Genomic DNA, 50,549 nt, shown 5'->3' with positions numbered 1-50,549 from the left:
AAAATAAGTTTTTATGCATTAAAAAGATGCAAAAATTATAAAACAGAATAAATATAGAAGTTATAAAGAAAGGTATTTATCACATAAAATTGTATGAAAAAGTTGACTCGTTTTTCTCGATACATTTGTATGGAGATGCTCAATCTATATAATCTAAGACTTAAGTATAAGAAAAATATTTTTTAAAATTCTTGTAAAAAAATATGAATACTGAATGTAAAAATTGAAGAGCGAAACATTTAAAATTCGAAACTCGTTTATTCGATTATACCAAAAAAAAAAAAAGAAATCTCTAATCCATTTTTGTCGCATGAATTTTTTAATTATATTTATTTTATCCAATATTACCGCATGAATAATTTATGTTAATAAAATCTTATTAAGCAGCATCAGGGTGGGGCATTGAAACGAGCGCGTTTGCGTTCGAGTTTAATCCTGAATAACATCGTAAATCACAAACAACGCAATAACGTCACCTTCCGACGCAGCGATTCGTATTGGAATCTAAAGAGGCTGTGTCTAATTCTGTGTGGTGACGCAGTAAAAATACGAAGTACTCTTTTTAATTCTCAAATTGTAAGAAGCTACTAGGGGATTAGAATGATATAGTAGTGTACGAGTCGAAAAAGTCGAAGTAAGACACTGTTAAGTCACTAGTGTGTTTAATATTACAAATAATTGATGAAACCTTATGGTCACCTTGTAACGCAGCTATTCGTACTGGAATCTAAAGTAGTCTAATTTTATATATGGTGACGCAGTAGGAATAACTCTTTTTAATTCTCAAATTGTAAGAAGCTACCAGGGGATCAGAATGCTATTGTAGTGCACTAGTCGAAAAAGTCGAAGTAAGAGACTATTAAGTCACTAGTGTGTTTAATATAGCAAAAAAAATTATGTAATCTTATGGTCACCTTCTAACGCAGTTATTTGTATTGGAATCTAAAGAGGCTGTACAGCAGTTTAATTCTGTATGGTGACGCAGTAGAAATACAATATAATAACTCTTTTTAATTTTCAAATTGTAAGAAGCTACCAGGAGATCAGAATGCTATTGTAGTGCACTAGTCGAAATAAGACACTATTAAGTCACTAGTGTCTTCAATATTACAAATAATTGATCCAAGACAGTTTACTGTTATTCAATAATAGTACAAATAAAAGGTAAATTAATTTATTATTATTAACGTTTAGATTTGTTACTATTTTCATTTAGAAAGTGATAATTTCAAGAAAAATCGGTTCGCCTTCTTACGTTATTCCGTTTCATTGAAATATAATTCATATGCGTGTATTTTGTAAATAGAATCTGGATGGCGTATCAAGAAAGAAAAAGCACCAGATTTAAAATTGAATCTTCTGGAACATAACCGCAAATAATTTCGAGTAGTTTTTGCGCGATATCGAAACAAATAGACACACAAAAATTCTAAATATATTATTTTCGATCCTATTGTTTTTGGTATAAGGCCTCTTTTACATTTATATTTTTTTTTTCTTAAATATCTCATATATACAAATATCGTCTAGTTACAATTTTGTTTATGTACACATTCTGTGTAATATTCCAGTGATGTTTATTTATTGATTCTAAATACGCGTTGAATTTATAAAATAACAAAATTCAACTCTCCGTCGCCAGACCAAGGATTCAATTTTAAACAACAATGAAATTTTATTAACTCGTTGACTCATGGAATAGATTGATTTGAGTAAATTGAATGAGTGGGTGTGCCTCTGTTCTGTATATTTCTCATTTATTTGAGAAATTAGCATTTTGATACCTACATACAGTCACGATCGCTTCTCGCCATTTTGGTTAAGATCAAAGTGTAGTATTAGGAGTGAGGCGTGTTTATCATAACAGATATAAATCACATGTATTCGAAGATAACAGAGGGCCTACCATGAAGTGTTTTCCGAAATTTCGGAGCCAAACGAAACACAAATTTGATGTTAAAATTACATAATACATACCGTTTGGAAATATTAAAAATGTTAAAATATTGTTTCTTTGGACTTTTATGATAGGATGTATGATAAACGAAATGTTAAATTCCATTTATTGATCCGATTTTGATATAAACAAAAACACGAAATTGAGTCCGAAATTTCGGAATTTCATTTCATGGTAGACCCGCAGATTACAGTTGTTCTTGCGATGTCATTGTATCTGTTAAAAATATCATTTATAATTCTCTATACTCAAGTTATTCAACCACTATCAACAATCAACATTTTCAGTATTCGATAACAGCGAGCTAACATACGAGCTCTTACTCGTAGCTTGAAATAACAGAATACTAGAGGACCATTCTTTTTTTATACAACTTAGAATGGCGAACAAGCTGACGGCCCACCTGATGGAAAGTGGTAACCGTCGCCTATAGACATGGACATAACAGAGTATACTGTTACGCCCATGATACCCCCCATGCGATTCCATTTCTGAAGACTCAGATATTATTCCTCTGTACTTTGTAAATTCACGCTATATCGCACCCTTCAAACTGAAACACAGCCATGCAAACACAACTGCTTCACGGTAGAAACACGAATGGGACAGAGGTACCGACTTTTGTGCAAAGTTTTCCTCTGGTGATAATGATGATGATGATGATGATACGACTTCAAGCAATACTGTGACTGATACTGTGATAAAATGAGCTATAACAGTATGAAACAATATTTCTTACATAATAATTTTCACTTACAAACTTGCAAAGTAGATTTATTATGAAATATTGCAAAAACTTTCACATTGAGTGAGACGTTTGTATCCGGCGTAACACACTTAGTTCTTTATGTGTTGAAGTCGTGGTGTTCATAACATATTTTCTTAAATATAAAGCCGACCATAAACCGTCACACACGTCGACCTGCGACCGCACTATTCCATTTAGTGGCAAATTGCAATATTACGTGACCTACGACAAACTAAATTGAACGTGTGTGTGATGTGCTTGAATGCTAGGTTTTATTTAGGTGTATGAAAAGTTTTTTTGTTCGCAGTACATTTTTTTCTTTGTTTTTATTGTTATAAATGAATAAATGAACGAATGAATTTATTTAATAAATATTGGAGATTACTAGTAGCAGATTTTCAAATTAATTACAATTATTCAACAATATTTACCATTACATAGGTTTTTTTTATACAATTTAGAATGGCAAACAAGCTGACAGCCCACCTGATGGAAATAACCGTCGCCTATAGACATGAGCAATACCATGGACATGGCGAAGTTCGATACAATAAAAACAAGTAATCCTTACTAATATAATAAAGTCCATGTTCACCTCACGAACTTATTACTGTAAAAGTAGCTGGTTATCATTTTATATATTTAATTAAATAATGTTATATATATATAAATATTATATTTATATAAAAAATTCGTTATATTTTTGTATGTATATTACAATCCTTATTTTATGTTATTATTTATTGTGTATAGGTTAAATTAATAACTGGTACTTTTTTTACCTATCCCAGTAATGGAGTACTGCCTTCGTGATTCACTGTTCATCTCAAAGGTTGACCTTTTGTACTATATTTTCTTTTGGTCGATAAAGTTATTTAAATAAAAATTATAATTAAGTAATAAAAATTTAAATAAATAATATTATAAATGTAAAAATGAGTTTGTTTGTTATTTCTTAGCGTCTTAAATTTGGTATATACATGTTATACGGGGCTGGGAAGGGTAAAAGCTAATTTTTATCCCGGTCAGTGATCATTTCCTGGTCACGCAGACGAAGTCGTGTGTTAATGCTAGTTAATGTATACATGATGAATAAATAAGGTGATAATATAAAGTTTTTTTTTAGAACAATATAGTAATATAATAATATAGAAGGGGCCACCTCTTTCTTAAAACATCATGAAAAGCCTAACTGCGATTGCTAATTCGTCTGCCAAGCGTGGCATCTACTGGCGAAATCTCCCTTACGGGGAAGGCCTATGTTTAGCAGTGGACAGTTAAGGGCCAATATGAAGATGATATGGCCTCCATGATACAAAGACTTACGTGGATGTCGGATTGTTTTATATTTTCTCAGCGATAGTACAAAATGTGATATTGCAAAAGTATACGTAAGTAAATTCAGTTAAGTTTAACCACATAGATATATTCTGTTTACTCTTCATAATAGAAGTAATAGAGGGGGAGAAGGGATTGTTAGTAATGGGGATTAGTAGCCCCATTGCTGGCAATAACCTCTGTCAGGTCGAATCCTCGCAGTTCTCCTTGGAAACCATCGTGCTCAGTTCCAAGTGAGTTCATCACGATGGACTAACTGATCTGCCTTTTCATCCTCACTTATCATCCCTCACTGGTGCCTCGCCAGCGTATTTTCTTAGAGCAGGCGGGGTTACCATTAAAAAAGAAATAGAAAATGATAAACTTATCAACTCTTCACCTTGTATGAACGTACGTACAATGTTGCTCGGTATAAAGTTAGATATACTATTTCATTGATCCGCATCAGATCCCCAGGGAACCTGTTGACTGTTTCAACTTCGTTGTTGGACAGTACAGTTCGATAGGTTTCCTGCTACTATGTAGTCTCTTAGGATCCTTTTAAATGTTCTTATTATTTTATCTATATTGTACTTAAATGTCACAGTTGTTTAGTAGAGTAGTTGAAACGTTTAGTGTATAAATAAAATCGGTCAAGTGTGAGTTGAACCTTTTCGTTGAAGATTTAAATAAAATAAATTAAAAAAATATAAACGTAAAATGTTTCTAAAAAGGTTTTTGTTTTCTTTACATAAAGAAAATATTTGAATATGATATATATTTGTTGTTACTTCACAAATAAACCTGAAACACTAACAGAAATAAAACCACTACAAGTTGAATGATCAAATTTTTCTTATGTAAAGAATGGAGGGACCAGAGGGAGACTTTGTATAAAAGTCGATTGCTTGGGTACCTCTGTCCTATTCGTGTTTCAACCGTGAAGCAGTTGGGTTTGTAAGGCTGTGTTTCGGTTTGAAGGGTGAGATATGGTTTGAATTTACTGGGTACAGAGGAATAACACCTGAGTCCTCAGGAATGGCAACGCATGGGGGTATCATGGGCGAAACAGTATACTCTGTTATGTCCATGGTACTGCTCATGTCTATAGGCGACGGTTACCACTTTCCATCAGGTGGACTGTCAGCTAGTTTGCCATTCTAAGTTGTATAAAAAAAATTGGATGTCATGGATGGATGTCATGGATGGATGTCATGGATATCCCCACGACACCACGATGTCCTCCATGCAGCGCCGGGGATATCATATGGTTCCGTTTGTAGTTAATCGTAGTTCCTGGTAGCGGAGATTGTTGAACCACCTACTTTCAAAAAGCACGCGAGGACAACAATCTATCAATCAGACCTATGGACGTTGCTTATTTTGCTTCCTCAACTCTAACCACATGATGGCATAGTTACTAGTTGATAGATTAAGATATGAAGATATTTTTTTTTGCAAAGCCTCTTTTAAAAATATTCATCAATCATCAATTTGGATATTATGTAATCAATAGTATGTGATTAATAGTTAAAAGTTTCCGAAATATAATAGTAGTACCATATAATAGTTAAAAGTTCCAAAAGATTTCAAAACTAGCCGAGCATTCTCGACTAAAATATACGTAAGTAAATCAGATTAATTTTACAATTAAAATATTATACATATGATCGACATATGAGTAAACCATATTGATTGTAAAATGGACTGTCAAAATCGGCTCAGAATGGGGAGAATATGGGGGGGAAGGAATAGTTAGTGATGGAGACTAAGAATCCTATTGCTAGCAATATACCCGACCAGGTCGACCCTACTTGCGGTTCTCCTTGGAAACTATCATCGTTAATTCCTGATGAATTCATCATGATGGGCTAACTGGCCTGTTTTCATTCTCATCTATCACCCTTCACTGGTGCTCCGCCAGCGTATTTTGTTAGAGCAGGCGGGGTTACCATTCCATTTTCACTTATAAAAAAAATGGGGAGAATATCGTATAACACCCACAAAAGAACAGGCAAATTTTAATACCTTTTTCTACAAAAAACTTTCTGAAATCATCAAAAATAATATTTATTAATCATGAAATATTTATAACACCTTCGTGAATTAATATAACTTATATACGATTTCATTAAATTTAATCTGTATAAATCTTTAGACGTGACAACGGTGTGACAAGGCCCTGTATTCAGGCGTAGATAGTAGGTCGTGACTTCGCATATATTATGCCACTCGGCGGTAGTTGCGCGCAACTAGGATAAAATATTAACAGTCGTTTAACTTTAATAAGCTAATAGCGCTAATACTCGTACATAACGGACTGAACGCCCGTCGATATGTATATTATGGGAATTTAGTTTTTTATACTTATGTTAGAGGGATGGGCAGCAGCTTCCTTCTTAAAACATCGCCAGAAGTCAAACTGTGTTTGCCAATCTGCCTACCAAGTGTGGCTTCTACTAGCAAAATCCCTTTTATGAGGGAGGCTATGTTCACCGGGAGAAGGGGAAGGGGTTGTTAGTAATGGAAACTAAGGGCCCCATTGCTAGCAATTTACCTAACCATGTCGATTTGCATGTAGTCTATATATTATAACAGGTTATGGGTCATTAGGAGAACCTAAAAACTAAGAACCAAGTTTAGTTTTCCTAATGGTTACTGCGCGTTTTATTTATCTCATACATTTTTGCTTGTATTTTTTTTTATTTAAAAGAGTATATACTTAAATTATAATGGTTTTTTTTACAACTCTATGTAAGAAATTCGATTAGAATCTTCATCGATAGATACTAATATATAATTTTTTTTTATCTTAACTGACTACTAAAATAAAAAAAAAAAATTACTAAGTCTCGAAAGTTGAAATTTGAAACATAGGTTCTAGTTGTAACGTAAGGTTATAATAATAACGGTGTATTGTAATGTACGTTAACAACCGTCAAAAAAGATTTTTTGTGAATTTAAACTTATAAAGGAAACGCCACGTTAGCTTGCAAAGCCGCGGGAAGTAGCTAGTTTATAAATGAAGGTCATCGTTCCTGCAGTCAAATACTATCTTAATAATTAATAGAAGCTTTAGTACTGATTACCTTAACTGTGCTATAACTAATTAATGTTTAAGCTAATATCAAGCGGAACAGATCCTGTCATCTTTGTGCGTTTCTTTTTGTGGCAAAATTTTGAGAATTTGGAATCGAATTTGATAATTCCTTTCAACCAATTTCAAAAAGGTTGTTACCTTATAAATTCTTCAGTTTTTTTTATGTAATTTAGAATGGCAAACAATCTGACGGCCCACCTGATGGAAAGTGGTAACCGTAGCCTGTACACATGAGCAGTACCATGGACATAACAGAGAATACTGCTTCGCCTATGATACTCTCCATACGTTGCTTTTCTTGAAAACTCAGGTGTTATTTCTCTGTACCCTGTAAATTCACTGCCACATCCTTTCAAACCGAAACACAGCCATACAAACACAACTGCTTCACGGTTGAAACACGAATGAGACAGCGGTACTGAAGCAATCGACTTTTGTGCAAAGTCTCCCTCTGGTAATCCATAATCTGGTAATTCCATAGTAATTTTTTCAAAATAAGTTTCGTAGTTTAGTTTTTTAATCAAAATAATTGGTTTTATATTGTTTCATCATGGCTTTACTTGTTTCAATGTGGTTTATTATTGTCGAATTCGTCATGATGAGTCGACTGACCTGCTTCGTCCCTATCATCCCTCACTAGTGTTCCGCCAGTGTATACCGATAGCGTAGCTCAATATTTCATTGTCACTCATTAAACAAAAATAGGTTCGATCTTCTTATCAACTTACTAGTTGACACTTAAACTTAACACTTACTTATCACATAAGCAGGCCTTTTTATACGAAACTTAACATTCATGAGGTCGATCACTTAACTTAATTACTTGCGACTATGTGACGTTAGCTTACATGATGTATGTCTTGCAGAACATAAATAAACAAATAAATGACATTTAAATAAAGTAAATAAATGATATGTTGCTGAAAATTAAAATATCTATCATATTTTAATTTACACCAACGTATCATTTAATTTTAGTTTTCATCATCATCATCGTTATATCAGTCTTTAACTGTTCACTGTTGAACATAAGCCTCCCCATGGGGAAGCAAGTAGTTACCAAGCTTGGCAGGCGGTTTGGTTACCACAGTTAGGCGTAAGAGAGGTTTTAAGAAGGACACTGCTGCCCATCCCTCGCTCTCTCTTAGTCGCTTCTTACGTCACCCACGGGAAAGGAAGGGGTGGCTTATTCTATGCCGGGATTGCATGGCAAATTCTTTAATTTCACTAACAATAATATAAATATAAAAGTTTTTACAAAAGTTGATTAGTTGGGTACCTCTGTCTCATTCGTGTTTCTACCATGAAGCAGTTGTGTTTGCATGGTTGTGTTTCGGTTTGAAGGGTGGGGTTTAGCGTGAATTTACTGGGTACAGAGGAATAACACCTGAGTCCTCAGGAATGGCAACGCATGGGGGGTATCATAGGCGAAACAGTATACTCTGTTATGTCCATGGTACTGCTCATGTCCATAGGCGACGGTTACCACTTTCCATCAGGTGGACCGTCAGCTGGTTTGCCATTCTAAGTTGTATAAAAAAAAGTTTGTAAAAAGAAAGATCTGAAAATCATTTAAAATTTGTATAAAAATTTAAAATAATAAAATACATAATTAATTTAAGAAGACGGTTATCTGATACGATACCATTTTTTTTTCAATAACGTACAATATAGACGTTTTCACAAATACGAACAGAAATACGAGATGATAAACATCTTTTTGCTATAAAACTTTTCACCGACTTCAATTTGTCAAATAAAAAAAAATATTGTGAAGATTGAAACTTTTCTGTGTGGTGGCAAAATAAAATCTGTTGCTAAAATAAATCTACATAAACATAAGATTCTGCGTTCTAAATTTAAATCGTGCATATTTGAACATTGCCAATTTTAAAATACGAATAGTAAGATTAGAAATATCAATAAAATTAATTATTTGTTAGTTTTAAGTACTCACATTTTAAATTCGGGGATGTTCGATTAGTTTTGAACTAAATAAGAGACCCTGGTCATGAGCGTGAATCTTCGTAGTTTCGCGAGCAGCAACTATCAGCGCGCTGGTCGCGTTGTGCTGCTCGCGATGCAGACGCGATTCTCGCTGTCATAAATAATTATAACACAGTATGACTGGTGGGAAAGGGATTGTTAGTAATGAGTTTTAACAGCTCAATTGCTAGCAATATACCCTATTAAGTCGACTTTCACGCGGTTCCCCCTAGAAAACATCGTGGTTAATTCATGTCGAATTCTTTACAGTGGGCCGACTGATATGCCTCTATCCTCGCCTATCATCTATCACTGGTACCCCGCAAGTATACTAAAAGCGCAGGCAGGTTTACCAATCCATTTTCACTCATTAAAAAAAAAAAAAACATACACTATACGATAGTATTATTCAACAATTATAACATATTTTATTGTTTTCACGAATTTATTTAGACATAATTTTTTTATGTATTATTTACAAGATAACCATTTATTTTAGAAGGTTCTGTATGAAATTAATCAAAATTCGTATCCTATTGAGAAAGTTTGTTTAGAAATTTGTTTAGTTAGGTTAGTTACGCATCTAGCATTAATAATTAATTCGGAATAAAATGTAACTTCAAATAAAAGTAGTTATTTAACTCATAGTTAGTTTATAAATTATAGTTATATTAGTTTTTACCAGCGATTTCGTCCGCGTCACTGGTATATAAAAAAAACATAAAATTTTTTTAAGCTGTTAAGGCACTATGAGGTACAAAATAGACTCACTTTCATATTTATAATATTAATAAGGTTTTTACTATTTTAGCTTTTGACAAATTAGTAAGTTACAAATTGGGTCAACTACCCAGTATTTAAGTAGTTCAAATTGTTATTTCATGGCAGTCAGAATATAAAATAAACTGCCAACAAATCTTTAAAATTTAAACTACAATAAATAATAAAAAGAACTGCATAAATGGCTAGCAAATAAGTATTACTATAGTGTCCAGGAATATATACAAAATATAAAAATAGTGACACATTATAAAAGACTAACATTTCTGTACTATAATTGAATTGACGTTTAAAAATTATATGAGCTTTTACATTATTACACATTAAAAAAATTACTTTGTCATAACTTTTGTAATGTCCATTGCACGTCGATAATGACAAAATATATCAAACCATTGTAATATTATACCATATTTTTAGTAATAAATTCATTCAACAAATTCATTCATTCATTCATAATTTATCAAAATTATAAAAAAAAAGGTTTTTGTTTTTGCTAAAGCAGTATCTAAATGATAATATTTTTTCATAGAAACTGACGGTCTACGGAGGTCATTTATTACTTATACTAAATTCAAATGAATCGTTTACTAAGCTCATTACACACTTTATTGCTGCATGTGCTATAAGAAAATACTAGCGCGGTAAGGCAATAATAAACCTAACAGTCTCATGTATTAAGTTCAAAATGACTACGTCAAATTTTATAGGTGAGAGTGTGAATTTATATTAATCCCATTTTACGATTTAATCAAATTGTCTTTGAATTAGACGGTTAATACGCAGTGTATTGAATTGGTTAGTAAAATAACAATTTGTTAACAAGTTAAGGTGTTACTAAGAGAAATAAACGTTAATATAACTGGAGGTACGAGATTTAGATATAATAGGAACTTGGTACAAAATCGTCCGTTTGGGTACTTCTGTCTCACTCATGTTTCTACTGCCAAGTAGTTGATCTTGCTTGGTTATATTTCGGTTTGAAGAGTGAGTAAAATACGATTTTTTTAATGGACGTAAATGGAATGATAATTCCACCTGCACTATCGGTATACATTGGTAAGACAATAGTGAGAGATGATAGATGCGGGTAAAGTCAGGTCAGATTGCCCATTATGACGAATTTAACAAAAAAAACCGATGAATGAATGAAATTAACCTGTATTATGTAATATGATGTCATCAGCGTTCCTCTTTAAATATCTCAAAGGCAAACTGCGGTTGCCAACTCGTCTGCCAATCGTGACAACTATTGGCAAACCCCTCTTATAGGTGAGAACGGCTGATGCAACATTCACATTTATTCATGACTTCGATCATAACAAAATTAGAGTATAGAGTTAAAAAATTATATAAATTGTAATAGGAATTATTAGAAACAGATTTCCAGATTTCAGATTGTCAAAGATATCGCGTGACATACACAAAAAATAGTTTAAATGATAACCTTCGTCATTTTGTTGTTAGTGGAAATATTAATTATTAAGTAAAGAAGTAATTTTATCAAACGGTTCATACTTGTACTTATTGTAAGTTAGTAAGGTTCATTAATTTATCTATGTACAAGAAAAGTGAAGAGGAAAAAAATAATTTGACGGATTGCTTTGAAAGTTGTTGTATCATATTTTTCTTCGTCCCCGAGAAAGATTTATGAGAGCGAGTTTTTAATACTTATTTGAAGTGAATTAATTGTTTTTTTTTTTGTTTTGTTTTTCCTCGAGTTTACACTCGAGGGTCGCGTTTATTATATATTAGGGAAATTGTTGTGACATAAATAATCGCCTTATGATTTTTAACCGATTGTGTTTTAAGGGATTTTCTAGAGAAGCAGTTTCTCAATTTATTTTGACTGTCTGTGTATTTCAATATACGATTTCAAAACGCGATTAGATCACTATTAGATCACTGCTTGGAGCTTAGTGTCAACCACCATAAACAAAACGGCAGCCGGAGATTGATGGCTAATATAGAAGGATCTGGAACTTCTGGTAGTAATAGTGGTGATCAATTTTCGAGTGTTGACAGATCACACACATACTATTGATAGCGGAATTAAACAAAATAATTCTAACTATGTTTAATTAGAATAATAAAAACATAATTAGAATTATTTTGTTTAATTTCACTATACTAGTGATGTGTTTATATAATTTATTTTTGTTTATAAATGTGATGCTAAAATTATCATAGGTTCTTGGAAGAGTTTGCTAATAAGCAATGTTTATATTTTCCCTCTGACCCCATCCGGGGAATATGAGAGGCATAAAAGCGGACATTTTGAGAGTATCACCGTTGCGATTAGCATTTTTTCTTTCGGACACATGTTGATGGCATCATTTGCATGTTAAAAGTTTTGGTTTTAATTTTTTTTTCTCCGTTAAGTTAATTAAGGGATTATTTTTAAGCCTTCTCTCTCGTGTACACTTAACTCAATTTAAAGATATAATTGAGATGCGTGTGTTTCAAATTTTCACTAATATTATAAATTTGAAAGTGAGTTTGTTTGTTTGAAAATACCTTAGCGCCTTGATGCCTTAAGCAATCATTATGAAATTTTGTATATATACGTACTATGTGAGATGGAGATGGGTATTGACTGCTTTTTATCTTAGTCATACCTATTATGTCTAATTCTTCATAAATTTCCCGTCCATATCTTCCAATAATATGCATAAAGAGAGCACATTTTTATTTAGAAATTATATACTTAAAATATTATGCTAATATTTGCAAGGCAATCTTAGTAATTTACAAGAAAGTAAGTAAAGGCTGGTTAATAAATGATAAATAAACAATTTTGTAGGTTAATTATATTATATTATATGTTATTATGTATTGTATGTATGTATTAGGTATATTATGTATAGACACGAAAATAGTGTGATGATAATTTTAAACAGGTTAAGGCTGGCGTCACGTTGAGCAGATTTTCTGTATCCGATATTCCGCGACGGAAGATTGATGACCGAACATTTCAGCCACATTCAACTTTCGTCGCGGATTTTCAGTCGTCTACTAAGTGTAACAGTTTTAATATAAAACTTATAGTTGTGATTACTATTTTTGAAGAATTAAATGAAAATAGATATTGAGCACGTCTCCTATGATTAACTAACTTAATGTTGAGATTAACTTAAGACAGTTTGATGAAGTCTATTGTCAAAGAATTATATAAATGGTGTAAAAATAAAACTTTCTGAAAGTATCTGATAGATATATTAAATGAAATTAAATAAAATTTATTTGCCAATAACACTGTAGATAAGCTGTTGCATTTGTCAAGTTTATAAGATGCTCATTATGTTTCACCACATCAAATGCCATGCAAATGTTAACCACCGAATTTACATATATTTATTTAATTTTAAATACTTATCACATAATATAATTTTAACAATACACAAAAATCACTACTGATACCAAGTGCACACTTTGTGTCATGCATTATAAATAGTCAACAAAGCTATTATAAAATAAATAAGAATGATAGAGAAGTTATATGTTAAATAAAAATAAAATTACAGTTTAAATTTCAATACCATTACCATAACATTACAATGCCATAACATTAATATATACATTTATAGTTTACAAAAATTTGTTAATATTGCAAAATTTATTATCTTTTAACCATGTTTTATAGTTTCAATTTAAAATAATTTATGGCAATAAAAATAATGACACTAAAATATAATGTGAACAAGCATTAAAATGGAATGACGCTATCAAGTGTGAATAGACCTTAAGCCGGCCCATACGGTGGTACGGCGTAACTTCGGCGCACATCACATTTGTTATTCTTTTTTTTTTACGACGCATAAATTTCCGCAGTTCTCGGCTAAATCGGACCGTGTCGCTGAAATGAATCTGCATATTTTTTACATATTATCCAACGATATTTGTGAATATTTCCATTGAATCATGTACGCTATTGGGGTTCTGTAACAAATGGTGGGATCTATAACTGTATTACTCGGGGATTTTTCAACTACGGTATCAGTTTAATTCGGCCATTATTCAGTTTGATGGCGACCACTGAAAGGCATTTTAAGTATTGCAGTTGTATAGATCATTGTCAAGAAGGTTTGAAAATAGACTTTTTAAAATGGCTTAGATTTAAATATTCCAAGTTGTACCTTACACCTTCGTTTTTAGGAATAGCAATGTACTATAGATATCAAGGTCACGGGCGTCATAGTACATTCTATTTATACTGTTGTTCATATTGTAGGCGACGGTTGCCACTTTCCATTAGGTGGGTCGTCAGCTTGTTTGCCATACAAGTAGTAAAAAAACAAGGGGAAAAAAATCATTGAAGGTACTAGGGTAACGTAACTTTGATACAGTATATTGGACGAAAACAATACGAGAAAAGCGTGTACAAAGACGTAATCCAGAACGTAGTTCCACATACAATTGCAATAAGCGTTGCGTCTCGAAGCGAATGGGCGTGGATCAGGGGCTTGCGAGAGACTACTGCTATCCGTCTACTAGACAAATCGCTCCCTCAAATGGGAGATTACTGTAAAGCTGGAATGTTGTGACACCGTCGCGTAATACTACTATTAGTATAATAATAAAATTTTTGAGTATATTATTGATGTATATAGGTTAATTTTTATATATGCATTATTTTTACTACATTATTTACCATATTATATTTACATTATTTTTACATATTTAATCACATTAAAGAAGATATAATTATATCATACGAGAATATATATATATATATATATATATATATATATATATATATATATATATATATATATATACATTATAGGTAATTTAAAATTATTTCACAGAATAACAAAAAGAAAAAAAAAATTTATGATTAGTCCCATTCATGATCCGTATGATGTAATTTCATACGATCGTTTTCGGGTTTGTGTTCCGATTGACTAATTCTAAATTAGAATATTATTTTTTCTTATATCCTTCAAGAATTATTTGTATGTTTTGGTCCTTCGAGCCGACCTTCGACCTTCCTTTGGTACTCTGTGCTGTTAATGGTACTGTTCATACCATCCATCAACCCGTTTACCGTTCCAAATTACATAAAAAAATCTATGTATGCTAAAATTAAATTAAATACATGGTTTGATTGTTCAAACATAAAAACATAAACAAGATCATGTCTTACTAATATAATAAAAATGTATCTGAGAATGTCTGTGGGTAATGTTTGGGGGATATTTAAAAAAATTTATATGTGGATTCTTAATAAGACCAATAGGTAACAAAACAAATATTTTAGAATTTTTGTCTGTCTGTCTGCTTGTTTATATGCACGTTTCGGCATCATGAAAAAATTACTGCACCAAATCAGGTGTAATTTTCACAGTTGTGTCTCTATAAAATTAACTTAAAATCAGGTGTAAATTTTAACTTAATAAGCCGCCTAAAAGTGTTTATTTCATTAGTTTCCTTACTTCTGCAATCGATGTGTACAATGTAATAAAAATTTGTTAATAATATTAATAAAATTACAAGACGGTGTAACAGGTGCCCAGGTTAAGCTTGCGTCCTCAGATACCCTCTTGCGTAGGCTAAGGCTAGTTTTATTGTTTGTAGTTCTTATTTTACGAGAGAGTTCTGTGTCATTTATTATGAAACAAGGTGCAACAAGTCAATGTTGGTTCATAAGTAATGAGGTAGATTTTTTTAAATAAGGAATATTCGCTTTTAAATTGTACATTCAATCTTATATATAAAATTCTCGTGTAACGGTGTTTGTTACCAAACTCCTCCGAAACGGCTTTACCGATTTTTATGAAAATTTGTGTGCATATTGGGTAGGTCTGAGAATCGGCCAACATCTATTTTTTATACCCATCAATAATAAGGGTGACCCTCCCCAAAAAATATTTTTTTATTTTTTTGACAAATTTTTCCATTTTTATTTTATTATGATTTAGCATTGAAAAATACATACAACTTCAAATTTTCACCGTTTTACGATCAACTCCTGTTTTTTAATCGTGATTTTTATATGCTGCAATAGGGTTGCAAGATGACAATCCAATATAATAATTGTAGTAGGATAAATTTTCATGTATAGTTCTAAAAATAATGTATATGGTAAAACAACGTTTGCCGAGTCAGCTAGTTATTTAATAACAGAGGTTTTTATAAGGAGGCGTTTAAAACCTATCTATCGAAAAATCAATCTTGTATTCGTAGAATGTAAAAAAATTAGTAAATACTGTTTTATTATCTTCATAATATAACGTGTTTATAAAATATAATTGAGAAAACTAATAAAGCAACTTATATCAGATTAATTTCTAATTAGTTTGTAGGTAATAAACCTTTCTATATTAAAATAAATTAACTAAGTGTAACTTAGCACTAACTTTAACTTCTACTAATTATTGAAAAAGAAAATCAAAGCATCATAATTTTGGTTATTTCATTATAATTATTTTGTTCAATTCCGCTACTATTAGTACTAGTATTATGTATAGTATAGTATATATGACCGGTGATATATATATATATATATATATATATATATATATATATATATATATATATATATATATATATATATATATATATATATTATTTGCAGTCACACACATAGAAATAGTAGCAGAATTAAAATAATTCAAATCAAATAAGTAGTGGTATAAATATCCGTAAGATGGTTTCCTAGTTGATTAAAAAAATATAATTTTGTAATTCATTGCCTGTATTGAAATCTCTTGTTAACACTTAATTTTGATATGAAATATGATGTATAAAAACAAATTTGTATAATTACCTAATTAAATAATAGATTAACCAATAAATTCCTCTGAAAGTTAATGTAAATAATATTATAAAATCAATATACTGTATTTTTATTATTAAATTTATGAAAGATTGAGGTGGCGTAACGGAGGCCAACTTTTGTTTTTGCCTGCGCACCGGCCCGTTTTTATCCAATATTTGAAATTTTGAAGTTGAAATATATAAAGTGCAAAAGTTTGTGCCAATCCGTCATCATGTTTGGTTACATTAATCACTTTCAGACCGCGTCGACGTTTAATATTTCACCTTTTTGCATCTGACCTTCGCGTCTTTGAATGATTGGTGTAGGGAGGCAGTTACCGTTACTCGGAGCTGTTTGCCTTGTATACGTCTTACTTTATGTAAGACTTTGCAAATTTCATTATTAATTCAATTTTAATTAGGATATTAAAATGTTTGTTTCTGTACTATGTTATTATCAAGGATTATTATATTAGGCGTCAACATTCCATTTCTGAATATAGATCTACTGGTAAAACGCCCCATTAAGGGGGTTTTGATAGTAGTTACCATGCTTGGCAACCATCGTTAGGATTTGGTGATGTTTAAAAAAACGCTGTTGCCCATTCCTCGAACATTAAATTTTCTTTGTCACCTCTTATGACACCTACAGGACAGAAAAGGCCAATTCTATATCGGGGCCACACGACAAAATGTTAGTAATTAATTGTTTATATTTAAACATAATGTTGAATTGTAATTAATTGTGTTGTAATTAATTTTAATAAATTTAAATATTTATTTGTGTATTATATTTTTATAATAAGTTTACTATTGTAATCTTATGGAGGAAAGAATAAAAAGTATAGAAATAAATCTTGTACTAAGTTTTACGAAGTATTTTGCTTTGTATGTAATATATTTCATTTAAGACTGTTATTTTGGAGTCGTTAATTTCGATAAATCTTTAGTTAATATAATAAACGTGAAAGTAAATTTATTGGTTTATTAAGTCTTTGAGCCTCAACAACTTAACTAGTAAGTAGTCATGAACTTTAGTTTACACTTACTATTTAGGTTGGCGAAGGACATAGGTTACAATTAAATGCGGTCAATCTATATATAAACGAACGAAGTTGCATGTGAAAGCTTACTTATAGTTCAATCCATATTTTATTTGTAATTATTAATTAAAAGTTTAGAGTAATTTCAGGGATTGTCACTTCAGAATAGCTTTGAATGTCCATTTAAATTTAATGATTTTGTTGCCTTATACAAATTAATAAATAAAATATATAAGGGCCATAATTCAACGGTCTGAATGGCAAGGAAAACAGACAATCTCGCAAACATCAGTGGAGACGTGGCTCTGAATTCCATTTGGACTGATCCTCGCTCTATACGGATTTGGCATAATCTACTTCGAGTGGCGACGATTCGTCAGGGCCTCACGTCTCATTTGACGATGGAGATTGCCTTAGGAACTCACATTTTTAGCATTTCAATGCTCGATTTGTTAATTGTGTGAAGTTTTAAGCTTAATATGTAAATTTAATTTTTATAGGAAATTTATTTCAGTATAAAAATTCTATATAAAATTCTTTTAACGAATACTGTGCTGGTATTACTTAGAATAATAGAATATAAGTTTAGTTTATAAAACAAAATGTCTGGTTTTGCCATTATTGTGGAACATAATCTAAAATCAAAATAGGTAATATTTTGGTATAAAAAAATCAGTTGATTAAACTAAATTACTGAATCGATATTGATACAAATCTAAGTTGTTGGTTACAGCAATGGAGTTATGAGGTAGCAAATATAAAACAAAAATTTTAATATATAACCCAGAAGTAACAAATATATATTTTATTTTTTTTATTTTTGTTACTTCTGGGTTTTGCTAGTAGTTGCCAGTTAGCATGCGCATTAGCAACCGCAGTTAGGCTTTAGAGACATTTTAAAAGGGACGCTGTTGTCTATCCCTCGCCCTCTTTTAGTTAGTTCTTACGACACCCACAGGATAGGAAGGGATAGGTAACCTATTCTATGCCGGGACCACATAAAAGTACATATATATAACTTGTCAGTTGATCAGAATTGTTTCGTTTAATTCTGTTATCATTGTATCTTTGCGAGTGTCAACATTTAATTGCCAAATATTATTATTAATTCTACGACCTTTCCTTTTTTTTTTTTACAACACAGGGGGCAAACGAGCATGCGGCTCACCTAATGGTAAGTGACTACCGCCGCCCATGATCACCCACAACACCAGCGGCATTGCAGGTGTGCTGCCGGCCTTTTAAAAAGGAATATACTCTTTTTTTGAAGGTTATGTTGTCGTATCGGTTCGGAAATACTGCTGCTGGAAGTTGATTCCAAAGAATGGTTGTGCGTGAAAGAAAGTGCCTTGAAAAACGCACAGTGGAGGACCGCCACTCGTTTCCTATTAGTTATCAATCTCCGATTGTATTATATATATAATACAATACACATGGTATAGATTGAATAACAATCAATTTATACCTACACATGTTACGACACGTGTATAGACTGAATAACGATCTAAATGTGACATCATTAAGCTATTAGGCATCATTAAGCAAACCTTAGAGTCTAGATTGTCGCGTACAGCGCAGTTTCAGAGATGTTTTCTCTCATAACGCTCAGGTTATGGAATAAGCTTTCTGTCGAGGTTATTCCAAGAGACTACAGCGTGAGGTTCTTCGAAAAAGGGGTAAAGAGGTTTTTTTAAAGTCGTCAACGCGCGGCTAATGTCTCTGGTATTTCAGGCGTTCATAGGCTACGGTAACAGTTTACCATTAGATACCATTTACCAGATTTACCAGAGAGAGACTTTGTACAAAAGTCGATTGCTTGGGTACTTCTATCCCATTCGTGTTTTAACCGTGAAGCAGTTGTGTTTGCATAGCTGTGTTTCGGTTTGAAGGGTACAGAGGAATAACACCCGAGTTCTCAGGAATGGCAACGCATGGGGGGTATCATGGGTGAAACAGTCACGTCTCTGTTATGTCCATGGTATTGCGCATGTCTATAGGCGACGGTTACCACTTTCCATGAGGTGGGCTGTCAGCTTGTTTGCCATTCTAAGTTGTATAAAAAAAAAAAGAAAAAAAAGATAGACTGTATGCTTATTTGCTACCTCAGTGGCATAAAAAAAAATTATAAATGGCATCTCAGACCCTAGAGCAATTTGTGCGTAGACTGCCGTAAAATAACAATTTAATAAATCAAGATTATACTCATTCAATTATTTAAATTGGATAAATTTATAAATTCAATTCAATTCAATAAAATGAAAAGTCTGTTATATTTTAAAAAGATATTTTATTAATTCGCCCAAACAATGTTTTCGATCCAATCAATAAAACTAGACACCCTAGTGTAGACCCCGGGCAAGTTTGGCAGTGCGCAGCCGACACCGAACGATGTGATTCCGACGACATAGTGCATGGTACCTTCAACTTTCTTGTATGGTTCTGGTAATGGGATCTTTACTTGTAAAGGCCCTCCTGAGTCTCCCTGCATATTAGAAATACTTTTAGAAAACAATTTTCGTGCAAAACATAGATTTTTTTACATGCTTCATGCTCAGACCCGGAACATAATCTATTCAATGAAATAAATCAAATAAGATTCGTTGGGGTTTCAATGTTTGTTGTTACTATAAAAATGATACAATTAATACAAAGAACATAATTAGAGTAACAACTGTTTACATTAATTAATTCTTAATAGTCAATGAAGTAGAAGTAACTGAAAGTAGAAATAATAATATACCTGACAGGCGTCAACACCACCGTCCAGTTTCCCGGCGCAGAGCTGGTGATCCTTTATTCCAACCCAGTGCCTGTTGGATGAAGACCTCAAGAACTGGTCGCAATTATAGGAATCTATGATGTTCACATCGCCCGCTTGTAGTTCTTCAGACGTGTTGCGATTACCTGAGATTATTGTAAAGAAATAAATTGAAGAGAGCGTCTTTTCTTGGTGTATTGCTCCAAGTCTTCTATGATATTTAGAATGGCAAACAAGCTTAAAGACCACCTGTTGTAAAGTGATACGCCTATAGATATTAAAAACAAATCATAAACAGTACATCACAAATAATGCTATGTAGCCTATAGTATGTATGCGCCATTTCTGTAGACTATGGTGTTTAACATCATAATCATATAAGTTTTTAACTGTCCACTACTGAATATAAGCCTCCCACAAGGAGGGCTTTGTCAGTAGTTGTCACGCTTAGCAGGCGGTTTGGCAACTGCAGTTAGACTTTGGAGATGTTTTAAGAGGGACGCTGTTGCCAATCCTTCGCCATCCGCAATCGCCTCTTTCGACACCCACGGGAAAGAAAGGTGTAGCCTATTCTGTTTCGGGACACACACAGAAATGACTATGGTGTTATGTTTCCATATATTGTAATTTCACTGCCATAGTTCAAAGCTTTATAAGTCTATTCGTATATAAAATTTGATAAATTTTCTTAAAAAAATAAAGTTATCTAATGTGAGATCTACTTTTTCTTCTTGTGATACTTTATCCCTTTATTTTAAAGAATAAATGTTACCGTTTTTATAAACGCCCCATCCAGTAACAGTAGCCACGCTTCCATAACTATCATCGTTTTTGGTCCACAAACATGCTGGTTGTAACGCTTTGGTAAATATCACTTCTTTGTCGATTTCCATTAACGCTATATCAAAATATTGCTTCGGAGGCTTGTATTGCGGGTGCGGTATTATTCTAGATATATTTCTATCAGTAGGACTATCCTGTGGAAATAATAAGTTTCTTAATGCATTGTTCACTGTTTAATTCCCACGAAAGGTTTAAGATGGCTTCTAAAGAACAGAAATAAAAAGAACACTGAAGGGATATCTTATGTGATTATGTTTACGATACTCAGAATAGCAAATAAGCAGGATCTAACAAATCTGCTGTTAGCTGTATCGCTTTAGCAAATAATTAATAAATCAACTTACAATTACATTGTTGCTGTTAAGATTCTTAACACCAAATCTTATGATCTTTGGTACTATGTCTGCTATCCTGGTATCCTTCGGAGATGCTTTTGTACAGTGACCGGCTGTTAGTACAAACTTGGGGCTAATGAGAGTGCTCCCGCAGTTGAATAACCACCCATCGGTGACGCTCCTCCAGCCTATAGCGCCCTGGTAAGGAAAAGGCTTTTGATCAAGAAGGTAAAAAAAAGACCATTGCAGTAATATGACAACGGTAATGTTATAAAGGTTTTTAAATGTGATTCCATTGCTACTTCGACACGCGCTCGACTTTTGGGCCACCTGCGTAACGTTGCTCGTTCTAGACATCCATTGCCACTCGTCGAGGTGTGGAAGCAGGAGGTGAAATCCGTTTCCAATACAAATTGCTCCAAACCGGATTTTATTACTTTATATAAGTATCGAGACTTCCCAGAAACAATACAAAAAACTTAAAAAAAATGCAAAATAATTACCATGTGAGGGAATTCTCCAGGGAGTGTAATTCGACCTCCGATGACGAAGCGTACACCCAAATATTTATATTGATAATGTCTACCTGTAATTTGAAAGTAATATTTAGAAGATATAGGGTTTAATTTTAAATAAAAGAAAATGAAATGATAATTTCGATTGCACTCTTGATTTGCGCAGGCGGATTACTACTAAGGCATATTAATTAGGACGAAATCAGTCATTTGGTCGATTATGATAAATTTACCAGAATTCAACCATGCGGATCTCTAAAGGGAATCCCCTGGAGATCGGTGTAACAGGTACACTGTCTGCTGATAATGAGGTAGCTAGTCTTCTCTCTTACATCGAGAGATTTGCAAAGTCAAGACAAAATTGGAATTGAAATTACTATGTGCGAAGAACCTTTTTATTTTCATATCGTTTTCCTTTATTTTGTTTTTGTATAGTTCTTGTCTAGTGATGACATATACCTCTCGACTCTGGGACTTTACAAAGAACTTAAGAATTATTTATTTTCCCTTACTCACGTATTTAGCTTCGGGGTTGCCCCTAATTATTTTCATTCGGATATCCCTAAAATATGACTCACGTTAGTTTTTTACAAGATTAACACTAAAAATTATAATCTATCTGTAACGTAACATGCTTTTTTATCAAGTGACAAGTTTAAATAATTTAGATGTAAGTTAATAAATAGAATAGGAATCTTTATTCAGATAGACTTGTATGGAAGCTCTTTTGAATTGTAAATTTTATATGATTCTACTGTTTAGTTTGGGATGTTGTTATCTGCTGAGAAGAACCCGCAAAAATTCAATAGTTAATCTTTTCGATTTCTTCGTATACAATTTTACATTTATTTTTAGCCTCTGAGATGACCTCTTTAGACCATGTGAGGGTCGACCTCACATGGTATATTGCTAGCAATGAGACTGGTAGTCCATATTATTAACAATACCTACCGCCCCTTTCCTAGTATTACAAGCGTTCATAGGCTACAGTGACCGTTTACTATCACAGGGACTGTATACTTGTTTCACACTTTCATGGTATAGTATATATATTATAATCTCATTTAATAATTAATCATTTATCTGACCAATTTTAATATCAAAGTGAATATCCTCGTAGATGAGTCCTTATTGAAGGTTTTAAAAAGTGTCAACTCTTATATTTGACGAATTACTTCGGTATAGTGGCACTTCGGACAATTTAAATCTCGGCTTGGGTCGTCAAATTATGATAATATAAAAGCAAAAACTCAATTAATTACTAGGAAACAAAACATTATTATTATTATTAATTTTTACATGTATAGTACTTTTTTTTATACAACTTAGAATGGCAAACAAGCTGACGGCCCACCTGATGGAAAGTGGTAACCGTCGCCTATAGATATGAACAGTACCATGGACATAACAGACTGTTTCGCCCATGATACCCCCGATTCCGTTAATTATCCACTGCCGAACAAAGGCCTGCCTGTATTGAGGGGTTTTGCCAGTAGTTACCGCGCCTGGCAGGGAGTTAAGCTTTTAGTGATGTTATAGGACAGACGCTGCTGTCTATCCCTTCATGCCGGAACTACACGGCAATTAGTATGTATACTCGATTTTAATTTTTAACAAATTTAATTCAAATGCCATATAATAGTGTCTAGTCGTTTTAGCGTCATCGGGTGACAAACATCCAAAAAATATTTACAAATTTTCGAATTTATAATTAGTAGGAAAAATTATACAGTTTACTACATAACAACCTTATATCATACTCGTGTGAAAGATATTAAATTTGTACTTACATTTGATAGCTCTGTCATTTATATCTACTCGGTTTTTTAACTCCCAAATATATTCGTAGCATTCTATAAAATAATACAAAATATAAAATAATTTATTAGTCAAAAGATTCATTTTTTTTTATTTATTATGGATCTAATTAAGCCATTAATTCCTAAGGAGGCAGTTAGAAGTATTTTATTATTATTAAAATATTAGAATGCAATGTGACAGAGGGCGAGTCTATCGCTGACATTTCGATCAATTTGGGTTTTTAACTCTTCACTTTAAGTTGGATTAAAATTTAAATTGACACATATTTTTCGCAGTAATAAGGTTTCTTTCCAATGGATAATAATGAAATGGTAACCCCATCCGCGCTAAATGTATACGCTGACGGGGTATTAGAGAGGGATGACAGGTGAGAATGAAAAGGCAGGTCAGTTAGCCCATTGTGATGAATACATCTGGAATTCAGCATGATTCTTTCCAAGGAAAGCCACGTGGGTGTCGATCTTATAGTGTATATTGCTAGCAATGGGACTTGTAGTCCACTTTACTAACAATCCCTTCCCCCTCCGAATAATAAGATTGCCTGACATATAAATATAGACTAATATACAATGAAGATTTAATTAGCATTTTATTACCAATACAGATTAATTATTTTGTATTTTGTGAGTACCAGTATGTTTCTAATCATCATCGTCATCATATCAGCCTTTAAATGTCCACTGCTGAATATAAGCCTCCCCCTTGAGGAGTTGTCACTAGTTGCCACACTTGGCAATCACAGTTGGGCTTTAGAGATGGTTTAATAGGGACGCTGCTGTCTGTCCCTCGCCCTCCCTTAGTTGCCTCTTACGACACTCACGGGAAAGAAAGAAAGATATAGATAGATAATAATATAAAGTTCTATCAAGTGCCGATTTTAGGACTATACATACGAATTATGTAATAATTTACTTGTAACACTTATTCTGCGGCCTGGAGCGTAGAAATTTGGTTGGACGGATGGCGGGTCGTTGCATGGATTCGGTGGTAGGGTTGTGGTCGGTGCAGTTGTGGTTGTTGCTTCGGTTGAAATTATCTGTCTTCCATTGAAATTACTCTGTAATATCGAGTGTTAATGATACATTTCCATACTTTACTTATTGTAAAAATCGTAAATACATCTAGTTTTGTCTTTACCAAAAACTACAACAGGGATTTTTACATTTTTTTAGGAAAAAACGAGTAACAAAGTAAATAGGTAACGCACACGCAACTGGCATTACAAGCTTTCACAGGTAACGGTAGCTATTACATTAGGCGAGGCGTATGCTTGTTTGTCATATTAGTGATATATAAATAGATATATAAATATATATATATATATATATATATATATATATATATATATATATATATATATATATATATATATATATATATATATATATATATATTTATATATATAAAATAATGGGTTATATAGTTTTCTTTGCTCTTTTATTTTTACTGTATTTTAAAATTTCTTTTTTTTTCGTGTTAAGAACATACTCCGGTATGTTTTTCATGAAGCCTTGTTAAATAAAAATTAATTGTTTTAATTTAATTAATTTTTGAATAAAATTATAATATGATATGTATTACTTACATTAGACGTTGTCTCTAGCGAATCAATATAACTCCAATTCCATCCTTCGTCTTGCTGAAACAATATTAAAAATGTGTATATCAATATATATATATATACATATATGTCAGAAATAATACATAGTCTATGTTATTCGTATGTATGTCGACGACTCTCACGCAAATTAGAATTAACGAGGTAATAAAGTATATATACATATATAAGTGACGGTTACCACTTTTATCAGATGGGCGGACTACTCGTTCACCATATAGGGAAAGAGATTTTTAATAATGGTGTCTAATAGCTCTATTGTAAGCAATATACCCTGTCAGGTCGACCTCTACTCAGCTCTCCCTGGAAACCACAGTGGTTAATTACTGTGAAATTTGCTACGAAGTGTGGACTGAAAGACGATGTAGTGACAAAAATCGAAAAAAGAATGTTGCGTTGGTTTGGTCATTTGGAGAGGATGAATGAAAGAAGAATTACGAAAGAGATTTATCGAGCAATAATGAATGGAGATGTCGGTAGGGACCGCCCTAGACGGACGTATGTTGACCAAATAGGCGTGCTGAAGAAGGGCCAAATTAAAAGTACCCGCAACTGGCGAGCGTGTATGAAAAGATTGATGAATGTGGAAGAAGCGAAAGAGGTTTGTTTGAATCTAAGCATTTGGCGTTCCATTGTTTCTGCCAACCCTAATGGGAGACGGGCGTGACAGATATGTATGTATGTATTTGTTACGATAAATCTGCTTCTATCCTTATCTATTATCATTCTGTTTGTACTGCTCATGTATATAGGCGACGGTTACCACTTTCCATCAGGTAAGCCGTCAGCTTGTTTGCCATTCTAAGTTGTATAAAAAAAAAGTAATAGTAACAAATTAGTAACAATGTAAGCAAAGGTGAACTTATCTCTAAAAGAGATCTCTTCCAGTCAACCCAACACAGTGAAATAGGAAGTAGTGAATTGGCAATAATAGTGACAAACAGAATAATAAACAACCATAATAAATATTTACATAATTTACAAATAATATAATAAGATAATTTAAAAATAATCCTGTATTAGTATAGGAATCTGTTAATTTTGCACCAATCGATTAAATAATAGATATGATTTATTTATTTAGGGCGAGAGTTACCAATCTTTTTTTTTTATACTACTTAGAATGGCAAACAAGCTGACGGCCCACCTGATGGAAAGTGGTTACCGTCGCCTATAGACATGAGCAGTACCATGGATATAACAGAGTATACTGTTTCGCCTATGATACCCGCCCATGCGTTGCCATTCCTGAGTACTCAGGTATTATTCCTCGGTACCCAGTAAATTCACGCCATATCCCACACTTCAAACCGAAACACAGCCATGCAAACACAACTGCTTCATGGTTGAAACACGAATGGGACAGAGGTACTCAAGCAATCGACTTTTGTACAAAATCTCCCTCTTGTACAAAGTCTCCCTCTGGTAATCTGCCAATACCAATCTACCAAACTACAAAGTTGCCAATCTGTCTATCAAGCGTGGCAACTACTAGCGAAACCCCACTAGGAGGAGACTTATGTTCAGCAGTGGATAGTTATATCAGTACAGGAATCTGTTAATTTTGTATCAATTTGTGTGTATGTCTGTTATGTCCATGGAACACCTAAGTCCTCAGGAATAGCAACGCATGGGGGGTATCATGGGCGAAACAGTATACTCTGTTATGTCCATGGTACTGCTCATGTCTATAGGCGACGGTTAACACTTTCCATCAGGTGGGCCGTCAGCTTGTTTGCCATTCTAAGTTGTATAAAAAAAAAATGTTTTTATAATAGATATTATTTATATGTACTTGTATAAAAGTGACGTCATATATATGAAGGTCAAGTGTGATTTACACATTATATAGCTACAAATAGTGTCAGCCAAGTATTATTTGCAAGTACTTAAATGGGTATTCTTTATCTCATAGCAAAATAATATCCTAACTGACCTATCAATGTCAAACAAATATTACTAAGCCGGGATTTTCCTTTGTCTTACTAAGGTTAGAATAGAAAAGTTTTTTCTCTAATCTGGTGCTATAAATGGTATCTAGTTTTAACTTGTCGTTGGATTGAGGGGAAAAGGACTTTTAGACTACAGCATGGGGTTCTTCAAAAGGGGGGTAAAGAGGTTTCTTCAGGGTCGGCAACGCGAGAGTAATACCTCTGGTATTGCAGGCGTTCATAGGCTACGATAACCGCTTACCATCAGGTGGGCCGTATGCTTGTTTGCCACCTCAGTGGTATAAAAACAAAAAAAAGGGATTGTTAGTAATGGAGACTGAGAATCCCATTGTTAGTAATATTGGGTATATTACCAGGTTGACCTCCTCCCGATTCTCTCTGGAAACTATCATGGTTAATTCCTGATGAATTCGTCATGATAGGCTAGCTGGCCTGTTTTCATTCTCATTTATCACCCTTCACTGGTACTCCGCCAGCGTATCCCGTTAGCGCAGGCGGGGTTACCATATCATTTTCACCCATCAAAAAAAAACTTGTCGTTGGGGAGGAGGGGGGGGGGGGGGGGTGAAGGGATTATTAGTGATGTGAACTACAGTATTGCAGTCTCATTCCTAGTAATATACCTTGTCAGGTCAACCTCCACTTGGTCTCCTCTGGAAACATCATGCTGAATTCCAGGTGTATGCATCACGATGGGCTAATTGACCTGCCTTTTCATTCTCACCTATCACCTCTCATTGGCGCCCCGCCAGCATATACCGTTAGCGCAGGCGGGTTTACCATTCCATTATCATCCATTAAAAAAAAACTTGTAGTTAATTATATATCAACAATTTTTTTATTCATGACTAGTTTTTTGGTCGTTATTTCGTACGCGTAAATTCCAAAAGTAGAAGAATCAATTACATAGTCGTATTTATTTTAATATTTATAAATGGCGTGTCAAGATAAAAATAAACCAGATATTAAGTTAGACCTTCAGGAATATTTCATTCAACTATGGAAACCGCATCCAATTCGGTGTAGTAGTTCTTGCGTGTTGCCGTAATTAATATACAGACAGACAGAAAGACGAACGGAATTTTTCTTATTAATTTTTCTCAAAAATCTTCCACGTACAGACATAATCTATATACAATTTTTAATATACAAGTAAGATAATTAGAGTAAAAAATTATTCAATACATTCGAAATGCTACTATCATTACCACCCTGATTAAATTTAACGTGTCTGTCTAGATAAGTATATGTATTCGCCGTGTGGTTTCGGCATAGAATGGGCCACTCTTCCTTTAATAATGGGCCTTCACTTAAGGGTGGGAGATTTGCCAATAGGTCCCAAACTTTAGTGATAATTTAAGAGGGACACTGCTGTCTATCCCTTGATTATTAATTTCCCTTAGTCGACTCTTACGACACTCACGGGATAGAAAGGGGTGGCCCATTCTATGCCGTGTGCTCCCGGAACTTTAATGAATACTTATATTTATATCTAAACTAAAGTATTCCATAAAGACAAGGCATGCAATCTTTGCATGGTTGTGTTTCGGTTTGAAGGGTAGGATATAGCGTGAATTTACTGGGTACGGAAGAATAACACACGAGTCCTCAGGAATGGCAACGCATGGAGGTTATGATGGGCGAAACAGTATACTCTGTTATGTCCAGACTTTGTAAAAAAGTCGATTGCTTGGGTATCTCTGTCACATTCGTGTTTCAACCGTGAAGCAGTTGTGTTTGCATGGCTGTGTTTCGGTTTGAAGGGTGGGATATGGCATAAATTTACTGGGTACAGAGGAACAACACCCGAGTCCTCAGGAATGGCAACGCATGGGGGTATCATGGGCGAAATAGTATACTCTGTTATGTCCATGGTACTGCTTATGTTTATAGGCAACGGTTACCACTTTCCATCAGGTGGGCCGTCAGCTTGTTTGCCATTCTAAGTTGTATAAAAAAAGGAATTAAGAATCATTATATATTTCTTTATTCTTTCAAATACGAATAGTAAGAAGTTTGTATAGTTTTATACCAAGCTTTTTTTAAGCAACTTACAATTGCTAACAAGCTGACGGCCCACCTGATGGAAAGTGGTAACCGTTGCCTATAGACATGAACAGTATCATGGATATAAAGGTAATAAATGTATACTAAGTTGATTATTATTATTTTATTATTTCTACCGTTAATTGTCCATTGCTGAAAATCAGCCTTCCCCATAAGTATACTAAATAAATGTATGTATATTGTGACAACTTTATTCACGCTCAGATAGTTAAAAAAGTTATTTGTTTGGAGAGAGACATGTTACCTATAAAATCTAGGATTATAGTATTGTGTACATACCCGTTTGAATCTTGATACTTTCTGTGTTGTTGCAACTTGTAGAACATCAACTGCAAAGAATATGAAATGCTAAAACCGGTAAAGATACGGTATATATATACATACATATAAGAAAAATACAAGAAAAATATACAATATTAAAATAGTATACTCTGTTATGTCCATGGTACTGTTCATGTTTATAGGCGACAGTTATCACTTTCCATCAGGTGGACGGCAGGCCCGTTTGCCATTCTACGTTGCATAAAAAAACGCATAATTCTAAACTGAGTTTAAATTTATCTTTAGCCCTTTTTTCTCCATTTTTTAGTCTTATTATTTTTCTGTTACGCCTTGACTAGATACAATTTTAATTATTCCTCCAAATCCTAAGGCTGTATGGAAGAGATCGCTGTTTAGTGATAAGGCCGCCCAATGTTGCCTTTTTATCTTGCTTTTATGTAATGAAGTTTGTGTCATTTTGTTTGTGTGCATACTGTTAAGTTTTATAATCTGTATAATTTTTTTTAATGAAACAATAAAGTTTTCATTCATCCATTTATTTATTCTAAATCATCTTTATATAGGGGGAAAGGTATACCCAACCAAGTAGACCTCCTCGCGGTTCCCCCTGGAAACTATCATGGTTAATTCCTGATGAATTCATCATGATGGGCCTGGCCATAACTGACCTGTTTTAATTCTCATCTATCACCCTTTACTGGTGCTCCGCCAGCGTATCCCGTTAGCGCAGGCGGGGTTACCATACCATCTTCACTCATAAAAAAAATCATCTTTATAATGGAGTTGTAGAATGTATTGTGTAGGGACTGTACCATAAATCGTTGGAACGTGACATAATATGTTAATCCCCTGCATGACTAAAGTATCGTTTTATGCACTAGACAAGATTTAAAATAAAAATAAAATCATTCATTGACCGTTATGTCCGAGGTCATTGAATACGAGTATGTGCAAAAAAATTAATGTACATTTAATGAATACATCTGTCGTCATTGACAAAACAGACACGAAAAAAGCACATTTTGATTTAAAAACTGAACAACTGAACTAGTTGTAATAAAATTTCTACAGGAGCAATCTTTAAGTATATCCTTTTAAGATAAAAAATAAATTACCAAATCGGTTTATAATTAACGGAGTTATGGGGTAATACACATAAAAAATACAACCGAATCGAGAATCTCTTTTTTTAGACGTCGGTTGAAACCGGTTCAGAACAGAAATGGGCGACGTAATTGTGTTACATTGTCACAAAAAAAAAAACAAACAAAAATCGAAACTTAAAAACTAAAAATAACTAACTTAAAAAATAGAATCACAAATAATATTTACCTGCAATAAATAACTTCAAAATAAATAATACTATGTACATATTGATTTGCACTTTCAACTTACAAATTGTGAATTTTTGTTATTATGTAAATTTTCACAGAAGTTCACTATTAATTTTAAAAAGTCTTTTAATAATATGGCAGCAAATTCAACATAAATATGAGCGTCTCAGACAAAATATTGGACTTGAATAACAAGTTTGTATGTATGTACGTGTGAACAGGAAAATGAGTAGAATATTAAAAGGTTTAGTAGAAATAGTAATACCATCATAATTAGAATACAATATGACTCATCGTGGTTATCAATCAATAATTAAAATAGATATTAATAGTTTGTCAGAATAGATAATAGACAAAATAATAAAGAAGCGTACAACTTCGTTCGCCGTACCTTCTCTAATCGGTCGTAAATAAAATTCATTTACGTCCATGTGATTTCATTGTGACTACACGTGTGAGGTTAGCGCCCGCTGGCGTTAAGAGTTTCTAACACATTTGCATTGCTCACGGAGGCTCACGTGACTTATCGGGCGGTTTTACGTGTCTTCCGCAGCACGGAGCAGCTCTACTAGATTCTTTCGGGGGAACGAAGTTCTAGGAAAAATGTAAAACGGCTTGGAGAAATTTGTGTAATTTATTCTGACAGTGTTGGTTTTTGTTAAACATATATAAAACATGTGAATGAATTAAGGTAGTAAAACGGAAGATTTTTTTTATACCACGGAGGTGGCAAACAAACATACGGTCCACCTGATGGTAAGTGGTTACCGTAGCCTATGACCGCCTGCAATACCAAGGGCATTACGCGCGCGTTGCCGTCCCTAAAGAAACCTCATTACCCCTCTTTGGAAGATCCCCATGCTGTAGTCTCTTGGGAAAACCTCGGCAGGGAGCTCATTCCATAACCTGAGTGTTCGTGGGAGAAAACATTTCTGAAACCACGTTGTACACGACTATTTAGGCTGTAGGATATGAGGATGAACTTCCTGTCGATGGTGAGCCGTACGATGGTTGAAAGTGGCCGAATATAAATACTAGTATATAAATATAACTCAGTCACACGGGTAAAGGTAGATAGATAGAAGATAAATTTGCAAATATTGTAAATAAAAAAAACGGTCTTAAAATATGTTATTTATTGATTCACCCAAACAATGTTTTCGATCCAGTCAATAAAACTGGACACCCTTGTGTAGACCCCAGGCAAGTTTGGCAGTGCGCAGCCGACACCGAACGATGTGATTCCGACGACATAGTGCATGGTTCCTTCACGGTTACTGTATGGTTCTGGCAATGGGATCTTCACTTGCAAGGGGCCTCCTGAGTCACCCTGAAATTTATAATGATTTTTAAAAGCGAGCTTTGAAAGTAGATCTTATTATTAATGATGATGATTTTGTAAACATACTGTAATGGTAACCCTGCTTGCTTTATCGTAATACGCTGGTAGGACACCAGTGAGGGATATTAGGTGAAGGTGAAAGTAAGTCACCTAGCTTAGCGTGAAGAATTCAACAAGAATGAATGACAACGGTTAAAAGGGGCCATTGTGTGGAGGTTGAAAATATCCTATATTGCTGCCAATGGGGCCGCTAGTCCCCAGTACTAATAAATCCATTTTCGCCGCAGATGGGTTTAGCATTCTAATAGTTTAGGGAACAGCGTTTGTTGTAAAATTTAGTTAATCCCACTACTATGTAAATGAGAATTTGTGGGGACGGTGTTTGTTACTCTTTCATGCAAAAACTACTCACTGGATTTCAATAAAATTTGTTACACAGATAGGTTAAATCCTAACCCTAGTACCCGTAACCGGCGAGCATGTATGAAAAGATTGATGAATGTGGAAGAAGCGAAAGAGGTTTGTTTGAATCGAAGCATTTGGCGTTCCATTGTTTCTGTCTACCCTAATGGGAGACAGGCGTGCCAGATATGTATGTATGTATGTATGTTAAATCCTAACTTAAAATACAGAATACATTATATGATAATTCACGTAAGAAAAGTTGCGGGATACAGTTAGTCACTTATAATAGTAAATTGATACGAATTATGTTGAAAATCTCGATTATAATTCAAATAGGTTAAATTAATAAATAATTAGATTATCGATTTCTGCCGGCTCCTGACACAAAATGGTCCATCCCTTACTTTTCTGCGGGTGTCTTAAGAGGCGATTCATGTAACTCAATGGTCGAGTCATGGACAGCACCGTGCCTTTTAAAACATCGCTAAAAGTCTAACTGCGGTTGACAATCTGCCTGCCAAGCGCGGTACTAGTGGCAAAACCCCCCATAGAGAAGGGGGTCTATGTTTTTTTATAACATAGTGGACAAACGAGCATGCGGCTCACTTGATTTTAAAGGAATATCGCCGCCCATGATCACCCGCAAAACCAGAGTCATTACAGATGTGCTGCCGGTTTTTTCAAAAGGAGTATGCTCTTTTTTTTAAGGTTATGATTTCGTATCGGTTCGGAAATATTGTTGCTGGAAATTGATAATTACCAGAGGGAGACTTTGTACAAAAGTCGATTGCTTGGATACTTCTGTCCCAGTCGTGTTTCTACCGTGAAGCAGTTGTGTTTGCATGGCTGTGTTTCGGTTTGAAGGGTGGAATATGGCGTGAATTTACAGGGCACAAAGGAATAACATCTGAGTCCTCAGGAATGGCAACGTATGGGGGGCATCATGGGCGAAATAGTATACTCTGTTATGTCCATGGTACTGCTCATGTCTATAGGCGATGGTTACCACTTTCCATCAGGTGGGCCGTCAGCTTGTTTGCCATTCTAAGTCGTATAAAAAAAAAAGTTGATGATTGGACAAAGAGTGTTTTATATTCAGCAGTGGACAGTTAACGGCCGATAGATAGATAAATAAGATTTTTATTTAAGCCATTTATGATACACGTAAATTTACAAATGAGTTTATACAATCAAATGATTTACACTTTATTAAATAAAAAAACAAAAGATAAAATACGAAAATATGGTTTCATCACGTATGTCGTAGTGACCCAAATGGGCTACAGCACAGTGATAGTTTTGTTCTAAAGCAAAACACTGATTTTCAGCTGCAGCCTGAAGTTAGGGTACACGGACGCGTACAACAAACCCAGAGTGTAACCTGTGTAACCAATTTAACAGCCAAAGATAAGTTTGTATTATATAGATATATTATTTATACTTCCATAAATGATGCATAAATAATATATTTCATTAATTAATACGATCGGAATGAGACTATTGACGTAAATATGACAAATAATTTCGAAATTAGAAGTAATTGAAGTAACAATGTACCTGACAGGCGTCAACACCACCTTCCAGTTTCCCGGCGCAGAGCTGGTGATCCTTTATTCCGACCCAGTGCCTGTTGGATGAAGATCTCAAGAATTCGTCGCAGTTATGGGAATCTATTATGTTCACTTCACCCGCCTGTAGCTCGTCAGATGTGTTGCGATTGCCTGAAATAAAAAAATATAGAATCTATTGAGAAATATTAAATACTGAAAGTAATAAAAATATTAGAAATATTTTTTCACTTATTTTATATAATGTAAATAAATTATTTATTTATTTTATTTATTAAACATAAGGACTATACAACAAAAGGACTTTGGACCCCGCACTAAGCAAACTTTTATTGCGAGTCTGTCAAGTGATTACCAAGACACAATGTTTTCTAAATATAGATCAGTGATTAGAGATTATTGATGGATTAATTTTATTTTATGATTTTTAAGATCATTAAAATACTGTGTACATTTAAAAAATTCTGTATGTTGATGTTCTAATACAAAGGATAAACAAGAACTTGGTTAATAATTATAAATCGTAAAAAAATGTTAATAATACCATTTATATAAATGAAAATTAAATTCTGTTCATTTGTATGTGCAGCACTTGTAAACTGTTGGACTGATTTGGTAATTTTTTTGAAGTTATAATAGTAATATAATAAATGTTTACAAGAATTAGATATTTTCCACGAAATCACATCGAATATTTTCGAATCTTCGAATCGGGCAACAAATATCTGGAAGCCAATCCAGATCACCTAGACCTGAGCCAATCAAGACAATTTTTACAACACAAATAGTGAATTATATTAGAAAACGTTTACTCTCTAAACTAGTATCTCCGGGAATGGAATCCAGGGTCTCATCTATGTAATGTGTCATGGCGTCCGTAAATGACTGATGAATGAGTATGTGGATAGGACAACCATTTATACGCCAAAATATTTACATAATCCTTTACTTATTCATAATGTTGCTATAGATAGAAATAAATGAAATATGATGGAGGAGGCTTTTACCCATGGGAGATCATACACCAAAACACAAGGAAGTGTTATAAAAATTTGTTAATACTGTAAAAAAATTAATCTTGTAAAGTATGCGAAATAAAGCTATAATAATAATACTTATTTAACCAATTTAAAAAAAAGAAGGAGATTCTCAATCTATTTGTATATTTATTTTTGTTTGTTACTTCATAACTGTAATATTTATAAACCGATTTTGAACTTTCTTTTTTATCTGAAAGGATATATATACTTTTAGATTAGGCTTATAGAAACTTTATTAAAATTTTTTTAGTAGTTTAGTTAAAAAAAAACTAGTTTTGCCATGACTTAAGTCGCTTTTTTATAGAACACAATCTTAATTAAAAACTACAAAGTGACTTTATAGCATTTTTGTTTTGTTTTTTACTTTCTAAACACATGGTTAAAACGAAAACTGGAAAAGAAAATAAAGACAACGCTGCATACCTACCATTTCTATAAACACCCCATCCAGTGACAGTGGCTTTGCTTCCAAAACTTTCATCATCTTTGCTCCACAAACATGCTGGTTGTATCACTTTGCTGAATGTCACTACTTTCTCCAATTCCATTAAGGCTATATCAAAATATTGCTTCGGAGGCTTGTATTGTGGATGTGGTATGATTCTAGAGATATTTATGTCCATAGAATCCTGTAAGAAAAAATCTATATTTATTACCTGCGTTGAATCGTATGTAATAATTATTTCGATTTAAAAACTAAATTGCTGAACCGATTGTAATAAAATTTCTATGAAATCAATCTTTTTTTTATACAACTTAGAATGGCAAACAAGCTGACAGCCCACCTGATGGAAAGTGGTAACCGTCGCTTACAGACATGAGCAGTACCATGGACATAACAGAGTATGCTGTTACGCCCATGATACCCCCCATGCGTTGCCAATCCTGAGGACTCAGGTGTTATTCCTGTGTATCTTGTAAATTCACGCCATATCCCTTCCTTCAAATTGAAACACAGCCATGTAAACAACTGCTTCATGGTAGAAACATGAATGGGACAGAGGTACCCAAGCAATCGACTTTTGTACAAAGTCTCCCTCTGGTAAACAGGTATCATTATTTTACCCGTTAACTGTCCACTGCTGAACATAAGCCTTCTTCATAAGGGGAGTTTTACCAGTAGTTGCCACTTTTGGCAAGCGGGTTGGCAATCGCAGTTAGACTGTTAGAGCTATTTTAAGAGGAGTGCTACTGCCTATCCCTCTACCATTAATTCCCCTTTGTCGCTTTTTATGACACCCACAGTAAAGGAAGGGATAGCTAATTCTATGCCGGGACCACACGGCCAATAACAGGTATACTTACCTCAATATTAATAACATTCTTAACACCAAATCTTATGATCTTTGGAACTACGTCCGCAATTCTGGAATCTCTCGGGGATGCTTTTGTACAGTGACCGGCGGTTAGTACAAACTTGGGGCTAATGAGGGTGCTCCCGCAGTTGAATAACCACGTATCCGTGACGCTCCTCCAGCCTATAGCGCCCTGGTGAGGAAAAGACATTTGATTAAATAAAAACGTCATATATACCTATACGATATTCATTTTGGGGTAGGTAGAGAATACAGGAATAATTTAAAGAAGTGAAATATGTAACCCTTTTAGATTATATAAAAATCAGTATTCATTTATAAATATAATATAGTAATATATAATAATAATAAATTCCCTAAACAAGTAAGATACTTGTCTTAAAGCGACTTACTGTTTTGAATCAAGCAGGTAAAACAGCAGAATATTAATGTAAATAGTGATATTTGAGAACCGAATGTAAAGTATCACAACACAAGCCCAAGAGGTTTAAGTGGTACTAAAAATCCAATTTTTTTAATGTATTTATGTATGATAATTAAATAAAAAAAAAAGTCAGTATGGGAGGTTTTAAATTTTTTGAGACATTAACACTCGCAAAACATAAACCACTTTTCTTCTGCAGTCGGGTAAAAATAAAATAATTACCATGTGAGGGAATTCTCCGGGTTCTGTGACTCTACCTCCGATGACGAAGCGATTACCCCAAAATTTTGATCGATATTGGGCACCTGTTTATTGAAAGAATATAAAATTATTTATTTAATGTAAGTATTTTTTTATTAAATATACCATGAAGTAATTAAATACAACATAATACCTATGAAAGTGTAAATAAAAATAAATGAAATTAAAACATTCATTTTGCTAAAGTTTTGTATCTCGTTATAGTTGTATATGACTCCCAATGTAAGAAAAATTACTATTGCCATCACAAAAAAAGCCTGTTCAGTGTACAAGTAATCTTGGCATTTTGGGTCCCAATCATCAGTTTTAGTGTCCATTCACACAGACCGGTTAGAAGAGGAGAATAGATTTAAATTGCATTTAAAATAGAGGTTTACACCATTGAAATAAGATTTATTTTTATATTTCACTTCTTTGCCGCGTCTCGAGCACTATTATATAACAAAAGAAGTGAAATGTGTAATACAATGTAAAAATAAACCGTAATCTTAGAACTCTTATTTTAAATGTGATCGAATTTGCTCTATTTCCTGAGCGGGTCTTTGTACTACACTTGTTACTTATTTTATTATTACTTGTCTCTTGGTAATAAATTTACTAAGACATTTTGTATTATGTACTTAATATAGTTTTATACTTACATCTTCGATCTTTCTCAATTCCATCTACTCGATCTTTTAACTGCCAGATATATTCGTAGCATTCTGTGAAAGTATCAAGATACCAACATCACAATGTAAAAATGCTACAAAATGATTTAATAATTGTTGCCAGTCGTACAAATATTGATGGTGGAGACATTTAGTTCCATAGAATGGGCCATCTCATTTTTTCTCGTAATCGTCGTAAAAATCGTAAATTTTCAATTAAAGTTTCTTCCCAATAACATAAAAAACCATTCTTTGGAATTAACTTCCAGTTTCAGTGATACATAACCTTCAAGTATATTCCTTTTTAAAAGGCAAAGACAGTCTGCATAGTTCCGGGTGTTGAATGGGTCATGCCATCCTTTCTCGTAGTCGTCGTAAGAGGCGACTAAGGGAACTTAATGATCGAGGGATGAGCAGCAGTGTTCCTTTTAACCTGCCAAGTGTGGCAACTACGGGCAGAACTCCCCATGGGGGAGGCCTATGTCCAACAGTGGGCAGTTAAAGGCTGATATGATGACGAGATAAATATATTAACTTACTTGTTATACTTATTCTGCGGCCAACAGCTGCAAAGTTTGGTTGGACTGATGGTGGTTCGAGGCATGGTTCCGGTGAAGATGTGGTTGGCGTGGTTGTAGTTGATGGTTTGGGCGTAGTTGTCGACTCCGTAGCTATTTGTCTTTCGTTATTTACCTGTAATAATAATAATATTATTGTATTCATATCGTAAATATTTTTTAACTAATATTATAAAGAATAAAAATTCTTTCTATAAAAATAATATTTTAATAAAAATTATACGTCCGTGTAGTTCAGGCATAGAATAGACTTTTTTTTATACAACTTAGAATGGCGAACAAGCTGACGGCCCACCTGATGGAAAGTGGTAACCGTCGCCTATAGACATGAGCAGTACCATGGACATAACAGAGTATACTGTTTCGCCCATGATACCCCCCTTGCGTTGCCATTGCTGAGGACTCAGGTGTTATTCCTCTGTACCCTGTAAATTCACGCCATATCCCACCCTTCAAACCGAAACACAGCCATGCAAACACAACAGATTTACGGTTGAAACACGAATGAGATAGAAGTACCCAAGGTCTCTCCTTTCTTTCCTTTTTGGGTGTCGTAAGACGGGATTAAGGAAACTTAATGGTCGAGGAATGAGCAGCGTCCCTCTTATAACATCATCGAAGTCTAACTGGTATTCCAACCTATCTGCCGAGCGTGGCAACTTCTAATTAAACCTCCAAGAGGAAGGTCTATATTCAGCAGTGGACAGTTGACAGCTGTCATCATCAAATACGTTAGCAGTGATTAACATGCACTGTATTTTATTTAAAAAAGAAAATAGTGATATTTTACCTTTCAACCCGTGCAAAGCCGCGGTGGGTCACTAGTATGTTATACAGTTTTCAATACAGTGTATTACTCACATAAGGCGTTGACGCTAGTGAATCGACGTAACTCCAGTCCCACCCCTCGTTTTGCTAAAACAAGAAGATTATGAATAAGTCGACGGGACAAGGTCACAGAAGTCCCAACTGTTAATTACTTTTTCAATAACTTTGTTATTTAGTTTGAGCATGTAATTTAGTATTTTATGAAGCAGACTGTTTTAAATGTACAATATGTATGAGGAGTGTGTGTCGCCGTGTGTGCCTTGGCATAGAATGGACCAGCTCTTCCTTTCCCGTAGGTGTCGTAAGAGACGACTAAGGGAGAGCGAAGGGGTTGGGCAGCAGCGTCCCTCTTAAAGCATTTCTAAAGCTTAACTACAGTTGCCAACCCGCCTGTCAAGCATGGCAACTACTAGTAAAACTCCTCTTATGGACAAGGCTTATGTCCAGCAGTGGACAGTTAAAGGCTAAAATAATTAAAATAATGTATTAAGAGACTAAGGGAGGGTCAGGGATGGGCGACAGCGTTCTTATTAAAATATCTCCAAAGCCTAACTGCGGTAGACAATCTGTTTACCAAGCGTGGCAACTACTGGCAAAACCACCCTAAGGGGGAGGTTAATGTTCAGCAGTGGACAATTAAAGGCTAATATAATGATAATATGTATAGAAGGAGTTTTGAACATAGATAAAGCAAGACGTGTATGTGAGGTTGGAAACTGAGGTAGATAGTCAGTTTTTTGAATAAATTATGATGATTGTATTGATGTTATTCTCATATTTTTTTGTGTAAAATATCCTTTTTTATTAAATTTTAATTCTAAAAATAAAATTGAAGTAACAAACGTGAGATAGGGACATAACTAATAATAATAAATTGTTCAGAAATCAAGAGTAGTCAAAAAATAGAAAATTTTTAGGTCGTACTATCTTATAATAGTCGTCAGGTCTGATAAACAATGTTTTGCTCCTCTCTCTCTATCCCTTGCTATTACAGTTTCATTTGTTGAAATGACGAGAACAAAACGAATGATTCATCACTCACTCATTCATTTAAAGTACTCAAATTTCTAATCAATTATTACATATTTTTTTGTCATTCATCATTGTTCGCTGTTTAAACAATTGTGTAGCAGTTGTTTAATTTTTTATTTTATTTTTTTAATTTGATCATTGCTCATTGTAATGTCGATGAACTTGGACCTTACCCGTTTGAGTCTTGAAACTTTTTCTTCTGTCGCTTCTAAAATTTGTATGGCAGCAACTAAAAGTTTTATAATGAAATAGGTAAAATAAATAGATATACGAAAAAATAATTATAAAATGGGTCAACCCTTTCTTTCCTGTGGGTGTCGTAAGAGGCGACTGAGGGAGGGCGAGGAATGGGCAGCAGCGTCTTTTAAAACATCTCTAAAAGTCTATATAACTAAATCGTATTTCACAAAAAAAAAATATTTTAATTGTAGCAGAACCAGTTAATTTAAAAACTAAACTAATAAACCATATTTATTAAAATGTCTACAAGGCCATACTGTGAGTATATTAATTCAGATAAAAAAAAAGAAATTTCCAAATCGGTCCACAACTGATGGATTTATAAGGCAATAAACATTAAAAAAACATACAACCGAATTGAGAACTTGTTTCATTTTAAAATCGACTGATAAGGACTTACAATAAAAAACTTAATACATCGAATATATTTGAGGGCATCGAATATTACAAAGATGTTACTGGTACGTTCAAGGAAAGTCTACAACGCTGATTGTATCTACATATAATTTATCACAATTTACAAAGAAACCTGTTTTTGTCAGCAGGTAAGCTATGTATTTAGCCATCGTAAAATTCAACGGTATCAACGTCAGTAACAGGTTTACAAGAAATAAACAATACATTGTTAATTTATTACCACTTTGTAATAACTTGTTACCTGTACTATGAAACTGTACGGAGATTTGTCTACAAATGTAGTAAATAGATAAAGTCATATCCTATTTTATTTTTTTATTGTTAATATGCGTAAATGAATGAATGAAAACTCTTTGTATTAACAATATGTTGTATACATAATATAATAAATATAATAATTATATGAAAACAAGATAAAGAGGCAACAATGGGCGGCCTTATTGTTAAATAGCGATCTCTTCCAGCCAACCTTACGATGGAGAGGAATTATTAAAATTGTGGCTGGTGAAGGCGTAACAGAAAAATAATGATAAATGTTTTTATTTTTTTTTGTGTCGTATAGTGGTCGAATAATACGTTTCACTACTTTTTTTATCATCGGAATGTAAAAGTCGATTAGGGATTTTTTTATTTTACACAAAATATAATAATATTGGCAAAACCCCGTAACAAAAGAGGGAGGCCTATGTTTAGCAGTGGACATGTAATGGCTGATATGGTGACGACGATACTAATACTAAAATACTATTTACTACAGTATTTTAATTTGTACTTAAAATAAATGTAATAAAACTATATTTACCCATAGAAAATAGTTTTAAAATAAATATGAACATGTTGAAATACACGTTATATATTAATTTTCATTATTAATTTAATACTTAATAATTAAATCACAAATGTGAGTGATCCACAGATACGCACAAACTTGAATGCCAAGTTACGTTAAAATTGATTGAACAGGAAAATGGAGGAAAAATATTAAACGATTCAACGATAAACATATTATGAATAAATACCTACTAAACAGATTAATTTTACCTTATATTTTATTATTATATTATTTTTAATAAAAAAGGCATGGAATCAATGGTTTTAGCTAGGTACATAACTTCGTAGTTATTACGTTTTTGTCTTTTTGTCAATTATTTGGAGATGACGTAATTAAGTTTACATCAATATTTCTTAAGGTATTTATTGTCTTTGGTTTTAAGACTGACAGTCTATCTAAAATCAACCCTCCTTAATAATGCATTTGTCGATGCTATCCGCCATTTATCTATGTAGTCCCGGTATAGAATGGGCCAAATCTTCCTTTCCCATGGGCGTCATAAGAGTCGATTAAGGGAACTTAATGGTTAAGGAATGGGCAGCATGGTCCCTTTAAAACATCACCGAAGCCTAATTGTGGTTACCAACCCCCTTGCCAAGCATGGCAACTACTACTAATATGACGATGATTCGCCACTTTCGGCATAGAACAAAGGTTTGAGAAAAAGTAGAGGGACGTTGAGAACGAGTAAAGAAAATTCGTAAAAAGAAATGAAGGATTTACGGGGAACAGTGAAAGGAACTAGTGGCTTTAGAGGCCGGGACCGCATGCCCGTGTGTCCTTACTTTAGAACTGGACACGTCACTAGAGGAGAACATCCCAAGCACACATAGTTATCTACCTAGATTATTTCAATTTATATTATTATACATCATATCAGGCGTTGACTGTCCGCTATTGGACATAGGCCTCTTCCATAAGGAAGGTTTTGTCAGTAGTGCCATGCTTGGCCAGCTGGTTGGCATCTGCATTTAGATTTTGATGATATTTTAAGAGGAACGTTGCTGCCCAGCCCTCGACCATAATTTCCCTTAGTCGCCTCTTACAATACCCACGGGAATGGGAGTGATGGCCTATCCATGCCGACAAAAATTAAAGAATTTTCAAAAATATAGAAAAGTTCCATTGCAAGGAGTCAGTGTACGCAGGTGGCTCAGGACCGTTATCTCATCATAGTCTATGGGAGAAGCCTGTGTCCAGCAGTGGACAGATAATGGTTGTATTAATGATGATCATGATAGAAAAGTTAGATATAAATACTAGAGGGAGACTTTGTACAAAAGTCGATTGCTTGGGTACCTCTGCCCCATTCGTGTTTCTACCGTGAAGCAGTTGTGTTTGCGTGGCTGTGTTTCAGTTTGAAGGGTGGGATATGGCGTGAATTTACAGGGTACAGAGGAATAACATCAGAGTCCTCAAGCATGGCAACGCATGGGGGTATCATGGGCGAAATAGTATGTTATGTCCATGGTACTGCTCATGTCTATAGGCGACGGTTCCCACTTTCCATCAGGTGGACCGTCAGCTTGTTTGCCATTCTAAGTTGTATAAAAAAAATTGCATTTAATTTTATAACATTTTCGATCCGTTTTCTTTAAAATACCTGGTGTGTCGTTTGCTTGTAATTTTGGATATTATGCTTTATAATAATAATAACATTTAATATATTTTTTTATTTTCTGAAATTTAAATACTGATATTTGACAGATATGTAAATATATATATTTGACAACTGATAATAAATGGTTGAAATGGCTTAAATCATAAGCCATATTATATCAGTGTCACGAGAAGCATTTCTGAAATAACTGGATCCTTTGAATCCCCGAAAAATATTTTATTTACTTATGGATTTATTTATTCATTAGTACAAATATGTGTACATGGTGGACTAAAAGCATTCTCTCCTAGTGTAATGGTCTCCCCCTAGAGAATTTTTTTTTTGGAAAGTAATTAAATAGTCGTCAACCCTTTTAAACTTTTAACACATAAATATAATTAGATCATTATAGTGAACACTCGATCATTTGGCCAAATTAATAAATGTGTGATCGTCTAGTAATATAGGATCCGTTGTGTGTGTAATAACCAAGAGGTTCTTTAATTGGTATATGACAGGAGTTAAATAATGAAGATGATTGATAAATCTTTAAGGATTAAGAATACTTAATGAATTATACTCATATTTCATGAAACTAGAAAGTTATGTTAATTTACTAATAAATTACACAATAATTGTAAAAAAAATAAATAAGGTAGTGGTCGAGCCCCCCACATGCCCAGACCAGTGGAAGCCTTTCCAACTATCTATAGCTCTTCCTCCAGAAAAGACAGGGGCTTTGAAGATGCATAATGTACTGGGTAGTTAGGGAAGTACAGAGTATTCTTAGTTCCAAACCAAATCAAAAGTACATTATTACATCAACATTATAATGGCTCCACCAGCCCCACAATGCTTCCAGTAGAAGAGTAGTTATTTTGCCAATGGCAAAAGATCGAAACTAAAGTCCCGGGATCACTACGTCACGAGAATTTACTTTGGATGCAAGCCCTTTCGGTCTTATAAGGTGACATTAAGAAATCAACCCGTAGATACAGCACGTAGTCGAAACTGAAGTCCCAGCTCAGTCACGAGCTTACTTATGGGAGTTTCCTTTCTGCTCAAATGTGACAATAGAGATCAAACTGTCGAGACAGCCCGAGACGCGACTGAAATCACGAGATCACTCAGACACCAGAACTTACTTATGGGAGAGGCTCCGTTTCGGCTCTATAATGTGACATTAGAGATCAACCCGTGGAGACAGCCCGATAAATATGTAGAATAGTGTAATAGGGTTTACCTTCCACACCGTAAGATTGGCAAAGCCAATATAATGTTGATAGCTGCTATATGTAAATATAGCATATTTAATTTTGTATAATTTACTTAATACCAAGAATACTCAAGGATTAAGATAGGTTTTGTGAATGTTGATTAGGCTGAAGCCAAATATATGTAGAACAATCCGTAGGAAGAGAGCACTAAGATTGTTTAATTTTGATCATAATTTGTTTGTTGAATGGGCCGTAGCCAGGTATGAGTAGATCAACCTGTAGGAAGAGAGCTACTAAAAGTGTTTGTTGAATGGGCCGTAGCCAGGTATGAGTAGATCAACCTGTAGGAAGAGAGCTACTAAAAGTGTTTGTTGAATGGGCCGTAGCCAGGTATGAGTAGATCAACCTGTAGGAAGAGAGCTACTTAAAGTGTTTGTTATGTAGGCCGAAGCCAAATGTTACGCTAAAGATGGCTTAGTGAATAGTATAACTTAATAATGTTTAAATTCCGCCTATTCGGATAATGACATTTTAAATAAACTAATATACCTAGTAGTAATGTAATAAATGCATACCACATAACTATACTAACTATTTAGAATCGGTTAAATTAAAATGCGTAGAACGTGGTCATTAAATAAACTTATGCGCTTAAAATTAAAGTTTGCTTAAAATTCAGCTTATTTGGATAATGAGCTAATGGTGTTTAAGTAAAGAAATCTTAAGTCTATGTAATAAGTAACGTATAACATAGAAAAGTTATTAAAATCGGCTTAGTTAATATGTAAAACATAGTATTTAGATAATTGTTTCATTAAAATCGGCTTCGCTATCGATACATATAATAAACTTGCAACTGGTCATCTTCCGTCCCTGGAGTAAAGTAGTAATTGAATAACGCATAACTATAATGACTATTTAGAATTAGTTAAGTTAGTATATATGATACAGTGTTTAGATAAATTTATGAGCTAAAGTTTGTTCAGAATTCAGCTTATTTAGATAATAAGCAAATGGTGTTTAAGTAAATAAATGTCAAGTCTACCTAATTATTATTACGTTACTATAATAACTAGATAAAAGAGTCGTTGAAATGGGCTTAATCAAGAACAAAATAAATCATTAAAATCAGCTTAACAGATAACAAAGTGGCATTTAAATAAAGCATCAAGAAAATCAATCTAATAGATGAAATAAAACCATAACAACTATTTAAACGAGGTTATCAATATCTTAATTTTAGTTCAATAAATTACTAAAATAGTTATATAATATTGTTCGAATAAAATGTCATTTAAAAATATCAATGAAATCGACTAAACATTTTAAACAAAATAAACATTGAAACTAATTTACTTAATTATCTCAATTATTATAAATTCGAATTCAATGTGTTATATTCGAGACCTATCTTACCATTACGTTAAAATAAATCTAACCAAAATAGACTTGGAAACAGACGTATAATAGAAATATAACGCGAATTGTAAATAAACGATAATAGTATTGAGCAAATTAGTAATTCAGAGATAGCATGTTTTATAAAATATTCATAGGTAGATAAATGTTACATATTAAGTAGTCAGGTAATATATCAGCATAAATAGTTTCGAGGGATAGAGTGAATTAAGAATGTTACAGATCGCTAATTGTTTCCCTATACCATACTCTGACGTTGAACCAGGCTCAGAAGAACGCATCTGTATGACAATAAGCCACTATATAAAGCAACAATCGTCCCACAGATGGTTTAAAGGAGTCTTGATCTCAGAGTATTACGAATCGTTTCTAATATCAAAGCAGCACGATAAGCCGAATAACGAAATAAGAGAAATAATATACACATGCACATAAAATTTAAAAATGGTATAAAAATAGAATAAATTAAACTTAAATGATAAAATAGACAACTTATAGATACATACATGCACATAAAATCATATTGCTGAAATAGAATTAATAAGTTAAAGTAAATGCTGAAAGAATAAATAGATGCTGAAAATAACATTATTAGTCATACAATTAATAATTATTTAGGTCGCACAAAGCATTATTGCTTGTGAATTATGTGCTTCCTCTATTTTTTTTTAACATTATTCCTTTAATCAGTTTATATTTTAATATCTTAAATATTCTTCTCCTAATTTTAAGTCCTTATCGTATGCCTATAAGTTCACTAAATCCTACTCAAAATTTATTTAAAATTCTAATTTGTAAATTTTGTAACATATATGATTTTCATATGAAAATAGTAGTTTTATTAATTTAAGATCCATTATGACGTACAATTTTTTTTATACCACAGGTAGCAAACAAGTATATGACCCACCTGATGGTATGTGGTTACCGTAGTCATTTTGAACATCGATTTAACAATGCATCAATATCAAACATCATAAATTAATATTAAATGGACGTTCATATAGTATTAATTTTGTTAGATCGTTTTCTAGCTTTATATATTTTTCTGTGAACATTAAAATATTAATTTATTATTTAAATTTCTTGCAAGTTCAACACCTCACCACAAGATGGCGTTTAACGTATTTTTACACATATGACGAACCGTTACACCAGTCAACCATAGGGAAGTGTTAGAATACTCGAATGCGGTACTACTAATTATTGATATACATACATACTAAAATTACATATATAAACGAATAAATATATATAAATAACAAATATACTTACACATATATGACATATACTATATTGTACATATATTATATAATATGTAAGTAAGTATAACATAAGAAGTTGCATGTGGTGGATGCTCTATACTATGTTTGCTTGTACGAGGTCGTCACTTTTTTTTTTTTTTTTTTTTTTTTTTACAACACAGGGGGCAAACGAGCATGCGGCTCACCTGATGGTAAGTGACTACCGCCGCCCATGATCACCCACAACACCAGCGGCATTGCAGGTGTGCTGCCGGCCTTTTAAAAAGGAATATACTCTTTTCTTGAAGGTTATGTTGTCGTATCGGTTCGGAAATACTGCTGCTGGAAGTTGATTCCAAAGAATGGTTGTGCGTGGAAGAAAGTGCCTTGAAAAACGCACGGTGGAAGACCGCCACTCGTCCAGATGATTGGGATGAAACTTTAGTTTGTGGCGGGTTGTACGGTGGTGAAAATCAGCAGCAGGTATCAATCCGAACAATTCCTCAGAACACTCCCCATGATAAATTCGGTAGAAGATGCACAGAGACGCAACATCTCTGCGCAGTTTCAATGGGTCAAGTCGGACAGTAAGGCGTTGACTATCGATAATTCGAGCCGCCCGACTTTGAATGCGGTCTAACGGAAGGAGTTGGTACTGTGGCGCTCCTGCCCACAGGTGAGAACAGTATTCCATATGCGGCCTGACTTGGGCTTTATATAATTTCAGGCGGTGTTCTGGCATGAAATATCGTCTCACCCTATTGAGCACTCCTAACTTTTTGGAAGCTATCTTAGCCTTCTCCTCCAGATGACCGCAAAACTGGACGTCGCAAGATATATCAACGCCCAGAATTCCTAGACTTGACTTTTTATCAAGGGAAGTGCCCTGAAAGTGAGGAGATACGACAAACGGCGTCTTTTTTGCGGTAAACGCGCAGACTTGTGTCTTTTTGGGGTTAAATTGGACAAGATTTTGTTCACCCCAGATCGAAACTTGATGGAGTGAAGTTTCGATTTCAGACACAAGTCTATTCCGGCACTCATCGGTATGTGCCCGCGAGATCTTTGCATGACCGGTATATAATGTATCTCCTGTACTGTCGTCCGCATAGCAATGAATATTATTATCTGTAACATATCATTGATATGCAGAAGAAACAGAGTCGGAGATAGTACACAGCCTTGCGGGACACCAGCATTCAAAGGTTTTAAATCAGATGCACCGTCGACTACGACCTTAATGCTACGTTCCTTGAGAAAACTGGCGACCCAAATGCACAGTCTCGCAGGCAACCCAAATGAAGGTAACTTTGAAAGCAGCGCTCTATGCCACACCCGATCAAAGGCCTTCGCAATATCCAGACTAACTGCTAAGGCCTCTCCCTTACTCTCGATTGCCACTGCCCATCGGTGTGTTAAGTAAGCTAAAAGATCACCGGCCGAACGTCCCTGTCGAAAGCCATACTGGCGATCACAGATCAGCCGGTGCTCTTCTAGGTACCGGAGCAGTTGACGGTTAATGATGGATTCCATAACCTTCGAGAATAAGGAAGTGATAGCTATGGGCCTATAGTTAGCTGGATCTGAGCGATCTCCCTTTTTAGGGATCGGATGCACCAGAGCAGTCTTCCAAAACTTTGGGACAATGCCCGATGAGTAGCTAAGCCGAAAAAGACGCGTAAGAACCGGAGCCAACTCTGGTGCGCACGTCCTAAGCACAATTGGAGGAATACCATCAGGCCCACTCGACTTATGGATTTCGAGGGAGAAAAGTGCTCTACGCACTGAGCTATGCGTGAATTTAATGTCAGGCATAGAGCTCCTACAACACGTGATGGTCGGTGGTGGTTTCTCCCCGTCATCCAATGTCGAGTTTGACGCAAAGATGGATCCAAGAAGATCGGCCTTTTCTTTAGCGTTCTGGGCCAACGAGTCATCCTCCCTGCGCAAAGGTGGAAAGGATGACTTACAGAAATTCCCTTGTGCAGCTTTGGCAAGAGACCAGAAAGCTCGAGTCCCAGAGGGCAAACTAGCCAGTCTCTTGCCAATTCTACTAATATGCTCTGACTTCGCTGTGGCTATAACTCTTTTGAAAGACCTAGAGGCAGAGTTATACTTCTTTTTAAGAGCACTGGTGTTAGGATCTCGCGACGCCACACCTTTAGCCCAGGTTAGGAAGCACTCCTGTTTCAGACGAGATGCTGTTCTACAGGAGGCTCCATACCAGGGCTGGGATTTCCCGCCGACGGGCACCACAGAGTTAGGAATAAATAATTCCATTCCCTGAAGCACCACATCAGCAATGGAATCGGCAATGGCGTCGGGATCATCCAGTGTGAAGCAAACCTGCCTCCATGGGTAAGATGCGAAAAAATCCGCATCTCATCCCAATCTGCCGACCTGTAGTGCCAAATGCGACGTCTACCCGTAGAACGAGGTGGAGTCGGACTCGTAAGAGAACTTCGCTCCGCACCAAACAGTGATCCGACGATCCAAGCGGGGCTTCGACGGAGATCACATAGTTGTCTGGGTGGGTGGTCAGCAGAAGGTCCAGCAGTGAAGGTGAATGGTCCAACACATCAGGGATTCGCGTAGGCGAGGAAACAAGCTGTGTCAGACCATAAGCCAAAGCAAAGTCATGAACAGATCTTCCCGCATAGTCGGTTGTACGCGAACCAAGCCATTCGGCATGGTGGGCATTAAAGTCGCCAACAATCACGACTTCAGCGGAAGGAATCTGCTCAAGCAGGGAATCTGTAGCCATTTGGACGTGCTCAATTAGTTGGTCGGTTTCAGTGTTACCGCTGTGGGACCTGTATAGGCACGCATAGATGCGGGGATGGTCATTGCAATCTACGCGCAGCCATAGAATGGACAGGTACAGCAGATATCCTCTCTGACATACGCACATACACCGGCAC

The 50,549-nt window shown here is 34.3% G+C and overlaps 2 protein-coding genes across 2 annotated transcripts; both read right to left on the bottom strand.

The window, feature by feature from the left end:
• Nucleotides 1-19,955: 19,955 nt before the first annotated feature.
• On the bottom strand, nucleotides 19,956-31,432 carry LOC113510736 (trypsin 3A1-like). The gene is made up of 10 exons (XM_026894249.3): nucleotides 31,214-31,432; nucleotides 29,879-29,928; nucleotides 25,548-25,601; nucleotides 24,875-25,019; nucleotides 23,932-23,994; nucleotides 22,130-22,212; nucleotides 21,636-21,824; nucleotides 21,221-21,425; nucleotides 20,431-20,594; nucleotides 19,956-20,172 (listed from the first exon to the last, which is right to left on the bottom strand). Exons 1-10 carry the CDS (start codon nucleotides 31,251-31,253, stop codon nucleotides 19,981-19,983), a joined length of 1,185 nt encoding a protein of 394 aa, XP_026750050.2. The 5' UTR covers nucleotides 31,254-31,432; the 3' UTR covers nucleotides 19,956-19,980.
• Nucleotides 31,433-32,336: 904 nt separating this feature from the next.
• Nucleotides 32,337-42,274, bottom strand: LOC113510735 (serine protease snake-like). The gene is made up of 10 exons (XM_026894248.3): nucleotides 42,119-42,274; nucleotides 40,833-40,888; nucleotides 39,661-39,714; nucleotides 38,761-38,914; nucleotides 38,213-38,275; nucleotides 37,533-37,615; nucleotides 36,876-37,058; nucleotides 35,998-36,199; nucleotides 34,520-34,683; nucleotides 32,337-32,545 (listed from the first exon to the last, which is right to left on the bottom strand). Exons 1-10 carry the CDS (start codon nucleotides 42,150-42,152, stop codon nucleotides 32,351-32,353), a joined length of 1,188 nt encoding a protein of 395 aa, XP_026750049.1. The 5' UTR covers nucleotides 42,153-42,274; the 3' UTR covers nucleotides 32,337-32,350.
• Between the last annotated feature and the right edge of the window lie 8,275 nt (nucleotides 42,275-50,549).

This window comes from Galleria mellonella, unplaced genomic scaffold (genome assembly GCF_026898425.1).
Source record: "Galleria mellonella isolate WM207_F2 unplaced genomic scaffold, CSIRO_AGI_GalMel_v1 utg32, whole genome shotgun sequence".
Classification (NCBI taxonomy): Eukaryota; Metazoa; Arthropoda; class Insecta; order Lepidoptera; family Pyralidae; genus Galleria; species Galleria mellonella.
The sequence above is the reverse complement of the archived record's forward strand: the minus strand, read 5'-3'. Positions and strand labels throughout refer to the sequence as shown.

What these genes read in the sequence shown, in the direction of transcription:
- LOC113510736 (XM_026894249.3), bottom strand. Translation starts at nt 31,253, where the DNA reads ATGTACATAGTATTATTTATTTTGAAGTTATTTATTGCAG. An exon ending in AAGTATCAAGATTCAAACGG is followed by an intron (nt 25,602 to 29,878) that starts GTATGTACACAA and finishes ATATTGTTTCAG; the next exon opens with CAAGACGAAGGATGGAATTG. An exon ending in ATGGGGCGTTTATAAAAACG is followed by an intron (nt 20,595 to 21,220) that starts GTAACATTTATT and finishes CAATAATCTCAG; the next exon opens with GTAATCGCAACACGTCTGAA.
- LOC113510735 (XM_026894248.3), bottom strand. Translation starts at nt 42,152, where the DNA reads ATGTTCATATTTATTTTAAAACTATTTTCTATGG. An exon ending in TTTAAAACTATTTTCTATGG is followed by an intron (nt 40,889 to 42,118) that starts GTAAATATAGTT and finishes TAAAACTTTTAG; the next exon opens with TTGCTGCCATACAAATTTTA. An exon ending in AAGTTTCAAGACTCAAACGG is followed by an intron (nt 39,715 to 40,832) that starts GTAAGGTCCAAG and finishes TTCTTGTTTTAG; the next exon opens with CAAAACGAGGGGTGGGACTG.